General features: G+C 32.5%; 2 long non-coding RNA genes across 2 annotated transcripts; both read left to right on the forward strand.

Moving 5' to 3' along the window:
* The first annotated feature begins 5,125 nt into the window (after window positions 1-5,125).
* Window positions 5,126-10,490, forward strand: LOC143074539 (uncharacterized). The gene is made up of 5 exons (XR_012977923.1): window positions 5,126-5,241; window positions 6,312-6,403; window positions 7,709-7,751; window positions 8,795-8,976; window positions 10,354-10,490. It is a non-coding gene; the product is annotated as an uncharacterized LOC143074539 (long non-coding RNA).
* Window positions 10,491-31,394: 20,904 nt separating this feature from the next.
* On the forward strand, window positions 31,395-35,149 carry LOC143075873 (uncharacterized). Its single transcript, XR_012978442.1, has 2 exons — window positions 31,395-31,537; window positions 34,224-35,149. It is a non-coding gene; the product is annotated as an uncharacterized LOC143075873 (long non-coding RNA).
* The last annotated feature ends 36,940 nt before the right edge of the window (window positions 35,150-72,089 follow it).

Consider the following 72,089-nt stretch of genomic DNA (forward strand, 5'->3'; position numbering starts at 1 on the left):
TGGTGTGGCTTCGAATTTGACAGGTAACTTAAAAATGGCGGACAAATAGGGATTAGGTGTACAAGATATAATTCGGCAAAAGTTATTTACGTGTATCATAATTATGACAAGTACATAAAAAATCTAAAATACCAGTAAAATTATTTTTTATATAACTTTAATATGTACATGTACCAATAAAAACCTGCAATATACATGTTCATGCATCAATGAATGTCAACTTATAAATATTCATTCTTTTTCAGTGTCGTAGCAATAGACCAACAGAAACCTGCAAACCTGATTCACCCTTCTATTTAGGTGTCAACAGATCTGATAATGCAAAACATTGGTACAAGAATCAACCTTTGGGTGAAAAATCCCTTAAAAATCTAATGAAACAAGCTGTGGTCAAATCAAATGTAGAAAAAAAATAAGAAATTAATCAACCATTCTGGCAGAAAAACTGCAACTACCAGACTGTTAGATGAAGGTGTACCGATAACATCAGTACAACAACATACTGGACATAAGTCGGCGCAAAGCTTAACAAATTATGCAAAGAACAGTCTAAAAAACCCCCAAAAAATGTCATCCATCTTGAGTCGAAATATATCATCTACCAATGAAAGTACTGTGTCAACTGCACAACCAAATTGTTCAAATGTACAACAAACTGGACCTGTCTTAAGTTGTAGTAAACCATGTAGTACTGCAACTAATGAAAATGAAACTGCTGTTCTTCCAATTCAAGATAAAACATTTTTTAAGGTACAAAACAACAGACAAAATGTTGCCGATAATCATGATAATATGGACAGCTCAAATACATGTAACAATAATTTTCAACTGAATATGAAAAATTCTAGCCAAATGAACTATAATCAACTATTCCCTGCTGGTTGAATAATTCAAGGTGGAACTTTCAATATGTATTTTGAACATAACCCACAAGTGGCACAACCTGACAAAACCTATGAAACGCAAGAGAAAATTCGTTATTGAATCTGACAGTGATGATGAATAAAAAATTGCGTTATAATTAGAGAATAGAGACCAATATTACTTCTGTTGATTTGCAAAAATTTTATATAATGAAAATAAAATTTAAGAAAGTTTATTTTTATTTATATTTACACTGAAATTATTTGTATTGTGGTTTTTTTGTGAGGGGGGAAGGGGGACTATCTAAATAATAATATTTTCCAGTGGTTTAGAAATAACTACTTTTTTTTAATAGTTTTTTAGACTTAAAATGAAATATATAGATTATAGTGGCAAGCCATTTTCTTAAATACAAACAATAACACGTACAAAGGAAAGTCTGTCTGCCTCTCGTCTGATTTATAATGCAAATTTTCAAATTCTTAAATAAATTTTCTTATCGCCCTACATATCACATGTGTACACATTTTGGAGGCAAAAATACCAATGGGGAAGAAGGTCAATTCAAAGTGAAAATTTGGCATTGTGGGCTTTGAACGTGATATTTATTTAATAAGGTTGCTATGTTCACTTGCATTAATGCTTTTCTTCTTTTTAATTCATCTTGTGTTGCATGACATTACCGTTAAATGGATAAAATCTTGTTTTTTTCTGCAAATCATCTCCTGAGATCAATTACCCGAGAACGGTGTCAATTATATATATATATGCATGTATTTGTAGGCGTTGTTGTTAGCCAAATAAAAATAAAAAATATAGGTCCCCAAAATAAACTATATGAAGAGTTATAACATGTGGAGAGTTGTCTCATTGGTAATCATACCATATCTTCTTCTTTATATATGTTCCTGTCTTTAATTATGAATTATATGTTCTGGGACAATTTATATAGATTTGAAATATGTGGTGTCCATCTAAATCTAATTTGTGAAAGTAAAACATTATAGGTCAAAGTACGTTCTTCTGTACACGCAGTCTTGACTCACACCGAACAGTAAGCTATTAAGAGCTCAAACATTAGTAGTGTAGTAACATTTAAACGGAAAACAAACAGTCTTATCTATATAAAAAACCAGCAAAGGCATAATATTTCAATTGGTATTTAGTAGTAGTTTCAAACAAATGATGAAATTATACCTAACCAAACCCAGTATGCTATTTTTATATTATTGTTACTGATTTAAAATGTTAAAAACATTATTCGAACGAAATCATACATTTGTAAAAAGAAAATGCCATGTTGTGGGTAAGTGATTGTTCTTACAAAGATTGGGTGAACTACAGTCTAATAATTCTTTTCTGTTTAACTCTTCAAACGTTTGTAAATTATAATCTACCGTTTCAACTATATGGTAAATTAATTTTATTAAAAGTACACATGTCCTTGATGTTTTTGTTAATGTAACATTGTGTCATGCAAGCATACAGCTTCTTATTCTAACTTCAGACGATACTTCAAGAGGTTATATGGAGTCGACGTAGAATGTAAAACAGGAAGGACAACAAAGATTGATGACAGACTGACAAAGTAACCAGAAAAAGCGATAAAAAAGAACAGTCTACTACAAAGGCCTGTTTTTTATGTTCATATAGGGCGTGTTCAGTGAATGAAACGTTTTATCAAGATAACTGTCTGGTTAAATCTTAAAACTGGCCATTGCAAAAACCATAAAAAACAAGCTGCTCCAAAAAGGGAAGTATATCATGCTTCATCGACTATTGCAATCGATGTACTTATGTGACCAACAAACCTTTCAGGTTCATTTGGGAATTACTATTTGCATGGCTATGTCATTTCTTTTTAAAGTTATATCAACCTGTGGTAATTTGAATTTGAGATTATGACCGTCTTATATATCAATGAGGCAAAAATCGAGTTCAGCTCACATTGACCTTTTTCAAGAATAAATCTAAGTATGTTTCTCTACTAATGTCTGGAATAGTTTACATTCTTTTACAATAAATGTTAAATAATGAATTATAGAACATTTATCTATCAAATCTACATTAATCAATTCAATAAATTGCCCTTTCGCTATGATTAAACAAACATTTCCGGGGAACAATGCATGCTACGAAGGGGTTCGTAAAGATATTTTTTTATGTTCAGTAGTCAATATACTGTTCGTGAATCTAGTAAATAATAAAACAAATAATGTGCATGATTAAACTCTCATTCTTGTTAATATGATAATGTGACATATCGTATTCAGATCTTTGTTTCTTAATTCTGAGATGCACCCTTTTCCCAGTGTAATTCACATTTAATTTTGTTCACATGGGAAATTTTTGCTTCAAGTTGTTGATGGGACTAGTGTTGCTCAGTCTTAAGTGTTGTATGTTGTGTTTAATGTATCATTGTTTGTTTGTCTCTATTCTTTTCTAGCGTTATCAGCTTATTTCCTACTTACTTCGAATTTCCATTTCATATCTTTCAGCTTTCTTAAGTGTCTGGTGGATAAATAGCTTGAAAAAAAATCCATTATCATTTTATGTCACTAATCTACTGCAGTAAATTTGCTTGCGGTGAATTGAGATCTTCAAGTCTATGATCAGATTGTTCAATGATTGTTATCTACATGTACACTGCTACATTGAATTATCTAAAAACCTAAAGAACAGTACTATATTGACTGGAAACGGATCGTCAACACGAATACATGTAAAATTCATATATTACTTTAAATTTTGAGTATCAGATTTTGTTTTAATGATGATAGGATCAATGTAACCTTTTATGATAAGTCTTTGTATGCTTGATTTTCTCTTGTTGATTTTACACATTTTGATAGTAATTCGATTGTCCTTTCATTCTTTATATTCGGGGACACTTGTGGATATTTTAATAATCTACATTGTCAGTTTATGAATGGAAATTTCAATGAAAGTATTTTGTCAATGCTTCTGATTGGATGATAGTAAGCGTAAAATCTATCTCATTGTCTGTAACTAAGAACGCCGATATTTTTGATTGCGGAATATATTAACATGTAATGTCTACAATAATAAACCAAAAAATAACAAGTTGCACCTTCTTCTTTTTATCAAATATTATTACATTCCAACGTTTGGCGATGCTAGCATACTTATGATGTCACCTAGTTAATGGACCAAAGAAGTTTTTAAAAAGACAATTGTAAACTGAAATAATGACTGAAATTTAATTGTGAACTTGTTTTGCATTAGAAAAAAAAATAACTATATTGTATTTGAAGTTTTGCGGACGTCCATCGGTAGTTTTAATGCTGTAAATACTGGTTTACCAGTCTTTGTTAGCCGCCGCCAGGTGAACTAAATTTGCGACAATAAAACTACCGATGTGTGTCCGCAAAGCTTCAAATACAATACAGTTATTTCTTCGTAAAATTTACGGACGCAAGCATGAGTTGGTTGACCGTTATGGATTAACCGTTTCAAAAATGGTATCGGATAAGCTCCTCACGTCGTAACTACAATCCCTTCCCTTTCATGAATGTGACCTACCGAATAAGACTGTTAACCGGATTTATTATAATATAAGCAACACGACGGGTGCCACATGTGGAGCAGGATCTGTTTAACCTTCCGGAGCACCTAAGATCAACCCTAGTTTTTGGTGGGGTTCGTGTTATTTATTCTTTAGTTTTCTATGTTGTGTCATGTGCACTATTGTTTGTCTGTTTTCCTTTTCATTTTTAGCCATGGGGTTGTCAGTTTATTTTCGATTCATAAGTTTGACTGTCCCTCTGGTATCTTTCGTCCCTCTGTTATAACTAAATTAAACTTAAACGTGTACGTCTGCTACCAATCTAAGGGAGTCTATTTGAATTTATGGATGTTAAACAAACGTAAAGATATCTAGTTTTGCAAGAAAGAATACATATTCCTTAGGGTTATAACATGTGTTATACCTTAATGTTTCTACAAAAAAGTTAACAATGGATTGTAATCAGCGAAGCTTTCAAAATAAAAATTTCAATTTAACCTTGTATTCTTTATCATGAAACAAAATTGAGCTACATTTATATCTGTTTGTCTGAGCAAAGTTTAAATGATAGCTTGAAATTAGTATTATATTATCAAATGGTATAATTGGCGTTTGAAAATTTAGCTTATCAAACATACATGATTTATGAATAATTGTCATAATTGAAATCGAAAATTATTTCTGCTATATAATAGGACCGTAATAGATAATCAAAAGGTCAGTTCATAATACCTCATACCAGTATAGAGAAGACATACTCTGTTTTAACTAAGTGTAGTCGTGATAGCCAACCAGTAAAATGACGTGGATTAATATATCTTTACTTCTATCAGTTATAGCTATATATTCAGGTATGAATTAACTTGGTTCTGAAGTTGATGATTTCTACATAATAGAAATGTCAATCTTTAATTTCTACATTTAAATGCATAAGGATTTATCTTCAGTCAATAATTTTTTAAATCATCATATGGAGATGTCCTAATTATATCTATGTTTGTGTTAATATTACTGTCTAAGCATACTAGTATTCAAAAAACATATATTCGATAAATTGGAATATAATACGTTGAATATGTCGACGAATTGTCGTAGTTTCTTAGAATTCAAATTGCATGATGTTAGAGTAAAGCGTCTATTTTAATAAACATCTAAAATACCGGTAAAATACAATCGTCATCAGAAATACTTAACAAAACGCCATTTCCTAACACATAGTGCGTAATGTGCTTCGCTGTCGGAATATGGTTCATTCAAAATGCTTAAAGATTGTTGTCTTTCGTAAAAATGGTGTGTATGTGTTGCTCTGAATGAGATTGTCTTGCAGCGATTCGTTGTTAGCTGGCCTGTAATTCAGTTGTTATCGTTTTTATATGTGTTACATATTTGTTTTTCGTTCTTATTTTGTATAAATAAGGCCGTTAGTTTTCTCGTTTGAATTGTTTTAAATTGTGGCCTATAGTTGTTACTTTCTGTGTCATGTTGGTCTGTTGTAGAGAGTTGTCTCATTCGCAATCATACCACATCTTCTTTTTTGTATATGGACATTAGGCCTTTTATATTTCTATCGATCTAAATTAACAGCAATCAGAAAAACAAAATTGTTCTCTTAATCGCCTTGCTCTTTTTCTTTTATCATGTCGTCATTTAGAAATATATTTCGATGTTTCGAACCATGAATCCTTATGGTCAGCAAATTACAAATTATTCATACGGGTGTAATCAGACTTGAATAAAACCACGACATCAAATGTCCAAGAGTCAATACATTTGATAATGACGAAAATAAATGAATTCCAAGTAGAATTTTTTGACACGATTGATTATACTGTTGTCAATAGAGTATAATTTGTAACATCATTCTATTGGCAGTTATTTCTAATGATTTTGGCTTGGGATTACTTTGATGCTCTTTTAATAGATGCAGAGCCTGTCGTTAAGATGTATTACCCTACGTATGATAAGTGGTGCATTGTACAATGCAGAGGTAAAGATATGCCAGCAAATTCTGAGGTATATGATTTTTAATGGAATAATGATTCAACGTACTTAAATTTGGTAAAAATATTTTGCCTTTTGTCAGTTTTGTTTAAAGCTGAATCTTAGACGAAATGAACTTCTTTCGTGAATTAAAAACCTGGTATCGTTTTTGAGGTTTATATATAATTTAATACAGCACATACATTACCGTACAAAAATAACCAATTGTAATATTGTATACGATTACGCCCATTGAAAACAACTTAAAAATGCAACAGCAATGACTTACATATTTATAAATTAACTGTTCACAAAATTTAGAATTTCTGAACTACTAAGGCTTTTCTACCTCGGGCATAGATTACCTTGGCTGGATTTGGCAAAACTTTTAGGAATTTTGGTCTTCAATGCTCTTCAACTTCGTACTTTATTTGGCCTTTTTGACTTTTTTGGATTCGAGCATCACTGATGAGTGTTTTGTAGACGAAACGCGCGTCTGGCGTATACACAGAATTTAGCCTTGGGTATCTATGATGAGTTTACTTACATGTATACTCTCATACTATTTATACTTAGCAAAGTTTATATTCGTACAGTATGTACGTACACATACCATTTTCTCTTCATCATGAACACACACATACGTATAATCTATTTATATCAATATTTAGAAATCAATATTTTATAATACAGTAGACCTCACATGATAATACTAACTTCGTTTTATCCAATGCAGTGTGTTGCTTTAAACATGATGATATATCTAGTAAACCAAAGAGACATATTGTGAGACATAATGATGTAAATACGAAGAAACTTCATAATTTTTATCACAGTATGACAGAAATTAGATATAAATTTACCAAGAATTTAAAACTTTATTGGACAGAAAGAATCAGAATTGATCAATTAAATTTCAGAACATTTTTAGCTTGTAACAACAAACAAAGAGAAGCTAAATTTACAAAGACGATAGTCACACTATTAGGTTGATAAACTACCAATCCCATTGCAACACATATAACTATAAGACAACCAACAGTATACAAAACAATACATACAAACGTTAGATTGAACACAAAGAACAACACCAACAAAACGGGGTGATACAGAGTACTTTGTGAAGATAAGCAGATCCTGTTGCAGTTGGTCATCAAAAAGTAAAATCACAAAAATACGAAACTCCAAGTGAAAGATATGTTTGATATAAAGAATAATTAGTGATAAAAGTCAATCTTGAATCTCTAATGTTATCATGTGTGTGCACTCTTGAAAGAAAATCCAACCTAAAATTGTCTGAATTTTATTAATACTAGATATTAACCTATTTATTTGCAGCTACTTTTATCGAAGATGTCACCAGAAGACAACTCTGTTTATTGTAAGACCTATTACTTTACTATGATTTTACAAAAGAGAATATTTATTAAAATAAAAGGATATCGATATAAGCACTATAAACATACAGACGATATATTCATTAAAAAAAAACCACTTAAAGCATTGATTCATGCGTTTGTCCTAACCAGTGATAGAACATGTCGTATGCTTTTAAAAATAGAATAGCCTCCTGTAATTATACTAACGAGATGAGTAGTCGATGATTCCTGTACAATTACATTCTTTGTTTATTGCGCTATGTGACCTTGCTTAATCCTACTAGGAAGTAAATACCTCTCAGAACAGAAGCCAATTTTTATCAGCTATTGAAAGAAAATATGGCGGCTTCACATTGCTAGGAAGTGTTATCGTAGATGTGAGAACTGAAAAGTACAGGTTTCAGACTGGGTCTAGGAGATCTAATCAGATCATCTCTGAAATTGTTAGACTGATTATCGTGGCACTTTATTAATATTCTAACGCCTGGCCATTTTCAATTATACGATACCCGATGGACAAGGTATAGTCTTAGTTGTCACGAGACAAGATACGAGTCTCAATTTAAAGCAACGTACCCACCTATGATTGTGTTGGATAAACACCACATGTTCTATATGTGTTCATGCAAAACAACTTTCTTTGTAGTGGGATCTAAATACAGCACAAACAACATGAACAACAGTGGTATATAAATATATAATTTGTCTAAAACATCAACCCAAAAATGTTAGATCTGTAATTTTGCGTTAGCAAACGTTTTGTTCTTCCCTCGCCGGGATTCGAACTCATGTTACTGATATTTCGTGGCACCAAATCACATTGTACTCAGACCAACGCGCTAAACCAAAAACAACTATATATATGAATATATATATATATGTCAATGGTTCTTACCAATGACAACAAAGCAAATTCAATGCAGCAGTGTAATACTGGTATTTCTGTGTATAACGCTGATATCAGATATTGAATAGGTTTTGGATTCTGTATTTTATGCAAACATTTCTCAGCTTGTGGCTTTATAAACTAACTTAGCTATTTTAGATTTTTCTGACGGACATCCTGAGTACGAATTTTTTGATGGTCATGTTGAGGGGGAACATATCTTACTGTTCAGTTGGTATATGATAACTTTCAATGGGAAGGTGAATACATGTGTATAGTAAGAGAGAAGACGTCTGATCAGACAACATGGACAGCTGACCCTGAATATATAAAGTATGCAAGTACGTAAACGACAATAAAACGCTATGACATATAATTACAATGAAAATAATTAAAAAGTAACATAAAAAAACAACGAAACTCTGTAGAAAATTAAAAACGAAAATTGTTGAATCATATGGCAAAATCAAAAGTTTAAACACATTTAATAAATGGTTAACAGCTTAAATACTCAGAACTGGATTTAGAGATTTACAGTCACTCAAAATTCTACCAGACTGACAACAATAAGTAAACAAAACACACAGTTATGTGTTCGTCTATTGTCATATTAAATTCTTTTAACCATACACAATATTCGATATCAACCCATTTTGAAACCTTATTTTGCACATGAAAACACACATAACCATTTTTCGGTGACCTATATTGATGATTTATGTGTCATTCGGTCTCTTGAGTTGTCTCATTGGTAATCAAACAATAACTTCTTTTTTATATGAAGGTAAGGGGACAAAATGAGATATGATTTATGTAATTAGTAATTAGTTTTTCGCATTTTTACTCCGATCTAAGAGATTAATTTAAAAAAAAAAATACGAATTATAAAATGTCACAAAACGCTCTAACACTCGTATAATTTATCGAAACAAGGCATACAAACGATAAAAACACGAAATATTTCATACTACTAAAGTAATAAATCAACTATCATGAAACTTTTTAACAAACGTTGGTATTTTTTTTACCTGCCTTTTTTTTAATTAAAGCATGTATTAGATTTGTATACTTTAACAGTGTAAATTCCTATATTTCAACTAATTTGATTTGTTCATGGATGGTTACAAATTAGATATTTTTGACGGGAGACAGAAAACTGCGGATGACAAAAGCGATATTGCACGGTTGAAATATCGAAAAAGATATTTACTTTAAGACGCCATGTAATGAATAGCATGATGTTGTGACAGTTTTTAAAACGTGTAAATTTATAATCGATTATTTGAAAAAACAAACAACTTCACATACAGTTACGATGCACTCATAAAACACTAGAAAAATTGTAATAACTATTCACTTGTTTTGATTGTCAGAGAGACAATAATATATCTATCACGTTCCAACAAAAATGAAATGAGCGGAAAAAGAGAATATAATTCACTGACGGTTTTCATACAAATATGGTTGTAAATGATATTATAACAATTATGACCTTTGTATGAGATCAATACAGAATATATCGACCCAGAGAGGTATATTGACCTCCGACTTCGTCATCAGTCAATCACCTTCTTACAGGTCAAAATATCCTTGTATCGACCTATAACAAAGGCTATAATTTTATAATATCATATCATGATTAAGACAAATGGTAGTTAAACATTTGATATTTACTACATCATGTACATATATTATTTATTATTCCTTGTTTTTTGCAGTTGATACTGAATAATACGAAACATCAGGAAGCCGAATACCCAACTGATTATGCCAGCAAAACATACATGAAGTAGCCGCGCTTAACAAATATGTATCAATTTTTCATTGTCTTTACAAGAATAAAACCTGTATCGACTTGTTGAAGTATTGTTGTCTTTAAAAAAAACAGACTTTGATATTTTAAGATATAACATCTAGGTTAGTATGATATTCTTTGGTATACCTGTTTGTTTTTCTAGCTGAAACACACAATTTGAAGTCATGTTTCTTTGAGCAAATCTATCTATTATAAAACAAGTACTTTTTATTGAAAACACAGGTTTCCTTATTAAAATTTCTGTGACGTTTCCATTTTACCATACTTCTGCAGTATGACATAGAATGAGAAGTTGTAATGTTTTTTGCAATGAGACAACTACATCAAGGCTCACAATTTTTGTGTAAAAAAGTGTACTAGTAAAATATTTGTTGCATTTATTTTGTGGAATGACCTTCCCAAGGTCCCTGACATATTTCCCCCTCCCCCGGATAATTGACGGATTTCGTGTGTTCTTTTGTGTTTTTTCAAAGGCGTTGTCAGTTAAAATTTGAATTATGAGTTTGAATGTCCTTTTGGTATCATTTTCCTATCTTATGCAGAGTCAATCATAAATATTTTCCTCTTAACTCTGTCTTGTTGTAAAAGGAGCACGCCTTGCTACATGAGGCGGGTTAGTGTGAAGATTGAAATGTAATCTACGAAATTTCATTTTCAGAATACATTTCAGTTGTTCTTCATCTTGACTCTTTCTTGTTGTATAAGGAGCTTGCCTTGCTAAAGGCGACGTGATTGTGTGAAAATTGTAATGTAACACACAAGCTTAAATATGCAGAGTATAATTTATTCATTCTTCCTCTTTATTCTGTATTGTTGTACAAAGAGCATGCTCTGTTACTAAATAATTTTAATTTAATAAAAGTATCTCATTATTGTAAACATTTGACACATTTGACACAATTTGGTTGGTAAAAATACTCTGAAACTAAAGTTTGAACCCTCAGAAGAAAAAATTATTTCAAACACAGAAGGAATAGTGGAATGTTGTCGACTTTTACAACTGTTTATCTTCCCTTGTGTCCTAAGGAAATATCAAAATGAAGAAACAGTGTATTGAAAGGACAATATTGCATATGTTGCACCCAAGCCAAAGACAGATTCAAACAGTCTTCAGATTGCTATTGGGACCCAACGGTTGCTTCAACAGTTTCATATTTTCTTACATTTGCTTTTCATCGTGTATTTGGCCTGTATTGTCTGCACATATCTGTTAAAGTATCTAAAATCTCATCATACAAAAGGTTTATTTGTTTCAATTTATTCATTTTATCATTAATCATAACATGGTATTTAAAATTTGCACATTCAACTTTTTGTTATAATGGTATACATTTACAAATTGTGAACTGGTCATTTTGTTGAAGAGTTATCTCATTGACATTCAAACCACATCTTCTTATATCTATACATAAGCAGTCTTTTCACATTTCAGTTGACATTTTCATCTTATACAAAAACCTTAATTCAAACAGTTTCGAATATATTTGAACATCCTGAGCGTACATCAATGAATATTTTTGTCTTTTGAATTGTGTTTAAAATTTCTAATTTCAATTTCACTTCAAGTACATATACTTAAAATTGTACTCCATGAGGGATTGCCATGCGAGCTAAAACATATTGTTCTTTTGACAGAATCCATAATAATTATCTGCAAAAATGTTTTAATTTATTATTAATTAAGAATTGTCGTAATAATAAATTGGTCGAAAGTTAACGGTGTCAAAAGTAAAATAATAAAAATACCAAGCTTCATGGAAATTTGAAACAAAAACATAAACCTTTATCAAGTTTCAATATACAATATACCCTGTCTAGAATTTAACGAATGGCCACCTTGTGCAACTATTTGGATTTCTCGCCAGAAACCAAACGGATAACCTACAGACGAAATAATTCAAAAAGTTGTTGTAAAAACATGTTTGTTGGCTCCAGTTGGTCATCGCGATAGCAGTGATAAGGATATTCAGGGGCGTCTATCTATGCGCGGCGAAAATATTCTTGTCGAACATTTAAATGAAGTACAACTTTACTGTTATATACTATTAAAAATAATTCTAAAGGATTATCTTATGCCTTTACTTATACCGATAATAAAGATATCTTGTTATCTCATACTGCATGAAAAATGTGATATTTTGGTGTGCAGAAGGAGAAACAGTTGACTGGAAGGTTTCAAACCTTGTATGTTGCTTAAAAGTTTGCATACAAAAACTTATGTTTTATTTACAGGAAAACTGTTTACCACATTATATTGTTGAAGGTAGAAACTTGTTCAACTGGAAACTAAAACCGGATATTTCAAAAAATGTACAGCATGCTCTTCTTCGCTTGAACGAAAATATTATGACAATTTTATATCTAAAATCCTTTCAAATGGTTCGTTTTGAGACTGATGATTTTCGACCTGAGCTATTGGATAGTTTAATTGAACGGTCTATCATTCACCAGTGCTGGCATGATAAGATTCGACGGTTATTTCATGACTTTACCACTATTGAATATTTTTGGCTAAATTATGACCGGCATGCATCACTAGAAAGTATATACATATATGGGAATGTACTGTGTGAAATAGAAAACTACGAAGGCGTAACAATATTCAAGAATGATTATAGTTTAATGATTAAAAGTATTATTGGTTTGTTATCATATTCCTTTTACAGACGAAACTGCGATTATGAACATATTATGAATAAAGCCATGGAACATTTGTTTGAGACTTTTAAATCATCAAGACCGTGTATTCGTTTACGCTTAGTCACATTTTTTTCTTATCGAAGAACAGTTTAAACTCGTTATTAACATATGTTCAGATATTATCCAAAAGAAAAGAAAACTGATTCCACCTAAACAAATTTGGAACCAAGTAAATGGAAGTAGATGTAAACTTGATGTGTTGTTGCGAAGCAAGAAGTTAAACCAACTATGTCAACTTAAAGAAGCCATTTTAGCCGAGTCGTATTCTCAGCAAGTACCCAACATACTGACATCAGAAGACAATGACATTGTTGAGGAATTCAAAAACGGTATGTTCATTGATCCCTATTTCAAAGTTACATACATGACAGCGGAATTATGTGCGGTTCCGGATGTTATACAACTAGAACTTTTATCGGTCCCACTAAAACCGAAGAAGTTTAATGCAGATAAATTCCATTGCCAAAGATATGATCAGGTTCCATGTATAAGAATACATCCTCTGCTTAATTGTTATCCTTTAATATATCTAAGCTACGACGCACTTGGAAAGAAAACGGAACGTAATGATATATTGGCAAAAATCAACCATTTGAGCGCTGATGATATCGCTGTTGAGAACAATCAAGTTTTGTTTTACAACATTCTTGTGTATTGCAACAGTAAAGCCAGATATAATAAGAGAGCAGCAAAACATCTAGTTAGGTCATTGATAATATTCCCATCGCGATATAATGCTGCTTTTGGATATCTGAAAGTTATCGTTCAACAGTCTTTGACTTTGATAAGAACATGGAAAGAAAATGCTTTGTAATTGTTTACTTCTTTCGTCTGTCCATCAGTCAGTCACTGACCTTAATAAAACATGCAATGCATATGTTTTTACGTCAATCAACGGGAATATAGTGCACATTGATGTTGTGATTTATGTCGTAAGTGTTTAGTTCTTACAGGTACTTATACTTGGTACCCTTAAATATTTACATAATAGTTAATGAAAAACTGGTCATTATCGTGATATATGGACTGCCCACAGGACAGTGGTATTGACTGAGACAGCGATAATGACCTCGCCTTTAAAGACCCAAATGTTGCAAAACACCTATCCTTCCTCCATGACAAATATGTTGTTGTCCCCGCAGATAAAGCCCCAAACAACATCGTTTTTGTGTGTAAAACTCATCACATTAACTGCTTGATAAACGAATTAGGTATTGACAATTCACTTGGAAACTCAACATATACCCTCATGACACCTAACAAAGAGGAAATCCTGGATAATCATAGATCTGTTCTGTTTTCCTTTGGAATTTCAACCAAAGATAAGAACTGGATCTTCCATCACTGTATTGGATACCTAAACTACATAAGTGTCCTTACAAACAACGGTATATTGCTAGGTCTTCCAAGTGCTCCACAAAACCTCTTTCTAAATTATCAACATCTATTTTATCAGCAATCAAAGACGGGCTTCAAAGTTATTGTGAAACTGCCTATTCTAGAGGGGGCGTGAATCAGATGTGGATACTTGAAAATTCCAGAGATCTTTTAGAGTTCATACAACCTAACTCTCTTTCATCCTGTAACAGTATTAAAACATTTGACTTTTCTACTCTTTACACAAGTATTCCACATTCTAAACTAAGAGAAAAATTGAAAGAGTTGGTATTTCTTTGCTTCATAAAAAAGAATGGCCAACGTAGATACAAGTATCTTGTCTTAGGGAGGGATAAATCCTACTTTGTAAAGGATCACTCTGATTCAAACAAAAAAATCTCTGAAACGGACATTATCAAGATGCTTGATTTCTTGATTGACAACATATTTTTTACGTTCGGAGGACGTGTTTTTCAACAGACTGTCGGCATTCCAATGGGAACAAACTGTGCCCTTCTACTTGCCGACTTGTTTTTTTTTTATTATTATTATGAGGCTGACTTCATGCAGGAACTTCTTAGGAAGAAAGATAAGAAGTTAGCAATATCCTTTAACTCTACATTTCGCTATATAGATGATGTTCTTTCACTAAATAATTCAAAATTTGGTGACTTTGTGGAACGCATCTATCCAATCGAGCTAGAGATAAAGGATACTACAGATACAGTTTAGTCGGCCTCATATCTTGACTTACATCTAGAAATTGACAATGAGGGTCGGTTGAAAACAAAACTTTACGACAAAAGAAATGATTTAAGCTTTCCAATTGTGAACTTTCCATTTCTAAGTAGCAATATTCCAGCAGCACCTGCATACGAGGTATATATCGCCCAATTGATACGATATTCCCGTGCTTGCATTTCCTATCATGATTTTCTTGATAGAGGGTTTCTGCTCACAAGGAAGCTATTAAACCAAGAGTTCAAAATGGTGAAGTTGAAATCATCCCTTCGTAAATTTTACGGACGCCATCACGAGTTGGTTGACCCTTATGGAATAACCGTTTCACAAATGATATCGGATATGTTCCGTACGTCGTAACTACAATCCCCTTCCCTTTAATGAATGTGACCTACCGAAATAGACTATTTACCGAATTTGTTATCACATAAGCAACACGACGGGTGTCACATGTGAAACAGGATCTGATAACCCTTCCGGAGCACCTGAGATCACCCCTAGTTTTTTGGTGGGGTTCGTGTTGTTTATTCTTTAGTTTTCTATGTTGTTAAGTATACTGTCGTTTGTTTGTCTTTTTCATTTTTAGCCATTGTGTTGTCAGTTTGTTTTAGATTTATGAGTTTGACTGTCCTTTTTGGTATCTTTTAAAGAGTAAAAATAGGATGAACAGATCATATAAACTGGAGGGGAAATATGATACAAGCCCAAAAATATATGTATACAACTCGTCTAAATAATGTACACAGCCAATTATCACCATCAATGCTGGTGATCCGATGGATAAATCTGTTGTAAAGTTGTCACTGGTTCAGGTGTACTTATTTTATCTTCCTATAGAATTATTTATACAAAATATGAATATCTGTGTTACAAATGACAATATTGAAGGTGCCACAATCGCGTCTGTTTTCTACCGAAGGAAGCACCACGAATCAAAACTTTTAAGATACGGTTTATCATCAAGGAAGAGACGGGTGGCACACGTTGAATTGAGTCTGCTTTCCTTTTGGAATACCACCGTCTTGAGGATTTTATGAAATATTTTGCAGACTATTGTGCATGTTTTTTTTGTAATTTGTTTGTTTGAATATAGCATTATTAAAATAAATATATATTTAGCCATGGTAATGTTGATGTTTCCTTGCATTGGTATTGGTCAAGGTGGTCTGGGAAGAAAAAAATATAGAAGTCGCACTGATTATGAAGCGATTTTTCATTGGTCGCTTCACCACATATCGAACAGGTTAATTGGTGTTGATCGGGAAATGATCGGAAATAAGTCGAGCAAAGATCGAAATGATCGAGTACTGATCGGTAAACTATTTGTATTCCGACCAATTTCGATCTCTACACGATCCTTTCCCGATCAATTCGACCACTACTCGACAGATTCTCGATCTCTTATCGAGTGACTGGCTTCTCGATCCTTACTCGAATGTTTTTGACATGTCAAAACACTCGGGTAGAAAGTCAAATCGGTTGACCAAGGTCGAACACTCCGAACATTCTTGTCGATTGAGTCATACCAGTCTCCCGATCGCTTAATTTGTCTTAATCGTGATTGATCGAGTACAGCCGTATGGTGGTCGGGTAGAAGTCGTAAACAGGCCCGATTAAGAATTTGGTTGAGCTTGGTCGTGGAAATTTAGACAATCGGGATCATCGAGCTTATCTGATCGGCAGTGTGAACCTAGCTTTAACAGAATTTTCTCTTCTGAAAACAACTGTCAGCTTTGTTTCCGGTTCACGTTTTTTGTTAAAGTTGCTTGTCTTTTAATAAAAAGATGTGGTATGATTGCCAATGACACAACTATCTTAAAGCGTTCAAATTAAGTCGATGTAAGTAATTATAGGCCTTTCAGCAAGACAAAAACAAATTATGAAAAACAAATATGACAGACATGAACCAACGTCAACCATGGAACGACAGGCTCCTGACTTGTAATCCACATAAAGGATGTGACGGGGTCAAACATGTTGATGAGCGCTTAACTCTCCCCAACATTGGACAGGGAAGTTGCAGCTCAAAATGAGAAAAAAAAGTCATTAACTTTAGCTGTTATCTAACTTCTTTAAAGCTTTATATTTTAGAAGGTGGAAGACCTGGATGCTTCATATTATGTATATAGATGCCTCATTTTACGAACTTTCCATCAGTCACATGTCCAATGTCCTTGACCTCATTTTCATGGTTCAGTGACTACTTGAAAAAGAAGTTAAGATTTCTTGTAATGTTAAATTCGCTCTTTTTATGAGTTATAGGATAACTATATTTGGTATGTTCGTACCTTGCAAAGTCCTCATGTCCGTCAGACAGTTTTCACTTGACCTCGACCTCATTTCATGGATCAGTGAACAAGGTTAAGTTTTGGTGGTCAAGTCCATATCTCAGATACTATTAGCAGTAGGTCTAGTATATTCGGTGTATGGAAGGACTGTAAGTTGTACATGTACAACTGGCAGGTGTCATCTGGACCTTGACCTTATTTTCATGGTTCAGTGGTTATAGTTAAGTTTTTGTGTTTTGGTCAGTTTTTCTTATACTGTATGCAATAGGTCTACTTTATTTGATGTATGGCATGATTGTAAGGTGTACATGTATAGCTGTTAGATGTCATCTGACCTTGACCTTATTTTCACAGTTCAGTGGTCAAAGTATAGTTTTTGATTTTTAGTCTATTTTTCTAATACTATATGCAATAGGTCAACTATATTTGGTGTATGGAAATATTTTATGATCTATATGTCAGTCACCAAGGTTTTATTTGACCTTGACCCCATTTTCACGGTTCATTTCTTAGTGTTATGTATTTGTGTTTTTGTCTGTTTTTCTTAATTTATAAGCAATAGGTCAACTATATTTGTTGTATCGAAGAGTTGTAAGTGGTACACGTCTGTCTGGCATGGTTCATCTGACCTTGACCTCATTTTCATGGTCCATTGATCAATGATTTGTTTTCTTGGTTAATATTGAGTTTATGTGACAGTTGTAATAAACCTTTATATTTAGGACTAACAACATAATATCAATGATTAGTAAAGAAGTCGAGACATTTTAGTATGCGCACTCTTGTGTTTTTTATCTAATGTTTGAAAATATTTCTTTAATATAAAAATAAGGAGATATGATATGATTGCCAACGAGACAACTATCCAATAAACATTAAATGAAGTGGATGTAAACAATTAAGGGCACTCTTAAAATCTGCAACAATGAGAAAAACCCACATCGTATAGTCGGCTACACGGGGAATTAACATGCAACATATGAAACTATTCAACTGAGAAAACTAACGGCCAAATTTATAGCAAAGCAGTTTACGAAAAAAGCATTATATTTCCTAGACTTGTTCTAATGACAACCATATGGGAGAAAAACAGACAACCATACACTCAATGCTCAATGATTAACTTATAACTTTGGACCGAGCTTTGGAAAAGCACATATAGGTTCATATTGAATGTGGAGGGGTTAAACATGTTTCTAATCGCTAACGTCCCCATACTTGGGACAGTGGTGTAACAGTACAACAGAAGAACAAACAACTTCTTAGATGAAACTTACAAGACGCCAAGAGTAAGTCCCTAAATGGAATATCAATTTGTGAATAAATAAAACAATAATTAATAAAGATGATCTGCATTCAACACCAAAATCGCCGAACATCCCACAATTTAAACGTTCAACCCCTAATCACTGAACAGCACAGAAATCAATCATTCAAAACCAAACCGCTGAACAGCATACAAATCAAATGCTGAATGTCATATTTTTTAATAAATTTAAGGTCTATTTCACACACTATAAAGTTTCTTTTTGTGACCTTGCTATATTGATAAATTACTAATAACTTTAAAATACTATGTATTCCAGTCTTTTTAGTCCATTCCATAGTTTACAAGCGACATCAAGTGTATTGTTTGCGAGTGGACAACATCAAATTCAAAACATTGAGATGACTATTACATATATAGTACACATGCTTTTTTATGTTTTAAACATTTGACTATTAAATTGGAATGTTTCTGTCCAGCAGCACTTTAAATAATCTGACGTCGTACATTGTATGATTATAAAACATCCTTGGTCAATAGTGGAATTTTTGACACAATGTGGTTTGGCTAAATTTGGCAACATTTTTTAAATTTGAAAAAAACATCTTTTATAACAAAACTAAAGAGCAGAAAAGAGACAAAAGCCACTATGTATAATATTTTAATTTTTTTATCATTTTTGTTTGAAAATATTAACGTCAGAAATGAACGAGCTTACACTAGACATGCTAGAATAGTTGATTGTTTATTATATTTTCATTTCTGAACGACCAAAGATCAAATATTGCAAGTATATTCAAGGCGAGAACGCATTCTCAATAATCCTAAAAGTATACATAATTCATGCGATGTGGGTCACCCTAGATGGCAGTGGAAAATACTGCCCCCCCCCCCCCAATAATAAACTATTTTTATGAATCTCGTTCCCTAGCAAATATCCCATGTGTATGAAAGACAAAAAGGCTATTAGCACTTAATAAATTGATACACTAGATAGGTAGACATGAACAAAGGGAAACTGAACAATCGGATGGAAATGGTATTGAGATTATTCCTGATACAGATCATATTTTAGCCTTTTGATACGTCACCTATTGGACTGATTGATTGATTGATTGGTTGATTGATTGGCGTTGTCAGTTTGTTTTCGATCTATGAGTTTGACTGTCCCTCTTATATCTTTCGCCCCTCTTCGAACAGACGCTGATTTTTGTTGTACTGTCGGGATATGTTTGGGTGACCACAAATTTGTCACAGACATTAACCATAAATCAAGTTAACAATATTTTTATAAAGAATGCTAATTTTTACATTAATTGATCGTGTCTTAAGTTTACGAAATAAAATACAGATTGTCAATCGTGTTTTTCGAAACTCAAGTCTATTAACTAAACTATCTTTTTTTTAAATGTATATTTAAGTTTTTAGTCAAGACACATGCACAGGATTTTACATTGTATCAAAGCCATATAAAATTTAGGTAGATAAAAATAATCTAAGGTGTCAGATTCGGTTAGTCTCTCTAAAGTATCGGCAAAGACTTGCGGCTCTTAAATTTCTGAACGCTAAAAACAAATCTTTCTTTAAGATCTACATGATCTATGATGGCCTCTAAATGCACTGCGCGCGTTTACGCACATGTAAATAAGCATATGTATAATTTGCTTCCTTGTCCGTTATTGTCTTTTACATACAACGCTACGGTAAAATCAACACATGTGGCTGTAAACGTTGGTGCTTCCATTAATCTTGTCTTTGTCAGAGGGGGAGGATCTGGCCGACTGTACGGTTTTCCGGTTACTTTACTTGTTGACGTATTACAGGTATCAAATAATTTTTGCGAATCTCGGTGACTGTGACTAATACTCCTGAATGTTTTAAATTCTTATGAACTTCCGATATAAGCAATTCAGTAAAATGATAAATATTTGGTAATAAACACGGAAATCTTGAATTTTCTCTAATTGCAGCATTATGAATTCTCATGTGGCAACGAATGATTTCTTTCTCATCTATGTATAATCGTTATAGTCGAATTAAAGTATTGGCTGTGTTCGATTGCGACTTCAAAGTCCTGATGTCTTTATCAAATGAAATCCTCTGAGCACTGATTACCCATGTTTCTGTTGCATGTTGTAGTTCCTCGCATGTGATGAATTTGCTCTGTATTCTATGTAAGCGTGATTTGCGCCAATTCGATAGGAATCGGTATATCCATGAACTAACACGTAGTATCTTTGTTGATGTACAGTATCTCATAATATCCAGTATGCAATGATAACCATGTGTATTATTCACTTACAACTGTATTTGTAACGTTCTCCTCTTGATCTATAGTCGTTTAAAAAATGCATGTGTTAGGTGTCCACTGTGGCCAAGATCGTTGCTGAACAGTTGATCCATTCCGGTCCATTATACCACAGTTTAGCATCTGCTAGTTGTAAAGCGCTAATCCCTCTTGTCAATAGTTCTGCAGGGTTGTCATTCGTCGGACAATATTTCTACTCTGAATCCTGTGTTAGAGATTTAATTTTTGTAATTCTGTTGTGAAGGATTTTTTTTCAAATGTCTAGTTGTTAACCAGTGTAAAACTATTTGACTGTCCGACCGATGCGTGACTTTGTTTATTTATAAAGCTCATTTTACGTGTGCTGCAATTTTGTCTCCTATCACAGCGGCCATTAGTTTCAGTTATGTCTGTATAGGTGCAACACGGCTCTTAACAAATACTAATGTTGACTGCTATCTATTTGTAATATAAACAGCTGAACCGTAGGCTATCTGGCTTGCATAAACGAAAACATTTAACTCTTTGGTTCATCTGTACTCTCAGTTAAAAACTATCTCGGTAACTCTGTGTTTGTTGACAATTCCAAGTATCTAGCTAATTCCATCCACTGTTGTTGAACGTTTAACGGTAGTGACTCATCCCACTGAAGTTTGTCTATCTAGAGGTCCTGCATTTTTTTTTTTAAGATTTTGACCCTAACGGACACTGGCGAAAGTAATCCCATATGATCGTAGATTCGAGATGATTGACTCGTTTCGTAATGTTTGGTTCCTTAATATCCGTTACATTAACCTGATGAAAAGAAATTGTATCTTTTTCAGTGTTCCATATAATTCCTAGTATTTTCACCGTTGTTCTTTTCGGCTAATTTTTCGTTTTTTGCAATTTCAGTTAAATCATTGCAGTTTGAGCTCCAAGATGACAAATTGAATCTCCCTTTGGTATGACATTTCTCGCATCCTTGAAATATGTAATGGCTTCGTCATCAGTCTTAACACTTGACGAAATATTGTCTACATATAACTCCCTTTTCATCGTTTGTGTTATACTATTTTCATTTTCGTCCAAGTGCTTAAGTAGAGTGGCATTAAAATAAATGGTGAGCATGTTGCGCCAAACAATATCGATTTAAACCTGTAAGTTGTAAGATTGCCATGTGGGTCGTTGGGGTTAGCTAACAAAAGAAACGTGTAGCGTCACGAGCCTTCTTGTCAAGTCTTATCTGTTAAAATGCCTCTTCAATATCTGTACTGATACCATATTTTCCGATTCTGAATGGCATTAATATTTTTGTTAAGTCATTTAGTAAGGATGGCGTTGATATTAAGCAATAATTTAATCTAGCTAAATCTTTCTGTGGTTTACAACTACAGGCGTACACTATACGAACGGGGGATAGCCTCAGAATCTTTTTCACAGGGTGGTGAGGAATGTAGTGAATCATATGTATGTTGTTATCATCTTCCGTATCTGGAACCCTCTCTATAAATCCTCTCCTGTCTTGGTCATTGAATATTTCACTGTACTTTTGTAGCAAGTGCGGTTCTCGGAGTACGCGTTTAATTATATTATCGGTCCTACCTTTAGCAATGGCCATATTTGAAGGCAAATTTGGATGGTCAAGTTTCCAAAGCAACTTTGCCGTGTACTTTCCATTCTCGTAACTAATAGCTGTGTTTTGGTATGTCTGTAAACAGTTGGTGTTCTCCTTGTTTTCACATGTATTGATTCCTATTGACTCAAGTGTCAAAAACTTTTCAATCTCTGTCTCCTCCAAATGATGGGATGAAATGACATTTGAAAGAACTGGCTGATATTTCTATTGATTGGTCCTAAAAATACATATCCTATCTTTGACTGTACAACGGTGAATCTTTTTCCTCTTATGATTTTGTCCTCGATTATTTCCCAGTGGTAGTCCGCGCCTATTAGAATAGGTCGATCTGAAAACGTTTTCCACTGTGTACAGAATGTGCAAGTTTAAGTCCTCTTAAATGTGGCAAGCTCCTTGTAGTTTGTAAAATACTGTTACGAATCAGCACGGCAGTTTCCGGTACGATGAGTGTTTTTATACGCACGTTTTGTATTGTTGCAGTTTCCAGGTTACGAACTTTCTGAGATAAATCTTCGAACACAGACAGTTGAATGTTGACTTTTCTCCATCGTTTTAATTTCTAGTTTATCAGCTAATTCCTAGTGATAAAAGAACGCTGCGCTCTCTCGTCAAATAAGGTGTTACATTTTACTTTTTCGTCGTTATATATAACTGGTGTAGTTACTATTTTGAAGAGAATGTCGGGACTTACTTGTGATGTATGCATTACACTAGTTGTGTCTGTCGTTTCAACCACGTTGATAGCTGTCTGTTGTATTTTTTTACCCCTGCGTCGTACCTGTATTGACCTCTTTCCCTTTAAATATGCTTGTATAATGCATTCCGTTACATTTTTACACCGCTTTGTAGACTTACATGCGGCCATTCGGAGTGATAATAAACAGTTAAAGCATAACTGTTTCTGTTTTACTATTTGATTTCTAGGGTTTGCGTTTGTTACTTCAGAGCACTCCGTCGGATAGTGTTCATCCCTAGACATTCACACTCTGAAATATTTAAAAAAAAGATAGAAATAAATATTATATTTACTTAATATAAGTTCTTTAATTATTCAAAAGTATGTTTAGAGATAAAATATTTTAATAAAAATTTTAATTTTAAAAGGTGTGTCCCTGACATTCTTGACAAAATGTCCACTACGAAACGGAGTCATAAAATTTGGCTAATAGACAGTTTTATCAAATCAATGTTTGCAAGAGATATAAACATTAGGGTCTAACTTAAGAAGTTATGCTTTTATAACGGCAGTTAAATCATTGACAAAAGAAATAAAAATAAAGGAGCACATCAAATGGACTAGAGTGATACCGTATTTTTGTTAATGTCCACTGCGAAACGGTTCAAATCCCCTTCAGTATCTGGTTTTAAAATTAGGAAAAAAATATCAGTGTACAGCTTAGTACGTGCTGTGATGAATAAAACCATTCTTATTATTATTGCAATATAGGGATTGTGGGGAAAAAATAAAACAAACCGGTCACCTATGAAACAAGTATTGAAGAATGCCACTACCATGTTTTTTTATTACTCTTTTTTCAATTATATTCGTGCAAAACATATAACAAGGGTTAGTTTCATGTACTTTTCAGTATGTTTTTATGTTTTTATCAACAATGATTATGGTTGTTGTCAACTACGAAACGTTTTGTCCACTACGGCACTCATCAAAATGTCCACTACGGAACATGAGTTGTACCTTCATATGTGAAGTACTGTCTGACCTTTATCGATAAAAGATGGTTCTTAAATTAAGACAAAAATGAGATCTTTCTAGTTTATAAAATAAAACAAACTGAAATGTCTATTGGAGTCATTAAAATGCAATAGATGTTTAAAAGCAGTTTCGTATTGGACAAATGTCCCCTACGAAACAGTACATAAATTATGAACATGATATTATTTAAGACTGCACTTTTTATTACAAACAGGTCTATTATAAAGGTATTCAAAATAACCTCTAGTAATAAAGTTTTAGACAAGATGATTTTTCATTTTTGTTAGGTCTGAAATTCATAATTCTATTGCAAAAACGCCCTTAAAACTGACAACAATATGCATAACCTTTTAATATATACATGTACCTGTTTAAGATATGAAAAATAAAGCAACTGTCGAGTCAGTTATTGTGGTAAGTATATATTTTAATTTCTTTCAAAGTTTCAATGCTGTGTGCGCGTTTAAGGGTTTGTTTTAGGAGAAAAGGGGTGAGCAAAATGCCATACCCTAAAAATGCAAAACTGTAATTCCTAATTTCTCGTCAAACTCTCGGATGTAGGGTGACACAAGCGTCTCATCCGATAATTATTGCCCATATCATAACTTGCTTTAAAATTGCCTCTTCGCTCATTCCCATATTTTTCGGCACTTCTAGGTCTTAGTGTTTTCTGTATTTTGACATAGTTTGTGTTTTACCTTTTTTCAAAATTTCTTGAAGCTTCCAAATTTTATGATATAGTAGTATGTAGCTCCTTTCATTAGAACTATTAATAATATGCACAAAAAGAAATGACATAAAATGTTGGAACGTTTATGTGATTAATTCATCATCATAATTTCACAATATGCTATCAGATGCACGTTTTAGTGTCAATATCAATAAAACACTATCCAGTTCCGATTATCTTCTCATTTTCTAATACCTTATCTTTTTTCCGAGTTACGACTATCATCCCGATTTTTTCAACGGTAATTTTCAAATCGCTTTTACAATTCCAGTTCACCGTTACGATTCAAATATGATGTAATGTTTTAGAAAAACCTTGCAGCTGAGTAACTATTGACAAAAAATGATACACTTGATAAAAATGACTATAAAGATTTTACCTATATCTGCCGTCCCCATATTGGGATTGTCGTAATTCCAGTTACGGTTATCAGTTTAATACCAGTGATCACTGGTGTTTGACCAAGTGACTGTAATCCTCGCACATACGATTTTAATCTGTCTCCGTATGACCTCAAACTAAATACATCATTTGTCGGTGCGGGTTTTCATGTAAGCATGTATCAGTTTGCTAGATTGTCCGAACAAATCTCTGAGAAGGTTGACTGCGATTTAGTAGTTACCGTTAGTGAAAGCGAATCCCTCTACTGTTTGCGCGGCGCGTCCCTCAAGCTGGGCTTTAAGAGAGTTTAACGTTTGGATTGGCATAAGACTACTACTAAAATGTATGGTAGATTCGTAATAGTCTAAAAATGTGCTTCACTGCAAAACATCCCCGTCAAAATGTTGCAAATCTAATAGAGGTAATCTATGGTTGTTACTAAATACATTGGGTAGTTGGGCTGTGTGGATTCGGGCCAGATAAGTTGCGTGATTGATTTCCTCTAGGATTTTCCTCTGATTGAATTCTTTCTCTAGTGTTTAGCGTGTAAACAGCTGATGTGTTTGTATAACTAGCGTCAGATGTAGGTATATAGCAATCAGCATCAGCGTTCATTGTTAACTTTTCTTATAAATTAGAAGTATTGTTTAAAGATTTGATTATTTGCGTAATTTTTCGTAATTGTCAAAGTTAACTGTCTAAATTAAACTTATACTCAACCGAGTCTGTAATATCCTGTTCTGTGTGATCTACGTGTAGGAATTCGATCATCTTCTCGTTTAAAACATGAGAATCTTCTTTTTCTGGGTTACGGCTTCTCTATGACTTTGAATTCCCCCATTTCCACGTTGTCAGGATTCTCCTTAAACTCCTCGAATTTGGTCCATATCTTCGTCACTGCTGCACTGTTACCGTCACGTATTGCCTTTAACTTTGTTTCCATTGTTGAACAAATTCCCCATCAGTCACGGCATCATAAATGTTGAAGAATCTCAATAAATGCGTTGTGTTTTAATCCTGGTATCTATGATAATTTATTATTCTATACACGTTTAATCGTCGTGATGGCTGATGCATATACAATAACGTCACACAGTACAGCGCTACGGTAACGTTCAACGTTACCATAGCTTAATGTTTTTTCTTTTTTAAACTTTTTTTTTTTAACTCTTTATAGCTTAATGTTTGTACTTCGTGTATTTTCCGACAAAGTCCTCTTTCTTAATAATACTGTACTGTCGTCTTAACCATACTTAATTCTTTTGGAGAGTGGTTTCATTTGCAATCATACCACGTCTTCCTTTTTATATTAACAGTCTGAAATTGTACTCGACGTTAACTCGATCCTAGACTGTATATTCATATGTGATATACAGTCACTGACCGTATATCGTCTGTTTTATGACGTTGACAATGCGTTTCCGTTGAGTTTTATTTATGACATCAATAAAACATACAGGTTCGCGGAAATTTAACGTCGTCCGCTCCAAATTAAGAAATGATGTTTTTTACCCAAAATACTTCATTTAAAACAGTTATAAGAGTTGCACAGCCTCGCTTTCTACCTGTTTCTAAGCCTTGTACAAATAACATTGATCTTTCGAGACAATGTATGGTTATTCTATATATATATATATGCGTCTGAACCATGCATGACATAGTCTGCACCCTACTCGAACCAACCTTAACAAACCTAGACCTATATTTTTGTATCTACTTTTTGTATTTGATCAATTTTAGGAACAGCTATTTCCCCTGGCTACAATTTTAAATTAAAATATGGATTCAATTTAACAATGAAACCAAAATTTCATAATAAACCTACAATAATTTAAACCTCATATTCATCAGCACTTATATATGTATATATAACACCTTTAAAATAAAAAAATAAAACAAGCTGATCAAATATTCTCAAAACTGTATTGTGAATGTTATTCAAAATTATTCAAATTTTTTTGAATGTTTTAGATATATTTTATGCTTAATTTCTACCATTAACTTAAGCCTAGTATATATGTAGATTTCTGGTATCAAATGAGTTTAATTTTATGGACACAATCAAGATTTTGTTGATCTTTACGACGTGTGTGTCTTAACTGACATTTTTACCACATCTTAGATTGTGGTTTATAATCTACGTCGTCTGGTCTGTTAAGTTTCAAACGTGACTTATTCACGTTTACGACTGTTGTATCAAGTGTGAATTTGCATTGCTTTACAACAATGTTACAACGTGTCTCGGTATTTATAAATCCAACATTCAGGTTTACTGAAGAGTTTCTTTTGTATGTCTGGTTGGTTATGTTGTATTGTCTTAGGAAGATACCATTTAACTTCAAGGGGCCAGGGGTGGTGGAGGTTATGGTTTTTTTTCCTAAACAAATATCCTGACCCCCATATTGATGAAGAACAAATATAGTGTTGAAGCAGATAACACTATTTCATAGAAATTAATCCAATATTCACCCTTTTAGGTGCGAATCATATCGCTGGCCTTACACATGTTACATTGATACTGTGCTATGTACGCATTGTTTTTGGGTTATTTCGGAAATGTTTTTATTCCAGGGAAACCTTCATCAGAGACCACCCCTATTGTTTTTGTTTTGTTTTGTTTTGATGTGTTTAGTTTTGATTTTTAATTTATTTCTTTTTTATTACTAGTTTACTTTAATTTATTTCTTTTCTTTTTTTAACAGTTTTTAAAAAGACTTAAAAAAAAATCGGAAAGAAATTTTAGACTCTCATACTTTTCCTTGAAAATCCGAATATACAAAGTAAAATTCATCCTTTCAAGGAGAAATCAAAATTTTCGGTGACGGAACTTACCGACAACCCTATTGAAAAATATATTTTTTTTACAAAAATGGAATTATCTAAATATGTCCCTAAAACTGAATTTAACCTTTCACTACAAGAAAGGAATTGCCCGAAATATCTAAAACACGATGAAAATATCATCATTCATAAAGTAGATAAAAACAATCGAACAGTCATTCAAAATCTTTCTGACTACCTAAAAGAAGGTGGAAAACAATTGAATGATAACATACATTATGAACAAATCCAAGAGATAAATCTTAAAAACACTCAGAAAAAGCCATATGAAATAATTTACAAAATGAAAAGAAAAAAACTGTATTGATGAAATATCTTTCAAATACATTAAAAATGAACAAAATTATATAAAAACGCCTTTTGCATACTTCCTCCCTAAAATTCACAAACTAGAGGTTTTACAAAACATTGAAAACGAGAACAATCAAATAAAAACTATAAATGTGCCTGGTAGACCAATAATATCACAGTGTAATGGACCACTTGAGAGGTTAGGGAAATACATTATTTCTTACTTCCCTTAGTGAAAACACAAAAAAACATACATTTCTGATACAGGTGACTTAATCAGAAATACATTTGATAATAATGTACTACTTGTTACATATGATATAACATCACTATATACCAATCTCAGATTTGAAGAAATCACAGAAGCATAACAAAAAGTGCTTGATAAACATGACAGAATTGAATATTTTATAACAAAATCTACCAACAAATTTTTGATAGAAATAACAAACTCATCCTTTCCAATAATGAATTTACCTTTCATGGAAATTCATATCGCCAAATCATTGGAGCATTAATGGGCTTCCTCTGAAATATGCGACATTGCTATTTACAAGCACATAAACTCAATCCTTAAAAACTCTCCAATTTAAGAAAAAAATATTTTTCATAAAAGAATGAGAGATGATGGACTTCTGATGGTGAAAGCAAAAGAGTCTGAAATTGACTTTATGTTTGAAAATGCAAATAAACGACATGACCTGCTAAAGTTCACTTATGAAATGCAATAAACAGTCCAAAAAAATTTTAGACTTTGAAATCTTCAAGGGCGAACTCTTCAAAAGTACTAGTGTTTTAGACCTGAAATGTTTTACAAAGAAAAATATGGAATTCACGTAAGTTCAATGCTATAACAAACTGTAAAATTATAAGTTATATATACTCTATGTAAAAGCTAACACTATTTAGAATTGATATTACGATTTTCTTTTTTTAAGAAATAAAGTGACTCCATGATATTTGTAATGTTTTCAACGTAGCCACTAAAATTGATTTGTTACCTGGTGTAAACGGGATTATTAACAATTTTAACATGCTAAAGATAATATCGTACAGCAATGACAAGTCAAATAACGCTTTCAATGTTTTAATAATTATATTATAAAATTCAAGAAGTGTATACAAAGTAATCATATTTTATTTATCTACACAGCTGCAAAATAATAACTTAAGTATTTCATTTATTTGATACACACTTCGGTGGGTTTTCCTGTATGCATGTTTCATTAATTCATTGAGAATGTTCATACCTGTGTTATTATAGATAAAAATATGCAAAAAATGCAATATATACTTATTCATAATTAACACAAAGTTAATTAGTCACATAACATGTTATAATGAGCTACCTCCAAAAAATATAATAATTGATTTTAAAAATTTGTGTCATAACAGGTGATTATGACGGTAAAGTATATCCACAAGGGGTATCCTCATGGGTGTCCTATCCAGGTAGGTTTAATATTAAAACAAAAACACGGTAAACATATTTTTTTTCTGCTCTACTGTTGACTCGTTCAAGAAATTAGTGCCCTCACAGGATTTTTTATATCCTTTTTTTGTCTTTTCAAACAATTACAACTGGTAAAAAAAATCTGGAAACATCAACAACCGGACTTTAAATGAGCCATCAGATATGATTGAGATCGGAATTCAGTCTTTGTCTCTCATTGACAAATTTATCGGTTTACTCCCCTCCCTTCATCTTTGCTGTATGTGCATGTATACAAATAAGGTCTCTTTACCGTTAAACTTGATTAAGGTAAATGTCATAGGTAGTACTGCAGTAATCCGACAACTCCATTTTAAACAGATATTGAGGTCAATAAACGTGTTTTGATGGCAGTAGAGTGTCAATGTGTATATTTTAAATTAGTACGTAGACTTCCTGTAAATAAATTATACATTGTTGCACAAAAAACTTTCGAGATTGTTTCTTAATCTATCCTGTAAATTGCATGCTATGTAGACTACGTCGTCTGAAAAAGGGGGAATCTGAACTTTGAAAGAATCCACAAAAAATACCAATCTAAACTACTTCCCTTATATTTACTTGTTTCATAAACTTGAGTAGAAGGACCGAGCGATTGACATGAGAGTTACAAATACATAAGTCCCTTTTTTGGTTCTTTGTGGTTTATAGATAATACGTGGTTTTATTACCCAGGCGTGACGCCATTAAAATGGCTTACTGTAGATAATTGATATTGTCAATTTAAAGTTGTACATTTACATTTCATGTATTTGAGTTCGTTGGTTTTTTTTGTTGTTTTTTTTTACAAATAATGAAAATTACATATTTTTTCATTTTTTATGAAGTATTCCTTTTATTATTATATTTGGAAAGGCTAATTTTATTTTGTCATTCGAATGTGTTTAAATGTTCTAAATTAGAAAGACAGAAAAAGTCATGTTTTATGAACATTTAAAATCCTTTACTATGCCTCGGGCATTGAATATTCATTATCATGATAAAGTATTAGTTTACCCATACAAATAAATCATTTATGAAATTATATTGTCTCAGGTATCTTAGATAATTATTTAGCATTGCCTTAATTTGAATAGCAATGAAAACTGCACAGACAGGTTTTTAAAATATCTCATTTATGACAAAGGAAACGTTTATTACGACCAATCAATACTAACTTTGCATTTAACGACATAATTATCATGTAACTATGCATTTGAGTTTCGGAAAACCCATTTTAAAATTCCCCATACAATTAGATTACTCAAAGCAAAATATAATGATCGAAGCTTACACTTGGCTGCGTAATCTAACAACCAGTTGACAAACAAAAAACAGAAAGCTTCTGGTACCTTGACAGCGTTTTTACTAAAATCAAAGGTTAGTCTAATTTTTTTCTTATAATAATTGCTAAACATTATAAAATACAAGTACACCTATCATGCTAATACCACATCAAAATGAATGGAATTGAACTGACCGTCTGGACAGTGTGTTTGGTAATTTATGGATCGATGGATTTCGACGTGTTAGTTCCATTTATATTATTCGTTCTTCTTTTCGTTTATCATTCATTGGAAATTGTTATAACAAAATATGAGATTAATCTTCACAATTTGTGTGAGCATTGTGATCTTCCATCTGTAATTTGTTCCTTATGATTTTTAGTTTTTCTTAAGAACAACGGGGACCTCCATATCAATTAATTACGTTACTATGCATTTTGTTTGCAAAAAAGACGGTAAACATAATATTTTTTCTGCACTACTGTTGACTCGTTCAAAAAATTAGTGCCCTCAGTAAATTTTTGTTTGCATTAAACTATTTGACCTTCTGACTGGGATTATCTTAAACTTTAATTTTATAAAATTAAACAATTTATTATTTTATTTAATTGATTAGTTATTTCATATTTGTGTTTACATAATAGATCTGTATTCTCGCTAGGTACTTACATAGTAATAGGGATCGATTACAACATACACAATATCACATATTTTATAGGTGTGAAACTACACATTTTTTTGTATTTCAAGCAGGCGGTCATACCTTTCCATATATATGATTAATAAATCTAAACAATACATAAGTAAATTTAAGAATAGTGTTGTAAACATTTATATTTTTCTTTAAAAAAAAAAAAAAAAAACATAAGCAAAAACATAACATAACGGAATTCGTTGGCAATGACAGCAGATTCATAAACGCATTATCGGACATGATTGCTTCAATAATATACAAAACACTTATTATTTAATTTAAATAGTTATACCAAAACTCATAAGACTCGTTTATATATATTATCATATTGAAATTGAATAACTCGAACTGATAGAAAGCGATATCCCATTCACATCGTTATAAAAACTATAATTATCAACTCACACAACATTGATGAAAATTATGTAGAAGGTGGCACCAAAATTTTATCATCCATAATTCAAGTTTATATAAATCGTTTATCTCACCAATTCCATGTAAATCATTAAATTAGGAGTCGATCTTTAAAACGTAATACAACATGTTTTTCATACGTTGTATACCCAGTCAGGAGTCTACTTAGTCAAAATTATCTCCCCATTACGCCAGTTCATTTTCACAATCGTAGAAATGGAAGCCATTGTAGGGATGACGCGCTACCAATATTGCTCTTGGAAACCGATAAATTTATCCACATTGCACCATTACGATCCTTATATGTCAGTTGTATTTTAAAAGACAAATGTATCAACTAGCTAATGAGCATCTGATTCAGTTAATAATCTTGTCTGCATTGATTCAACTTAAAACTATTGTCTGATCGGTTGTCAGGTGGAATTTTCGAAAATTCATAAACATTTAAAAAAATTCTAATCAAATATTTCGTGGTAGGGCAGACTAGATTTTTTTAGTATATGAAGACTATAAACCCTAGTAATCACACACAAATTTTTTTTCTCGAAGATATGCATTTTCATCATCCAACTTGAAAGACTGTCGTCAAGTACTTTCAGTAAAAAAATAGCTATTAGAACACACCTTCTCTGTTTTTGTGACTCATTCATGTCATTAGATAGGTATTTCACTTGACCCATATATTTCATCTTTTAGTACTGTGATTTTTTTGTGTTATAAAGTCAACCTGTAGCTTTAATATATAAAAATGATAGAATCTGAAGCGAGACGATGTATGCAATATTCTTACTTTGTACGATATCAAGACAAAATACTCAACTCAAACACACCCTAACATAAAAAGGTGCACTCGATTTTCTCTTTTCGATACAATTGTTACCCATTTTTTGGAATTTTTTCTTCAGTCACATAATGGAAGGGCAGACACGAAAATGACTGAACTAATAGATTGATATGTTTTCAGTCCGTGGTAATTTTTTCATAAAAATCGGAGGTTATGCATTTTCTTCATCCAACTTGAAAGATACCCATGTCTTCGACTTGATATCTAATTGTTCTGCTTAACTATGTACTAGATAAATTGAAAACTTATGCAAATGGTGTTTTTAAAATAAAACACCTCGTAATTGAGAAGAAAATTGCAATTTTGTTTGTTTCTATTAACTTTTAAAATTTTTGTCACTATAGTAAACAATACAGTAAACATTTATCGCCTTCTCTAACAAAGAGCTTCGATTCTTTTGTTCTATTTCAATCTGGTTTCCGACTGAATTGTGCCTAAATAACAATAAAAACTACACGCAAAGGTTTTTAAACTATTTAAATGTAATACACATGAAGTATTTTAACAACAGATCATGACTGATATTGATTTAACGACATGCAATATTTTCGCTCACCAGAAATTTGTTTGAATTTAAACGTCCATGATTTAATTCATTCGGCCTCCAATGATGTATCATGTGGTAAGTTACATGAGGCCCCGACATGACAAAATGTGAAACTATTTAAACAAGAAAATATTACCTGGATTACAGAAAAAGCACTTTAATAAAAAGTAATACCACCCTCCCCCCTCCCCCCCCCCCCACAAAAAAATAAAATATAATAATAGAAATAAGACAAATGTTTATATGTAAGCATTAGTTCAATACCTATGTTTAATTTTCAGACATCAACATGGCTTCAAAAAGACAAGTATATGGCGGCGCTTCTGGTTGTAAGTCTCATGAAGTCGGAATGGATCACTTGGTTCAAGAAGTCGCCGATGATCCTAACCGATATCGGGTTGGAGCATCAAGTCACGACAGTCCCCAGGAGAGATTATGGAATTATCCTTCGAGCTATAACAACTCTGATGTGATGTATGCTAGAACAGGTACTAACGACCTCAGGGAATCGGAAAATCGTCTTCTTGACAACTTGCCAGCCAATCATCCACACAATGTTCAAAAAGAAAGCAACATCCCTCCAGGAAATCAAGGTGTTGTGTATGCTATAGACAGAAAGAAGTAACAATTTCGATAGTTAAATGAGAAACAGCCTGTCATTCATATTCAAAGAGTGTTGTGTCCAAAAACTCTTTATATACGCTTTAATATAACTCAACGTCTATGTCATCACTGCTTATCACATGGATCAAATTCTATTGAAGATGAGACCCATTTTACAGTAAATTGTCCATTATATAATGAAAAGAGGAAATTATTATTTGATAAAGTTATCACTTTTTGTACTAATTTTAAAGAACTACTAATGATAAGAAATATTTCTGGCTGTTCACAAATGAGCCTTTACCTACTCTCATGTGCCTAGAAAATTACATTATTAAAGGTTTAGAAATAAGATCCAGATGTAAACAAAATATATGAAATAATATGATATTTTATTGTTATAACATTTAATATAATAGTTATATAAAACACATGTTGCGTTAGGCTCTGATCCTGTCCATAACGTTATAGTATGGTATTAGTTTTCTGTTTTGCTTTTTCCAATCATATTGTGTTGTAAAATGATGCCCTTTATGGGTTCTTGATTAGATTAATAAAATTTTTATCTTATCTTATCTTATCTTATAATACAAATAATCAATTACTTGTCATCTTTTTTTATTGCCATTTGTAATTTTTGACACGTACTTATGTATCTATACTTTTTTTTTTAGAATTGACCTAATTTTATTTTATTTTATATTTTACTAGTTATAGAAATATGGTAATTCTTTGACTTTTCCCATCCAACTGTAAAACTCATGCCAACAAGATAAGTTGTATAACATGTATAAATATGCAACAATGTCTAATAAGAAAAACGACGACACGTTAAATCCGCTACTCGTGTAGGGAAAGATGTATCCTGGTACATGTACGTTATAACCCATAACAACAATTGTGTGTGATATGTATAAGTGGTCTATTGCAAGGTAAAATGTCTGACCCTATTCGACATACCTTCATTTTCTAGTGGCATTAAACAATTTCTGCTTTTTATCCCGGTCGTTCAACATATGCAGAAGCTACTTATTGAAATTTTGATAAAATTGTTTAGCCGCGAATACACGTGAAATATTTGCAATTGGACGTTAAAAAACTAAAGCTATTAGTCAATCAAACATTAGAAGATTTGTAAAGATATATAAAGTAGCATCCTGGTCCACTGACAAATCCTAGTTATGTCCCTTTTCACTTACACAAATTTTGATACTACTCTGTATGTACTTTGTAGAATATTTCCTGATGCATATTTCATCAGACATTCAGGAGAACTTGTATATTGGAAGATTTTTGTTTAAGATGCACGTATTAATAGGCCATTTTTGGTCCATTCCTAGAGTTATACCCCTTTACAATTAAAAAAAACTCATTATGTTCTTTGTGGTTGCGACTACTTCTACATGCTTTATCAGATGTTCATGAAACTTTATATTGGAAGCTCTTAAGAAGTTGACACTTCCATGATCATGCACAATTGATTACTTATTTAATTTTTTAGAATTTTGGCTTGTTTTTGTAAAATATTTACAATAAAATAGATATTTAATAAAATTTAGAAGCAGGGTATTTGTCCTTTTCTTCAGCTGAGACTTTTCCAGTCCTAGTCTTCGGGCAGTTTTAGTTTTTATACGCCCGTCAAAATTTGGACGGGACGTATTATGGTATACAAATATCGTCTTTCCGTTTGTCTGTCCGGCGTAAACATGTCGCACCGTAACTTGAGATCGACTTTTCCAAATTTCATGAAACTTAATATAGATGTTTCATATGATGGTCAAACGATCTGTATCTTTTTTGGTGAAAATAAGATTAAAACTTTTTGAGTTACAGGACTTTGTAACTAAAACAGGGGTGTGTTTTTTTCAAATGTCACGCCGTATCTCAAAAACAATTTATGATTATTGCTTAAAACTTTACACACTTTTTAGTTATATTAATCAAAAGATCTGAATACTTTTTGGTGATGATTCAAAATTTTATTTTAGAGTTATTGAGTTTTTTGTTTAAAAATGGGGTTATCACTTTATTTTAGAGTTATTGAGTTTTTTTTGTTAAAAAAGGGGGCTTTTCACATGTCACGCTGTATCCCAGAAACTATTTGTGATTATTGCATAAAACTTACAAACAAGACGACGGGCTTATCATGCGCTCATGGCGCAGCTGTTTATTAAAGATCATGTTAAAGATTACACAAGGATTGATGCAGATGAATGTCTTGCTGGAAATTAAAGACTAATGAACTCTAAAATTTGGAGTCGAAGTACAGGAACAATAAAGATTCAAAATTAGAATATATTATTTGTAATATACTCTTCATAATTCTACATACCAAGTATTGATGGCCTGTGATGTCTAGTTGCTTTAGGACAGACCTAATAAATCAAAAAATAACCTGATCACTTGCTCACTTAAAAATAAGGTGGAGGCAGTATAGACATGAACTAGTAAAAAAACACATACGAAGGATTGTTGACAGGTCAAAAATAGTTTCTGAGGAGGATAAATCTAGAATTCATATATAAACAGGAGTGTATACAATATATCAAGCTCTTACTAATTCAATAAAAGGAGGCTTATACGTAGCATACATACATCAACTGTAAAAGTAGGTAAAATTCAAGAGGTATACATTTTTAAGGGAGAAGATCTGAAAGAGTCATTCATTTTTAAGGTATGAAAAAATAAGAAGAGATCGCCAAATTGACAGCAAAATGTTTTGTTATAACTTATTTGTGTAATTGTTATAGAAGGAAGCTAGAGACTGTAACTCCTAAACATCAAAAGTGAAAATCATCAATATCATACATGACCTGAAGTTCGTCATCAGTAGCAAAATATTATTTTAAAATTTGAAAAGCATTGGTTGAACAGTTCTTAACTTAATGCACAGAACAACTGAAGCTGCCATCCCCCCCCCAAAAAAAAAGGGACCATGTAACTCCAAACAGCAAAAATAAAATCGTTAATATCGAAAAAAAATGTCATCCAAAACAACAACAAAAAATTTGAAAAGCCTTGGTTAAACAATCTCAAGTTATTGCACGACATACGGCAACAGTGAAAATTTTAATATCGAATTTGTACGGGAACCGATAAGGGCCATTCAAAAAAAAAAAATTTTATGTCGTAATTACGACATAGCATGTCGTAATTTCGACATAACATGTCCAGTGGCATAGCCAGGGTTAAATAGATGTGGATGCTAAACTATCGCCGAGCGGAGTGAGGCGAAAAAATTTTGGGCCCATTTTATGCAGAAAATGATATTTTTCGGATGATTTTCCCTGTATGCATGTGTACTCCCCTAGAATCAGACACTGGATAAATTTTTGTTTAATTTAAAAAAAACCACCAATATATATATTTCTAAAAAGATTTTATTGTTTTCTCGAAACTACCTTCATTTAGTTCAGAAATATTTTATGAAAGAGTGTCACACCGAATCTTATATTTCACATCTCAAAAACGGACCCATTACAGCGGCATTTATTTATTTATGGAACTTCGAAATACAGGAAGCGGAATTTGATCCAACCTATGGGTTGTTTGAATACTTTGTCTTAACGCGTTATACAGGGGTCATGGAAATATCGGGCGTCCGTCCTGTCTTGTTAACGCTGTAATGTGTGTACAATTCTTGCAAGATTTGTGTGAAACTTATATCAGAAATGTCTTTGACACTTTCTAAAATAAGTCCGATTAAATATTTTTAACAAATTATGCCCCGTGGAAACATAGAATGATAATGGAAATCCTATTCCGTTTGCTAGATGAAGCTTTTATTTCTCTTGAGCATGTTGAGATATTAAAATAAATATAAAGAAAAAAGTGCTTTTTTAGTTATTTCCCTTGTATCTTAGATATATAAAATATGTGCAATGCGGGGACATTGAAACTCTGTTATTTTATTGAAAATAAAATTAAATAATTGAACCTTAATAGAAATGGGTATTTATCACACTGCATTACAGTAAATACTAGTAGAGTTTTTATATCGTCGTCTTTCATGTCCATATGCAGGAAACGATATCGGGATATGATTGTTTAGTTGTTTACTAGTAATCTTGCTATGTCATCGCTTTGGCTCAATTTTAGACCAAACAAGTCTGCAGGTCTGTGTATCTTCCCCATCTGCGCTTGTCGCAGCGGACTGCGCGCTACGACGTAAACTTTTACGAAAAAGTAAAAGGCACTTTTCTGCAATTTACCCATCTTGTTTACATAAACTAAACGATCCTAAAGGAAAATCCACGACTACTGCTTCGGAAATGATTGGACGCTGTTCTCATATCCTCACCCTTGTTACATTCGGATACCTCCGTGTGTATCTGCTGTGAACACATGCAATCATATATTTTTTTAATTTTTGTTTTGTCAAAATGATGTGGATGCTTGAGCATCTGAGCATACATGCAAGCTACGCCACTGATGTCGTTATTACGACATCGCTATGTCGTTACAACGACATCGCTATGTCGTAATTTCGACATCGCTATATTTAAAAGAATATGTATTATGATTGCCAAGAGACTAAAATGACACAGAAATTAACAACTATAGGTCATCATAATGCCCCCAATAATTAGAAAAGCCCCCGATTAGTCAGCTATAAAAGAGGGAGGAAAGATACCAAAGGGAGAGGAGAGTCCCCGAAATGCTGTGTGGCAGACAGTGTTATTAATTAATTATTAGCTCCCTTGGTAAAACTCCAAAGTTCATATTTAATGTATTTCATTGTTAAATAATTTTACATGAAGCTTAATAAGTATAGAATAGAATAGAATATTTTATTTACCAAATTAGGGCCCCAGGAGGGCATATGATACAGACAATATTATTATAAACAATAACATATGCAATACACACACAGTAAAGATATGTAACAAGTGTTATAAAAATAATAAAATAAAATAATATAACACAGAAAATACACTCAACAAAATAGTAGCAATGTATTATTATTCAATGAATACTATGTTGAAAATGACTCAAGTGCATTCGGTAAGTGTATCTTCACTTTGAGAAGACAAACATGAGGCATTAGTAGTTTGTGCGGAGAAATGTCAACCCAATAAAAAACACAGCAATTAAGCACTCCCACATTTGACTATGAGGTATACTGCAAATAACAAAGTTTATTTAATAAAGGATATTTAATATGACTTATCTGCAGAAAGCACCAAGAGTCGGTGCTTAAAGGGGAGTCCCTACTTGTACTTAATGCAGATGAGTCAAGCTCCTTAATTATTGAAAATATATTTTAAAAACATATTTCTAAGATTATAGATTCTGTGTTCAGCCAGCAAAGATCATCAAGGGACGGTGCCAAAGAATTTGAAATTCTTCTTATGATCTGTGCAGGCTTAACAGGGTATCCAAATTCATATTAAAGAGTTATAATGAATTAGTTATTGCAGATTAAGTTGTACTTTAATTCTTAGTATCTTCTATATATTTGTAAAATGCAAATAGTACATTAGGATCCTCATTATTCATTATCCAAATTAATTTGTTATCAATATTTAAATTTTGAAAGTTTGGACATGATTTTAATATATTTTGCATCATTTCCTCTCTTTTTAATAAATGAGTGTCACATTTAAATAAAAAATGAACTTCATCCTCAACCTCACCTGAGGTGCACCTGAGACAAATTCGGTTTTGTCGAAGAGTACCCTGGTATCTACCAGATTCAATTTGCAATTTGTGAGCAGATATTCTTAATCTAGTAATACATTTCCTTTGCTCAAAATGTCGAATTATTGACAAATAATTTTCAAAACCATAGTTGCACTTGAATGTTACATAAGTTCGTAGTTTACCATCTTTATGTATGTCTAGCTGTTTTTTCCACAATGCAGTATAGTATCCCTTAACTATCTGACCACAGTGTAGTTTAAATGTTGAGTATTTTTCAAGAATATGTTTTTCTATGCCTGACATTTTTTCCCTTAAAATATTAATTGATCCATACCAAGAGGTTTTTTTTTTTTGTTTCAAATAGCTTTTTAGAACAATTATTTGCAGCTTTTAACAAGGGAAATGATGAGCCAATATTTTCTAAACGATGCCAATATCCTAAAACATGTTTGACTATATCATAGTGAAGTGGAAAACGGCCTAATTCAGACAAAACTGCAAAGTTTGTACTCTTCCTATTAACGCCTAAAATATATTTGCAGAATTTAATATGAAGTTTTTCACAAAGTATCCTTGAGTAAATTGTATCCACTGTTATGTTTTCTTTTTTTAAACGTGCAGTAAAGGGATTGAAATATCCCCAAATTTCACACCCATATAAAAGTATAGGCTTTATTGTATGGTCAAAAACATGAATTGCATTTTTAACAGTAGGATTATGCACTAAAAAATCATTACATAGTTTGAAGTATGCTTTTAAGGCTCTTTGGTATAAATCATTCTGAGCATATGAAAAAGAACATGATGCATTAAATTGGATACCCAAATTTTTATAATTAGATACACACTCCAGCTCATCTTTGTTGAAAATAAATTTTTGAGAGATATGTCTGCCTGCCTTGTTGAATATCAACACTTTAGTTTTTTTAGTATTTATATCTAAGCACCAGTCATTGCAAAAATTATGAAGTTCATTTAATTTCTCTTGTAGTCCTTCAGCTGAGTTAGATAAAATTACAATGTCATCAGCATACATAAGGCAATGAATGAGTTTGCCATCCAGCATAATTGGATCTCTGGTTCGTGTAAAATAGTCTGGAAGGCTATTTATAAATATTTTAAACAAGTTAGGACTCAAGTTATCTCCTTGTTTAACACCAAGCGTTGTTTGAAAGAATTCAGTTATTTTATCATGTATTTTTATACAAGATCTAGTTTCAAGACACATATTCTTTATAACGCTATAAAACCTTGAACTAACCCCAATCTCTAACAGCTTAATTCTAATTCCTGTATGTATTACTTTATCAAAAGCTTTATGAAAATCAACAAAGCAAGCAAACACTCTCCCGTCCTTAGTATTACAGTATTTATCAAAAATACATTTTAAAACAAACATGTGGTCAGATGTTCTTGCCTTTCTTGTGAAACCTATTTGACAATCATTAATTACATTATTTTCTTCTAAAAAACTATCCAACCTTATATTAAGTATACTGTTAAAAAGCTTACCAATTGCATTAGTAATTGTTAGTCCTCTATAATTATTTGGGTCAGTGACTTCACCTGACTTATGTAATACTGTAATATAACCTTCGGTCCAATTTCTTGGGTATAAACCATGAGACAGACAAGAATTAAATATTTTTGAAAGAGACGATAGTAAAACATTTTGACTGTGTTTAATCATATTGTTTGAAATGTTATCCAAGCCTGGTGATTTGTTACAACATAGTTTAGAAATGGCAAAAGAAATTTCTTTCTCTGTTATAAGTTTATCAAGATTATTAAAACAAACATTTTTTTCAAGATTATCTAGCTTTTTTTCCAACTTAGCCACTCTTTCTTTGAATGACTCATGTAATTGATATAATCCATTGAAATGTGAGACCCACACAGATGGTGCCACAGCAGAACTATGGTCCTTATTATCATTATTTTTTAAATCATTAATTAACTTCCAATAAGATTTAGGATTATCATCATGTAGATTCTGTAACTGCTCAACAATTGATTTTTTATATTCTTTATACTTAAATTTTCTAAGTTTAGAATATTGCTTATTAAGCTTATAATAGTGACCTCTCACTAATGGGTCATAAGGAAATTTTGAATATATTTTACCGTAACTTATTAATTTGTTTCGAAGATGGTACAAATCTCCATCAAACCATTTTTTGTCTTTATTTTCTTATTTCTTAGTTTATTTCTTTTTAAAGAATTAGTAGCAGCAGACAGGAAAATATGTGATAATTCTGCTGCAGCCTCATCGACAGAGGATTGAGACTCTTTGATTATACTTTTATTAAATGTATCAATTTGTGTTTGTATATCTGGTAATAATAGAGCTGTCTGAAAGTTTGTAGGTGATTCATCTGACCATATGAAATTTGGAGATTTATCAAACATATTAATATTACAATCATTATCATCAACAGTAAATTTACTTGACATTTCCCATTCCAGTATACAATGACAATCTGAAATAGTAGGCATAAAGTTGTGAACATAAAAATATAAAATTTGATCCAGAATACTCTCCGACACCATCACATAGTCAACCACACTACTGCCGTTTGGCGTATAACATGTGTACTTTCCAAAAACATCCCCTAGGACTCGACCATTTAGTATCCTTAACTGGTTTAGAATACAGAGATCTAATAGACTCTTTCCCCTTGAATCAATTGTTGTATCACTGCTTTGTCTTTTCAAGATTTGCTTATCAATTGGATAGTTATCAAAAAGAGGTAAATAAGATTGATCATCATTTAAAATATAATCAGGGGAATTGGCAATTCTTGCATTAAAATCACCACACAGTAAAACATTACCCATTTTCATATATTTTGCAGTTTCCTGTTCTAAACATTCAGTAATGTCCCGGTCGAGTCCCTGAGTATATGATGACATTGAGGGTGGGTTATACACTACACACATATACAAGTCTTTTTGAAAACCAAAAAAATCCTTTTCTAACTTTATCCACATAATGTCAGTACAAGTGTTTTTGAGAATTTTTACATAAGGTTTGATATTTTTTTTTAACTAATACTGCCAACCCACCAAAAAAATCTGTTGTTTGCCCTAGTTTTAGGTCTACATACATTATAACAATTAAAAAGACCTATTCTATGAATATTGGACTCATATCCAATGTGTGTTTCAGCAAAAAAAGCCAAATCATATTTATCAATTTTGTTTAAGAAAAGGGGATCATCCGTTTTGTTACCCTCCTTGTTTATAAGGCCCCCTAAATTAAGAAAGCACATTTTTAATGATGTGACTGTTCTTGGTGACATAGTCCCTTCTATTCTTGTATTTATTTTAAATATCAAAGAAATTTAAAAACAAAATGAAAAAGAATTATTTAAATACTTTCCAAGTATATAAATATTTTATAAACAATATGATAAAGAATATATGCAAAAAGATAAACCTTTTTATAAGGTGCCAATTAAAGAATTAGAATTAAATGGCCGTCAAGTTAAATCAGTTGTTTTTGTCCTTGACTTGATTTTGATTCCTTTTTTTATCTTTCTTTTTATAAACTTAGTTAGTAGTGTACCAAAATTCCCTTGTGTGCAATTCATACATTCAATTGTAATAAAGGGAATAAAATTAAGGCAATCCTTGCGTTATTTGATATTCACTATGTTATTTAGAACTAAGTTGAATTTATATATGACTTTTAACTTTTCAAATAATAATGAACAATATTAAAAGTTTACAATATAATGTTTGTTCATTTATGACATCCTGAATTTTATATGGAAAAAAAAAAAAAAAATAGAACATGCAAGTTCTACTGCATATACATGTATTTGTAATAAAAAGAGAATTATGTGATATGAATATGAACAATATACATTATATATGTGTAGAATAAAATTGACATTAGTATTATTATACAAAGTTAATCTGAATCTCCACGGCCACGGCCACGACCTCTACCTCTTCCTCGTCTGTTGCGCGATTGGCTCCTAGGTCGACGAGTGGGTGGGAGCGGAATATTGAGAATTTGGTGTACTGCTTGTTTTATGTTTGATGCCAGAAATGACACACCTTTATCGTTTAAGTGATACAAGTCATTTTGTAATAAATCCTCGTTCGCTTGACCTTCATAGTACATGTTATTATGTTCTATTAGTTGGAATTTCTTAAGCTCTGTGTAATGCCTTCCATAGAAATTCTGTTTGATGAGAGCATTAACAATCTGCCCATTAGTGTGGTGCATCATGTCATCCTTTCTTGGTGTAGCAAGTGATATTATACATTTAACTTCACACCATTTCTCTTGAATAGTGGATATAAGTGCAAACAGCTCACATGCACAATTCTGTGGGGTTTTTGTCTTTAGATCGTTGGTAAGTATGTGTAAAACAACAACAGCTGGTGGAGTTTGAGGATTATAACCAAGGATATATTCATTTGTTTTATCCAGAGTAAAGCATATTTCCTTAATAGCATCTATACTTGGCGATAATTTATTTTCATTGATCCCACGAATATTTGACGTTCCTATTAGAAGGACACTAGGTTTCCAAATTGGTTGTTGGTCAACTTGTTCTTTAGTCTGGTGTTGTGACTTGGATGTTGCAGTTCCAGCGTGTTGACCAGAAATATCCATTGATGATGAAATTTGACTTTTCAGGTTGAGTATTTCATCCATCGCTTTATCCAACTGTAACCTTAAATTGTGCTCAGATTCATGAAGTGTTTGTAGTTCTTGATTTTTTATAATAAGCCTATTTGCATTAAAGTCAAGCTCGGAGTTTGTTGATGAGACAAGTTTTTCTAATTCCTTTCTAGTCTCTACTAGCAGATTTCTACTATGAATATTCAAATCGTCATACTGACATTTAAGAAGCGTAACATTCCCCTTTTCAATTTGTAGTTGTGACTTCAGAGAATCTTTTTCTTCTTGTAATGTTTTGATTTTTTGTTGTACTGATTGTAATTCTTTAGACAGAGTATCCTTATCAGTGCTCTTTTGGTCAAGTTGAGACTGACCTTGCAAAAGAAGTATTTTGCACCCATTAACAGCTTCTACTATAGTTGTAGTGTCTTTTTCCTGACTAATTTGAAGTTTGCATATAGTGTCAAGGAAGCATTGTTGAAGACGAGACAACTTGACTTCAGTTTGTGAAGGGGTATCTGCTGCATTGTTATTATTATCAATTTTTGGGTTGGTTGGTTTTAGGTTTTGTGAAACTTCAGATTTTTCTTCATTTATATTGTTAGCATCAGTCTTGGTTTGTTTTTCTGAAACCGTCATTACTTGATCATTTATTGTTTGCTGTGTGACCACTTCATTAGGTTCACGACCTTCGATTGTTTTCAAGGGGGGTCTCGTCATTTTCACATGTATCTAACAGCTTCATTATTTCAATCAGAATTGGGAAATCTTTTTCAACAAAGGAGAGGTAGTTACTTCCTTGTACTCTAATAGTACCTGTTGTTACAAAAAAGGTGACATTATATTTCAAGATATGTTCACTTGGATCTCTGATTTCTATTAATATGGAGTTAGCAACATCATGTCTGTCAGACCATCTTTCTGGTACATCTGACCATTTTATTACATTATCTTTTTGATTACCCATATTGTCAAAGTAAAGCAGGCTGAGAGCCTTTATCCAGGGTTGTATTCTATTTACAGAAGTGTGAAATGTAATCATATGGGCACTTTCTTCGTACATATTTACATCAATAGCCTCAAATTGACATTTCTTTGCTTTACCGGTACGCTTATTCAGTTTTATTGGTAAACAATTAGATGGGTATTCTGTATCTATCTTTGACATATCCGTGTCAATTTTAATGTTTTTTAAGACTTCGTTGCCGTCACAGGACGCCATTTTGGAAATCCAAATTTACAACGTGTTCAAGAGTTTATGGTTTCGATAAGTACACGTACTGTCTTGTATCTTGACTTTAAAAGTGTGTAGGCTGCTATAAAAGTATTTAAGTCTATTAATTGTATGTGTTTGCTCGCCCTCTACCATATATATTCAGGATTATCATTCAGTTTTCAGCCGCGTGAAAAATGCACAGCCATTGTGTAAAGGGTATATATTTGTTAATTGCATAGCTTTTGCTATTTGAATTCATTGGTTAAAGATTTTTTATTTATATTGTAAAGTTTAATATTTGCATCGTCGCAAAATCTGTGGTTACCTTCTTTGGATACCTTCAGTGAGAAACTTATATATTTTATAAATCCCGTTAAAGTTTAAAAAGTTATCCGCCGTGGAAGGGCTGTACAGCCAGACAAGTTTGAAATAAAGAAATAAGACGTGGAAAAATATGAGGACTGATATTGCATGCCAAGCATTCCATCTCCCTTTATATAAGCGCAAACTACATGGCTTCTTGTAATAGGGGTGAATTGAAGTATTGATAGCTCTATTTCTACTTTCAAACGTTGGGCACGACATTCCTACAACACGACGTTACACTTTAACATGCGGCGTCGAAGAGGGTTTTTGACTTCGTTTAATTTTTGCAAGTTTTATTCGGTTTTTTATATTGTTGGTAGATTCTGGTTCTGTTCGTTTTGTGATGTCATTTTATCAAAAATTACCTCGAGTTGTGGAAATCGATTTAATAATGTTTACCCTTTAAGTCACACGTTATTTCAACTAAAATTGCAGTACTGTCGCAGGTAATGTAGGAAGGAAAGATGGGACGGAAGTACATGTATACGGTTTTCCATATTTTTGTTTTATCATAGGATGTTTAACTTTCAAGGTGCATATCATCTGTCATTATAAAATTTATATATCTTAATTCAACCAATACAAATATATCTGACACTCTGCAAGTGTTAAATTTGAATAGAATTGTATTTTCCCTGGCACATAAGTTGTCGCAATACACCCCTTCAATTACTTGAACCTTGGCTTGAGAATTATTTCCAAAGTCATCTATAGCGTTTAACTTCTGATATACATTCTAAAATATAGTAATCTACTCCTGGATCGTCCGCGAAAACGGCAAATATAATCCCGGGTTTTTATTAATTCGATGAAACGGTTTTCGTTGCTGTTTGGGATTCGTCTTTCAAATACCTCCATTTCATGCACAAGTTTATATTGACGAAAAGTTCCGGCTTCGCTAGTACAGGAATTATTTTCATCACGACCGTTTTAACATGAATAGCAGGACAAATCGCGAAGTAAAACATTCCGTGAACTGGTATTAAGTCTTTTAATATTGGTGATTGCACCTTACTGAAGTGACGACTTTAAATGATCTATTTCGGAGTACTTCCGTAACATAAATTTCAATTCGCATTTTACATTTAGAGGACTGTCTTGGTGTCTCCAATTTGTCTTTGCAAAAGTTGGACGAAGTTCATGTAAAGGGATGTTTTCCCAATTTCCCAATTCTTTTAAATAAATCGTTAAAAGCTATAAACGATTAATAAAAAATGCAAAATTTAACCTGTGTCGAACCTACATTGTATGTCCCCGGGCGGAGTCTATAGCAACATGCACTATTCTTATTTTTTTCGGCAGCAATCATCAACCTCTTTTTCCAAATTTCATAACACGATTTGTTTTAATTATCATGAACATTTAATTGAAACTTTATTTAGCACATGTAACGTCGGAAATTAGCGTCTTTAGGATTTTAGACGTTTTCAGACGTTTGGACAAATTGGCTACCGTTTTGTAATGTGTGGAATCATTTTATTCCTTTAAGACCCAAATATGTAGGTAATAAGAAAAGAATCTTGGCATTTTTTACTCTTCGTGTATCTAACTTTTGTTTTTATCAATTATAAAAAGTACGCTTTAACTGCTTTGAAAAATGAAATATCAACTTGGACAAAATGGCTACCGTTTGAAAAACGAATGTGTAGAGAAGATTTTATTGAATCAGCAATATTTGAACTCACATGAGGCAAATATTTGTACTTTTGTTAGATATTATTATTGACTTACTCTTCATTTTCTGCTATATCTAGTTATAAAATTCACTTTCAGTCGTTGAGTTAATGAAAAACGTCGTTGGACATTTTTGTTATTTCAGCTTAATATGCAGCCACCGAGTCAAATGAAATTTGGCAAAATAACGGCTTTAACGGCACAGAGAACCAACACATGTCGTTGTTCCTGCCAAGAATCAAGAAGATCAGAGAATAAGAAATAGGATCACTATACATAAGAGTTAAAACAGTTTTTCATAAATGTAACGTTGGACATCCGTTTTTTTCACATAGCTTTCTTATTTTCATCCTCAAATAAACTAGATATTACTTAGTATATGATCAAGAGCTGTAAAAACACAATTAAAAACATATACTGAATTTGTTACAATATTGTTTCTAACATTTTTATTTTTATTTTGTTTTGCGGATGAATTTTCGAAGATTCTGTTTTAAATCCTAGGCGTTGTAGGAACATCGTGCCCAACGTTTGACAGTAAAAGAGCAATCACTACTTCAATTCAACCTTATTACAAAAAGCCTTGAAGATTGCATTTATTTGTAGGGAGATGGAAAGCTTGACTCGCCTTGGTAGGTTTGAATGTACGACCTGATATACACAGTCGATATAATTACTTGGGATTTATAAAATATATAAGTTTCTTTTTGAATCTATTCAAAGAAGGTAACCAATGATTTTTGCGACGATGCAAATATTAAACTTTACAATATAAATAAATATCTTTAACCAATGAATTCAAATAGCAAAGTCTATGCAATTAACAAATATGTACTTATTAAGCTTCATGTAAATTATTTAACAATGAAACACATTAAATATGAAATTTGGAGTTTTACCAAGGGAGCTAATAATTAATTAATAACACTGTCTGCCACACAGCATTTCGGGGGCTCTCCCTCTTGTATCTTTCCTCCCTCTTTTATAGCTGACTATGTGGGGCTTTTCTAATTGTTGGGGGCATTATGATGACCTATAGTTGTTACTTTCTGTGTCATTTAGTCTCTTGGCAATCATAATACATATTCTTTTTTATATAGCGATGTCGTTATTACGACATAGCTATGTCGTTTTATCGACATAGTGATGTCGTTATTACGACATGATATGTCGAAATTACGACATAGCGATGTCGTTATAATGACATGTTATGTCGTAATAACGACATAGCGATGTCGTAATAACGACATGCGATGTCGTAATAACGACATGCTATGTCGAAATTACGACATGCTATGTCGTAATTACGACATAATTTTTTTTTTGAATGGCCCTTATCGGCTTCCGTAAATTTGACCTCAATTGTATATAGTTTATGACCCCAAGCAAGGACGTATGTTAGTTATATGTCCTTGCTGCAAGTTTTTTTTTAATAGAAATTGAATCATGTAGTAGTATGAAACCTTTTCAGCTTCCTAGTAAAACAATCTTTGTTTTATAATTAACTTTGCTTCGAAATGTAGAGTATCGACAAGGGTGGCAGATAAAAAAAAAATATCTCACGAGCTTGATAAAATTGAGAATGGAAATGGGGAACATCTCAAAGAGACAACAACCCGACCAAAGAGTAGATAATTGATGCATTTATTAAAAAAATATGCTTTTGTCTTTTTAAAATTCTGTCTTTATCTCTGTTCATGGACTATTTTATGCAATTATACATTAAAAAAGGAAAAGAACCGCTATTTTAAAAAAAAAATTGTTGTGTGTATCGGGCACATTCTATTTTTAGTTTCTTTCTCCCTGAACATTTCTACATTCTTTATGTGCCTTTCCCAAGTCAGAAGCTAGAAGTTCAGCGTTTGTCCGTCGGTAGCTGAATGGTATATCAGTTTCTCGTTAATGGCATTGAAACGTCGCACGCTACTGGTGTTACTTTGGTGAAATCACGCACAAGACACATTCATCTTATTAATTTTTAAACATAAAAATTTATATTATAAAGTGTTGTATATCATTTTAAAGCTTTTAAACTCTCCATTCAGATTATTGCAATGTTGTATATGTAACAGACCGTTTTCATTAATAAAAACTCAATAAAACCTTTATTTTGCAATATGATTTCCTTGTCCCGCGTTACACTTTTAGTTTTGTGAAATTCTGAATACCGTAAAAACATATAAAATTATTACCAAACGATATAAAAGTTTGTCTAGAACAAGCAATTCATAATTGGGCGATGACGTAATGTCATTTTTTTTTCTCTCGAAAAGACGGAAATATAAAAAAAGAGATCAAGATGATACAAATTATGTGTCCCATGCACGAAAGGTTGCCGTAATTTTTGTTAAATTGTCCCAAAAAAAGGGAATTACAGCGCAATCCCCATGTCAAAGGTTAATATTTCTTATACTGTTATTTTGTACAAAGATCATACATTCGCCTCATGCAATAATCAGGAATTTTTAAAACAAATTGTTTTATTCGAGTTGAATAGCAATTTCCGACATTTTGTCCCCTTCAAACCAAATTAAACGTAGGGTTACGTTTTCTGTTTTTTCATGATGTTTATTTAATACAGTGCCATTCGCTACATATAAAAAATTATAATGGATAAAAGTACAAAAAATTATCTCTATTTTGATATTAAATTCCCATAATTTAAATCTAATATACGAGATATCAGATAAAACATAAAATGTCCGATACAATGTCCCCACATACGATTTTGACGTTATTTAATAAAATATACTTCTAACGTTCCGTCTAATTGTCATTATTGTGGTTTTCGCAGACTATTTGGAATACGGCTATTTTATTTTGTTGCTTAATAAGAAAACTTTAAAATAAATGTTTTATGTTGAAGCTTTACCGATTCATAGAGAAGGGTCGGGGACAGAGATTTTCTCGCGGAACTGAAGTGTTTTCCGGACTATAAAAGTCGGATCCGCTATAATAGACAAAATACAGCAATAATAATTGTTCCCGCTAATTCCCTTGCATATATTTGTGCAGAACTGCCATGCTAGATATGCCGTAGTCCTTTCGCCTTGACATTCTGGAGTGCAAAAATGAGTGCATTTGCAGTGCATAGTTTATCAATAAAAAAAGAAATCGATTGCCTTTATAATTATTTCTTTTACAGGCTAGCTCAAAAAGTCTAACTAAAAAATTGTGTAAATTTCTTAATGCGGCAAGGAAGTTAAAATTTCAAATAGTCATTGCATAGCAGTTGTAATTATGTGCTTATTATGACCATATTGTGTTGTTCTCTGTTTGTTTACTGCCTTTATTGTAATTGTATATTAGGTTATTTTGCTATAGCATTATGTTTGCTTCTGCAATAAAATATATTCATTCATTCAATTAAAATGTATATAAAACAAATGCTTTCAATTCATGTTACTTTTTTATTGTTAATAAAACTAAGGCTTAACATCTTTTATCTAAGAAAAAAATTTAATCGTTTCTTAGGAAAAAAAATCAATCCTTTAAAATTCATTGTAAAAAGCCATCTGAATAACATGCATTCCAACGTTTTTATTTTGGCTTACGTCTTTCAGTGTGTAACGTTAGGTGACACCAGTATCGTGCGACGTTTCATTACATTTTGTAAGTTAATCAGGAGTCGATTTTTCTTTTAATCCCCCGAGAGCATATTAATTTAACCTTGCACGTCTATATATAGCCTATATGAAATGTCCAGAGATTTCCCCTGTAGTTTTTGAGCTATAGCTTGAATATTTGATCATATTTTGTAGGATGTTTCTACACATACATGTAATAGAGTTATGTATGTCCACATGATTTAGATATTTTTCAAATATTTTTAAAATGCCAGGTATTCGGACTTCCTCATTTTTTGGTATTTGCTGAATAAAGAGATCATGGTTTAACCGGCTTAATCTCCTACATTTTTTTTTAGCTACACCTATAATATTTTGTAGATTGTTTTACACATAATGGAAGAGTGCATGTCATATATATATATATATATATATATATATATATATATATATATATATATATAAACATGGTTTGTACTACTACAGACAGTTTAATGTTCTAATTCAATAAATATTTTTTTAGTATTGTCAAATATTTAATCACTACAGGGAAGTTGAACTTAGTGATCACTGGAAATTGAAAATTGAACTTGGTGACTACTAAAACTGGAAAGTTGAAACCTTTTGACTGACCATTTAGTCCTGCAAGTGTAGACATTCAGAATAAAAATAAAAGATACATAGTGTTAAATTTATAATTTCTGATGGTCAGGAGGGGTCATCATTTGTGTCTGACAGACGGCACAACAATTTCAAATTGTAATTCAACATCACTGTTTGTCAAATCTAAAGTATGTGAAACTACATGTATACTTATGCAGACATCTTATACGGTCAGGTATTTCATATCCAATATTTTATGGTAATATTCTTTACAAAGCACAAAAATGTCGGCATTCACCTCAAAAGCTAACCAAACTTTTAAACAGACTTATTCGGAAAGGATATAGTCACGATACTGTTGTCAGGTAATTAAGGATTGCATATTTTGGTATTAATATTGATTCACTCATAGGGTCTTTGCATTGGAAATAAACACTATTATTCTAAAACCAGTTGTTGGCATGATACGGGTTATGTTCTTCTCATATATTTTATGATGGTATGATACTTAACCCCTAACGGGAGGGATTGTACTTGATTTTCATATGATTAAGACATAATCTTTCAGTCAGTTTAATTGAGGTCTGGAGCTGGCATGTCAGTAACTGTTAGTAGTCCTTTGTTAATCTATGTATCATTGTCATTTTGCTTAGTTTCTTTTGTTACCTGTTCTGACATCGGACTCGGACTTCTTTTAAACTGAGTTTTACTGTGCGTATTGCTATGTGTTTCTTTATTCTACATTGGCTATAGGTATTGGGGGAGGGTTGAGATCTGACAAAACATGTTTAACCCCGCCGCATTGTTGCGCCTTTCCCAAGTCAGGAGCCTCTGGCCTTTGTTAGTCTGGTATGTTTTTTTTTAATTTTAATACATTTATATGTTTTGAAGTTTAATGTGACGTTCATTTTCACTGAACTAGTACACAATTTTATTTAGGGGCCAGCTGAGGACCACCTCCGGGTGCGGGATTTTCTCGCTGCGTTGAAGACCCATTGGTGGCCTTCGGCTGTTGTCTGCTCTTTGGTCGGGTTGTTGTCTACTTGACATATTCCCCATTTCCATTCTCAATTTTATATGGCAGAGCAGATGGTTTATCGTCCAAATCTAGTTTTTGCATTTAGATGTCACATTTTTGAATGGTGGATCCTTTAGTTTACTGTACGATATGAAGACCGTTCTATAACCGACAGTTCTTAAATTCTTCGGCTTTTGGTCACTTGTATACTATGTTTCATTGGCAATCATAACACATCTCTTAATTTAAACATACACACAAATCAACTCGAGGAAAACACCCACATCGATATTAAAAACTGTAACAAAAATATTACAAACAAAACAAAAGACGCCAAGCAACAATTAAGAAAGTTCATCTTGGTTCAGGGAATTAAATCTTAAAAAAATCACTACACGTTTATATCAACAATTTTATCAATACCATGTATATTATTTTAATCAAAGGTGTCATGAACAAATGTAAGTGTACTTATTTTTCAACACTTTCCAGACTTACGAACACATTGTAGGGTTATGATTATATATTTGATAACTTTTATTCGTCAGAAATAAATAATAAATACATGATAGGAGAGTTTTATTAATTTCATTTCAGAAGATTTCCTGTTTTTTTCATTCTTTACTGTGATGCTCCTCCTTCATTTCCATCATGATCATGTTCCCCTTTATTTTTCTCATTGATCTTTTCCACCTTGATCATTTCCACCTTAATCATCTCCACCTTGATCATTTCCACCTTGATCATCTCCGCCTTGATCATCTCCACCTTGATTATCTCCACCTTGATCATCTCCACCTTGATCATTTCCACCTTGATCATCTCCACCTTGATCATCTCCACCTTGATCATTTCCACCTTGATCATCTCCACCTTGATCATTTCCACCTTGATCATCTCCACCTTGATTATCTGCACCTTGATTATCTCCATCTTGATCATCTCCACCTTGATCATCTCCACCTTGATCATTTCCACCTTGATCATCTCCGCCTTGATCATCTCCAGCTTGATTATCTCCACTTTGATCATTTCCACCTTGATTATCTCCACCTTGATCATCTCCACCTTGATCATTTTCACCCTCATCCACATCTTGAGCATTTACAGTTTGAACATTTCCATCTTCAGTTCCACCTTGATGATTTCCACCTTGATTATTTCCACCTTGATTATCTTCACCTTGATCATTTTTGCCTTTATCCTTTCCACCTTGATCTTTTCCTTAATATAGACATGAGATTATAAATTATGTACGCATACAGAAATCATGTATTAGTTATTAGTCTTAAAGTTAAAGTATTAGACTTTAGGTTTGCACTCCGTCCGTCTATCCATCCGTCAGTCCGGCAAATCAGTTTTCCACACCTTTTTTTTCCTGCTTGAAGATATTGATTTGGTATTTTGTGTATTAATTGATCATGACAAGTTACAGATGAAGTTCGAATTTTGTTCCTGTCTGATGATTACGTGCAGAGTTATGTTCCTTGAACTTAGAAAATTCACTAAAATAATCAGTTTTTCGCACTTTTTTTCGTCATGCTTAAAGATATTGATTTGAAAATTGGTATATAGTTTTATAATGACAAGTTACAGATCAATTTCAAATTTTGTTCCGGTCTGATGATATTGTGCAGAGTTACATGTATGGTCCTTGGACTTAGAAAATTCACTTAAAAAATTGTTTTCAGCTTGTTTTGTCGTCATGCTTGAAGATATTGACTTGATATTTGTTGTATAGTTTGTACACCATGACAAGTTATAGATCTAGTTAAAATTTTGTTCCAATACAATGAATTTTTAATCGGTAAGGGACTATGTATTGCCATGCAATACTCACAGAATGCTTGTTTACATAGCCATATGCAAGGGTCTGAATAGGGGTCCTACAACTATGTATTCTTTCATTTTTTAAATCATTTTTCTCTATTCTTTTTAAAGTTTGCTCCATATTTTCTATTCTTTAAATTTTTGCACCCCGCTATTTTCTATCTTTTTTTTAGTCTCTCTCTCTTTTTTTTGGGGGGGGGGGGGGGGCGGTCTTTTTGTGTGTTCATTATTTGTTTGGCCCATTTTTCTGTAGTAAATATCGTTTCATTTCTTGTCTCCAATGGTACATTCAGATTTTGTAATCAAAAAGTCCAGTAGCCCGTATCGCTTCCTCGATTCGTGTATTGTAACTGTTTTCTTTACTTTTTTTTCTGCACTGGAATAATTAAGATACCAATTACAATTACATGTATGATAAACTATTTCTATGCCATTGAGATTTATAGAAAATGATAAAAAAAATACTACGCGTAAATCAAAATTGTGAACGTAATTTAATCAAATTTACAATAAGGATCTTCCCTTAACTTACTCCTCCCAGAGTCTTTGCGCTATATTTTTTTTGAATATCAAGTTAACTAGCTGTCCATTTTTTAAAGACAAACTTAATTATGTCCGAAAGCTGCGGATAAAACTTTTTTTGTAATCAGAGATTTTGGAAAATATATAGAAAAAATTGCAGGCGCGGTTCCAGCCATTTTTACAAGGGGGTTCCAACCCCGGAACACCATGAAACTTTCATGAATTAAAAAGAAAAGAGGAAAAAGTGGGGTTCCAACCTATGGAACTAACCCCCTAGATCCGCAAATAAAATTGTGTTGTATGAAGGTGTTACTACACCATTTAGGCGGCATAATCACTCTCTCAAATTTTAGAGGCGAAAGTTCTAGAAACATGTCAGTAGTGCACTTAATTCATCAAATGGGTACCAAACGCTTATTTTATTAAACTGAATAAACCACTTAAAATGAAAGAAATTATAGATAAATTTTATCTTTTATTTTGTTTTATAAATAGTGTTTTACATACTGTCACCTTACTGGCTAGAAACCTTAGACACCAGTGATTCATACCAGTTCTGTGGCGGATTCAGAATAGAGTTTAGAGAGCGTACGCCTACCGTTTTGATCGCCAATAAAAATTACCATGCATGTTTCTCACAATTAATTTGAATAATAAGCAACACATTGTCCAAATATGTTTTTGCCTCACTCCGTGCGGCTCTTTCATCACTTTTTTACTTTTTCTGAAATTACGCCTCTTTCAAAAATTCTGGATTATGTTCTCTTTATACTACTTTGAATTTTAAAGGGATTTTTCTAAGTGATATTTTCTTTTTAACAAGGAAATACGAATAATTCGAAGAAACTATGCATGTTTTGAAAAAATCTTAGTCGTAATTTTTGTGTGTGAAACCGACTCCTGGAACCTAAAAAGAAAAGCCTAATTCATCGAAGTTCAACTTTGCTTAAGGGAGTTGGTACTTTAATTTCTTAATTTATCAAAATTTATTTTCAATAGAATAACATTGTTATAAATTGTGTCAGTACGGTAGCACTGATCGCTACCAATAATTGAAATATGGACCATAATTTCAAATTATCAGATGCGATTTCTTAAAATCCTGGATTTAAAAAAATCTTTCGCGAAACCTGTCCTGTAACAATTTTTGCAATAATTAAAACATCGCAAAAGTTACTGAATATAATAATAAAGTAATTACTTACGCAGACGTCCAAAGACTTGTTTGGTAAAACAAGACAATACGACTAATATCAACAAGACTTCAAATACTTTCATGGCGTCACCGTAGTTGAATATCGGTAAGGAATGCGTGAAAGCTGCAAACTAGACTAAGTGTATAATTAATTATGAACAGAGAATAGTGTTTCTTTATACTTGTACTTCATTTCTGCTGCAACATCTGTACTTGTTTTTCGATGGTTGACTAAGTTTTGAGTCACCTTACATTTACAAAGATGTCACTATTTTTTGCAACGCACTAAGGAAAATAAACTGGATTTCTATTTTCTATATTGGAGTCACACTAACCTTACATTTACAATGAATGCAACAATTGGGTTCATACCAACCTTAGTACAATCGGCAATCCTCGAGCAGGGCCGTAACTACCTATGAGGCAGGGGAGGCAACTGCCTCCCCTGAATTTTCTACACCAAACATTTTTTTTTTTAAGTAATAAAATAAAATATTGACAATATGTACACGAAGAACTTGAATTTATATTATAAACAACACAAGTTTACAGTTTTAACAGTGTTATCATGATACGTGATATATCTGTCATTTTCCGGATTTTTTACCGAAAGTGAACCGTTTCAGTATTTTATTTTTCGTGTGGCCGTCCGTCTGTTAATCAGTATTCGTACGAGAACACATATGAAACTTTGCTTTCGACAATTTTGAATAAAACTGATTACTATTCACATTTATTTAGGAGCTCCATTAAGCAGAGGAAGTTGCCTTTTTATTGTGAATCTAACTTTCCATTTCCAAGTAGCAACATCCCAGCAGCACCTGCATACGGGGTATATATCTCCCAATTGATACGATATTCCCGTGCTTGCATTTCCTATCATGATTTTCTTGATAGAGGGTTGCTGCTCACAAGGAAGCTATTAAACCAAGAGTTCCAAATGGTGAAGTGGAAATCATCCCTTCGCAAATTTTACGGACGCCATCACGAGTTTTAGTTGACCGTTATCAAGTTGAATAACCGTTTCACAAATGATATCGGATATGTTCCTTACGTCGTAACTACAATCCCCTTCCCTTTCATGAATGTGACCTACCGAATTAGACTATTTACCGGATTTGTTATCACATAAGCAACACGACGGGTGCCACATGTGGAGCAGGATCTGCCTACCCTTCCGGAGCACCTGAGATCACCCCTATTTTTTGGAAGGGTTCGTGTCGTTTATTCTTTAGTTTTTTATGTTGTGTTGTGTGTGCTGTTGTTTGTTTGTCCTTTTCATTTTTAGCCATGGCTTTGTCAGTTTGTTTTAGATTTATGAGTTTGACTGTCTTTGGTATCTTTCGTCCCTCTTTTTTATGATATTGGAAATTCGTTACCGGCTGAATCAGCTGTTGTGTCATATTTTTAACGTCTCCCGGCCGATCGTACGAGAACATTATGGTCAATGCCTTAGTAGTTAAACACTCGAATTCGTTGAAGCAGATATTTTCTAAACTAAGTATATACTAGTTTAGAAAGTCCCTGGTTGTAGTTATATACATGTCTGTTAAGCTTTCAACAATATTAAAATCCAAGGTCCTCGACAAAAAAAATATCTTGCTTTCTATAATCCTGCTTTATATGGGTTTTTTTAACTTACCAGTTTGATTTCTAACAAAAATATCTTTAAAAACAGATAATAATTGTTTGTATAAAAAATTGCTTCAAGGATCCAGCAATACTAATGTTTCTTAAAGGAAGGAAATCGAAGGAAAACGGGTGTTTTTTTAGCCACTTTGAGAACAAAATCCGCGGTCACAATGTATTTAATGTTAATAATTATAGGTCAAAGTACTGTCTTCAAGACGGAGCCTTCGACTTACCCCGAACAGCAATCTCAGTTTGTTTTTGCATAAACATTGCTTACAGGTTCAAGCAATACTGATGTTTCTTAAAGTAAGTAAATCGAAAGAAAACGGGTCATTTTTAGCCATTTTACTGCAAGAAAAAAATCGGCGGGGGCTATGCCCCCATCCCCTCTCTCTTCGGGGCCTCAATCGGCGACCCTCAAACACCTGCCTCCCCTGAATTCGAACCCTAATTACGGCCCTGTCGAGTGAATCCGCTACTCTTCTAGATGAAGGAACGGAATCGGCCGAGTTAAGCCGAATGACTAACCTTACATTTACAATAAATGCAACATCTTGGTGTTCTACAAAACAATTGACATCGTTTTCAAAGAATTGAAAAATGTCTCACGTTGAATTGTTGTTATGTAGTAAATGCATTTTATTCTTTGTGTCAATATACATTTATTATTCAGGTCGTCTAAAAAATGGATTTCAGATGATATGCAACAGCATATTCGCCTGCAAATTGGCGACTGAAAATTGGCCACAAATTTCGACACTACAATTCTAGTCTTTAAAATTAAGTTGTTAAACAATTGTCTTCAAAACTCATTGCAATATTATCTTTTATAAATGATCGAAAGGTTATTAATATACAAAAACATAATAAACTGAATTGCGTCATGGGATACTGCGCAATTCACGAAGTTTAGATGGATCGATCATACATTTGAGCAAGTGTCTGAAGGGTGTCTAGAAAACAAAATTTGACACACAGAAAAAGTTTGCATGTGTCAAACTCAACATACATGTAATAAATGTCAAGGCCTATATATAAAGTAAACACATGCATTACTGTTCGATCTTAGTTTCTGAACTTACTGAGTTCAAATTAAAGGTTCGGTAATATGCATATGGATCCAAATGAGGTGGGACGTAGGTAGACTGAACGGACGGCCGTCCGTGATCTTTAGTTGGGAACTTGAAGGCAGACTGATCGGACGTCCGTCTGATGGGTCCACACGAGGTCAAAGTATTGTCTTGCAAGTCAACAATATAGCAGCGATGCTTTGGGACATTTTTTGACAACATTGAACCACACTGACTGCTTATAACGAATAAATATTCAATATTTTGTTTATGTAAAGATTTGAGGGCAAGAAAAACAAACTAATTATTTTAGCTTATATTGTCAAAATCGTAGCTAATGCCCCTTAATAATTCCAAGACTCGGTACAATCACCTGCGGATTCGATTCGAACTTCAAAACCTATATTACATATATCTTGACGATAATTAAAAAAAAAAAAAGATATATATTCAGTATAGCATTTGCCAAGGTTTGATTGAAACAATATGTCACTATGAATTTAACAATAATTTTATCGATATATGTACATGTAGTATCCAACCTGTCGCGAGCAATGCGATAGACATCACGTGATTGTGGGATTGTTGTCATGGTAGGAGTGGAGGGAAAATATTTCATGTAGGTAAGTTTCTGAATTATAATTTTTTATCTTTAAATTCCAACTTAATATCAAATGTATGAATATTTCCTTAGGGTTGGTGGCATGCTATACAACTGAACAAATGATTATGGAAAACAAATAATATAAAATTAAATGATATAGGGAATATGTAGCAAATCTATGTTTTTTATTTAAAAGAAGTACTAGCATTGGGATCCATAGATTTACCCCAAAACACCAAACAAAGTTCAAGAACAGAAAAATAAAAATAGTCAAAGTCAAATCTTGGTGGCATGTTATACAACTGAACAAATGATTATGGAAAACAAATATTATAAAATTAAATGAAATATGAAAGTTTTTTTTAATTTAAAACAAGTTCTAGCATTGGGGTCCATAAATTTACCCCAAAACACACAAAAAAGTTCAAGAATATACAACTTAAAATAGTCAAAGTCACATCAGTTGTAATATTTTAATGTACAAGGCCTTCAACATGTCCACAATCCTGGTCAGTGTTTATTTAAACTGTAGTTTGGAAGATCATGATTTATTTATTACTTGTTTTTGGCTTTGAACTAGCTTTCAGTAACTGCGAGTATTCTCATTTCGGTGTTTTGTGTCCATTGTTTGTATGTTATACATGTATGTAGTTGTTTTTGTGCCTCAAACCGATCTTTGAGTTAAGCCAATTGAAACTGATTTTTTTAGTTAGGTCTTCTGTTGTGCTGTTACACCACTGTCTAAGGTTAGTGGGTGTTGAGCACTCACAAACAAGTTTAACCCCATCACTGGTGGTTGTTGGTTCATGGCCTTCATTATATTTGTTTTTCGTATATTGTTTGTTTTTAAATTAGGCCGTTAGTTTTCTCGTTTGATTTTTTTTTTACATTTTCGATGTCGGGGCCTTTTATAGCCGACTATGCAGTATGGGTTTTTCTCGTTGTTGAAGCCCGTACTGGTAGTCTATAACTGCTTACTAAAACTTCATGGTGAATAGCGGTCTCATTGGCCATTATATATATCACGTCTCCTCATTATTATAAGAACAGTAACTCTGTATTAAAGCGTTCAAGTTTTATCCCAGTGTTAACACTGTTTTCATTGTGATAGACTTCGCATTTACTGTCTTTTCTTAGTCAATTATTAAATAAAAATAAATAATGTTAAAACTAATATAATCTTTAAAGTGGTTAAATGACAAATTTCGCATATTTTATTTAAATATTTTAGAGTCACGACAGTAACGGACCTTGACATTATTCTTTTGTACAAATTGGGCTGCGATACTTGAATCTAATTTAAGATTGAAAGTATTTCTTAAAATGGCCATAGCCATAGTGTGATATAAATAAAGAAAGCAGAGATGATCTCTCTTTATTCATCGCATAAAGTGGTTAATTTTAATAAGGTTTTGGCATTTCGTCGGTTGAATATCTATGTTTGTGTCAACTATCTTATTTTTTTTAACAATGGTAATATTATTCAAAACAGTATACATGTACATTTTAATTATGGTTGGTACTGCACATTTAGTGGGATATCAAATTACGGTGACGACACTTTCTTGGTCGGATAAGTACATTTAGTAGTCATGTGCTTTTACTTTTACACTTAATACCATGACTTTGTTTACATATTTTAAAGTAAGAGGGCCAAATTCCCCTGAATTTATTTAACACTAGGGCCATTTTTATAACGTCTTTCAACCTTAGCTTAATTTCAAAGTATCACAGCTCGTAGTCCGAGATTACTACGAGAAGAGATAAATGAAAAATAAACAGATTGATGCCCGATTTATATAATCCCAAAGCCCTCAATCGGCACCAGGAACGACGAAGCAGCGCATCTATTTTGGGTGGGCAAATATCAACTTTTTGATATAGGACGAGCTCTGACGTCCCACGGCCCCAGCTTGTCTGGCAAAACAGCCGTTGGACGTCAGAGTAATCTCGGACTACACAGCTCGATGTGAACTTCAATGTTCTAACAATATTGTGGATTAGTTGTCGACATATCACTTAACTTTAAATGCCAGAAGTTAGCACAAAAACACAATTTTGACAGAATTTGGCAGATTTTATTATTCATTCCAAAAATGTACATTAAGAAATTCTTAAACCAAAACCAAAATTATGTTTGAAGTAAAGCAAATATTGTGTTTAGGATATACATTAATTCATTTTTGATTAGCGACGTCCTTTGATGCATGTAAATTTCGACAAAAACATTTAAAATTCCATGCAAACCACTATTAAGTGTTTATTATCGTTTATTTCTCCCTTTTTAAAAGTTAATTTTGTATAGATTAAACACTTTGCATTGCAAAAAGTCATGTCTTTTTTGTGTGAACATTGCTACAACATCTTGGAATTACAGCGGGCTGAGGTTTAGATGGTGAGAATTCTTATTGTCGTTTTTAATTTCTATACAAGATTTGAAATGCTGAAATAACTTTCATTATTTATCATTCTTTGTACCTCTTGTTATCCCTTTTAACTAGAAACTAGAGGCTCTCAAGAGCCTGTGTCGCTCACCTGATTCTATTTGGGATTTTGAAATAATATTAAAAAATGTAAAAAATTGTAACAGATACTTATAATGATGTTATAGGCCAAATTTTGTTTAATATTGTAATGTTTGGTTTCATTGCATTCAGTAGTTCTCTTAAAGAAGACATTTGTATGTATTTCCTATAGGGTACCATGTTAAACTAAGCCCCCGTCTGGCGGCCATCTTGGATAATGGACTGGGAACAAAGTAACAACACTTGGTCAGCACCTCATAAGGAACGCTCATGTCATTTTTGATTTCATTCCATTATGTGCTTTTCTAAAAGAAGACATCTGCATGTATTTCCCATAAGTACTGTGTTTAACCGAGTCCCCAACCTGGCGGCCATCTTTGATGATGGATCGGCTACAAAGTAACAACACTTGGTTAGCATTTCATAAGGAACATTCATGCTATGTTTGGTTTTCATCCATTCAGTGGTTATCTAAAAGAAGACATTTGTATGTATTTCCCAAAGGGTCCCATGCTAAACTAAGTCCCCCGCTGGCTGCCATCTTGGATGATTGATCGGCTACAAAGTAACAACACTTGGTCAGCTCCTCATAAGGAACATTCATGCCATGTTTGGTTTCATTTCATTCAGTGGTTCTCTAAAAGAAGACATCTGTATGTATTTCCCATAGGGTCCTATGTTAAACTAAGTCCCCCGCTGGCGGCCATCTTGGATGATGGATCGACTACAAAGTAACAACACTTGGTCAGCACCTCATAAGAAATATTCATTCCATGTTTGGTTTCGTTCCATTCAGTGGTTTTCTAGAAGAAGTTCAAAATATAAAAAGTTGGGGCCAGGTGAGCTAAAAAGTGAGGATTGTGTAAAATAAAACTATCGTCAACTGGTTGTCTTTGTTAATATCTTTTGTTTTTTGCCTTTGAAGTATCTTTAATATTTAGCACAGATCTTTTGTATTTTGTTAGTAGGCACAAAAAGGGGTTGTGGGGTATACGCCAACAATATACACATGTAGCTACCCAACGACATGAACAAAATCCTAAGACATTTTAAGGTCAACATAAGGTCTTCAAATACGGACAAATGAGTATACGCTTTTCTAATCTTTAAATCGCCCAGAGTCTAAAAAGTTGTGAATAAATTTTAAAACCCTATAATAAATGAGCATCCCATATCAAATTATGTTAATGAACCAACTTTATACATGTAGTTTATACCTTTATGATTTCACACCTTGTCCCAGGAGATTTAGAAATCAGAATGTTCTTCAAAGATACAGTTGCTGGGACCAAAACTCTTCTCATTTTAGAGCTAGTAATGGTTTTTAATTTTAGAGCTAGTAATGGTTTGGTGAACCCAACGTTAACAAAACATGGCTTTACTTTTGGGTTTGAGTGTTTCTGAAGGAAGTTTAAACAGAAGAGCGCTTCGGGCGTACCAAACTCATTATCACAATATAGATGTTGCAATTAAACGGGGTGGTGTTAAACAGACTTAGTGCAGTCAGTATCCGATGACACAAAATGGCGGCTCGCTACGTCACCAAAGTCACGTGATGTCTTACTTAGTTAGATATGATTTGTCTTTATTGAGTCTGAACTATGCATAAAAACATATAAAGTTACTCGAATTTGTTTTATTTTTTATTTCAGTTTCTTTACCAGACCAGATTGTGATCTTGGAAGAATTATATTTTAAAGAGTTTATGAACAGCCATCAAATATGATTACAAAAAGACATCAGAAGCCTAAGTCTTCAAATATGGCGTTGGTTTTTATATACGATTAAATAAATAAAAATAATAATAATTCATTTTGTTTTATTATATCGATCCTAGTTTTAAATTTACTTTAAGGAAACAATACTGCAGTGAAAACGAAATCATAATGAATATATCTTGAATTTCATGATATTCATAACAAGTCTAGTAAAAGCGAAAACAGCTGCAACCTTAGAGAATTTACTGAAGTAGCGAGCGAATTTTTCCCTAGCTTTCTAAATTATGTGCAGTTTTTTTTATGTTCAAGTACTAGTTAGTGGTCTTCTTGTCGGTAAATCAACCGTTTAGCCTTTCATTGTGTGTTTTATTTCAACATACTGATCTAGAACTGGGCGGGTTATGGTGTGCATGTGAAACTGGATTAAAACTTTAGCATTGTGCTGAATCAAGTCAGACTATCTGCACCATGTGTTGTTCGTTGTTGTTTATCTTTGTGTGGTGTATATCTATTTTGTCAGGGAGAGTCGGGGTTTTGATCGTTGGTGCGGTCTTTTGTACTGTTAAATATTGTTGGTAGTTGCTGTTATCTTTTGTATGTTATATTTTCTACCAGAGAACGATGAGTTGCTAAAAGTAAACATATTAATTTAAGGGGACGAATTTTTTTTCGGGAGGGGGCAGGAGAATTATTGCGGATGTTATATCTATTTTCACTTGTTTATAGTACGTGTTATTCATTTTCAATTTCATACTAAATCTAAATTATTTCTTGCATTGTCCTTAACTTCGTAGGGCAGAATATTCATTTATATTCTGTCTTGGGCAAGGTTATTTTTTCTGGTTATTTACATGCCAGAATGTTCATTTCCAAAACCCTCCTGCCCCCCCCCCCTCCGTTTCCTCAAAATATTAGATAGTCACACCCATATGCCATAAATCATTATTTGTGTTTTAGAAAAGGTTAAAATTCATGGAATTGACAGTTGAAAAATGTAGTATCCTTAAACTGAAGTGCAACAATAATTTTTTTTGATAATCATCAAATTTGATATTTCTCATATTGTTGACGCATAATCGTACATTTTCAATAAATGTAACATCTTGGTGTGGGTTTTTTTCCCAGTCGCATTATGAAAAACCTACTGAGAATTTCGATTTCTGATACGGGAGACGCATTGACCATATATTTACAATAAATGTAACATCTTGGTTAATTTTTTTCCGCACTAAGAAAAGCCTACTGTGAATTTCGATTTCTGATACTGGAGACGCAATGACCATACATGACCAAGAATACAACATGCTGAAGTCTTTTTACTGACCGCGAAAACATACGGTAATATCTGATATCTGAAATAAAACGTTGTTTACTTCATCATGAAACAACTAAGAATTCAATTTGACTTGTATTTAACTCAAATAGGTTCCGCATCAAATACATTTATCATGAATTTATAAAAAAACTGTACATATTGTATATTATTTCTTATTTTATTAAAAAATCGTGAATTTGTCGTCTGTTTATTTATCATTCTACATAAGAAATTTATCACGGATACAGTGAAAATAGCACTTCATGATTCGCACATAACATACACTGATTACAAAAGAAGTCGTAATAATAGTTATGTAGGCTTAAATTCAAATCGAAATTGTGATCTTTCATATTTTAAATTCGAACTTTTGAAGTGTTTTTTATTGTTATTTCACATATAGTTTTAAAACTAATAAGTTTTAAAACTGTTGTCCATGTCACGTAACGATTCGGTTTCATAAATGGTTGAAGACTTATGATGTCCTTTTAATATCTTTTGGTTAGTTTTGTAGCTGGGTTACTGTATCATGGACCTATAACCCCACATCTCTTTTTTTTCATCACAAACTGGTTCAAAATTTAAAATAAAGAAAAAACCAATGTATAGTTTTTGTAGGAAAAAATGTAAAAACAAAATTACTTTTTGACTAGCTGCAACGTTTTTGCAACTTTTAAGTAGAAGTCTTAAGCATTTTGACTAGTGATGCCGCTCACGATATCCTTGGCAGAGTCAAACATGAACATACGGAGAAAAGATTCTATTTGAAACAGAACCAACGCTTTGTATTGATTTGTATAATTTTATCGAAAGCTAGTTTATAAGAGCAGTGACTTTTAAAATTTTGTATTGTAGAAAACTTACGAAAAGTAACATGACATGTTTAATTTACGCTTTGACAAGTACACCCACTAAATTTGGGTAAACAGGCTTTTTTTCTTCTTAGGCAGTTAATAAATAGTGTAACTTCGTTCAATAACAGGCGCTATCAAACACATTTTCAGTATTAAAGTGAAATATATATATATATCAATTTCGATCTAAACCATGACAAACTTGACCAAAACCATGACGAATTTCTAGACTCTTAACCGAACCATGTCAATCGCTTAACCAAACCATAGCAATTCCGATATCTTGCTTATTCAGCATTAATTTCATGAAACAACAATTCCAATGTATTTCGTTTGACCTCCAATACAGATTCAAACATCTTATTTGCTTTTCATCTGCACGTGTGAATAGAACTGAGGCAATAGTTTAGGAAAGTAACATAAATTGACCATGTCAAACTTATCCAAACTATGACAAAATCACTGTACTAAACGCTCCTCGATATGACGACCTTACTACCCGTGTAACTGATCGAACTTAACTATTGAACCTCAATGAAATTATTTCTTTGGAATGGCTACTAACATAATCTATAGTATTTTTAATTGAATAAAAAGAAGTATTATCAGAAAATTATAGAACCTTGAATCATGTCTAATATCGAATTGTAGGAATTCAGTATATATATCTTAATCGATGATTCAATATTATATCCAATATTTTCTAGATCATCTATAACTAGAGGCTCTCAAGAGCCTGTGTCGCTCACCTTGGTCTATGTGCATATTAAACAATGGACACAGATAAATTCATGACAAAATTTGGTTTTGGTGATCATGCTGTGTTTGTAGATCTTACTTTACTGGACATTCTTCTTGCTACAATTATCTCTATCTATAATGAACTTGGTCCAGTAATTACAGTGGAAAATATATTTTAAAAATTTACAAAAATTTATGAAAATTGTTAAAAATGACTATAAAGGGCAATAACTCCTTAAGGGATAAACTGACAGTTTAGTCATGTTGTCTTATTTGTAGATCTTACTTTGCTGAACATTATTGCTGTTTACAGTTTATCTCTATCTATTATAATATTCAAGATAATAACCAAAAACTGCAAAATTTCCTTAAAATTACTAATTCTGGGGCAGCAACCCAACAACAGGTTGTCTGTTTTGTCTGAAAATTTCAGGGCAGATAGATTTTGACCTAATAGATTATTATATCCCATGTCAGATTTGCTCTAAATGCTTTGGTTTTAGAGTTATAAGCCAAAAACTGCATTTTACCCCTATGTTCTATTTTTAGCCATGGCGGCCATCTTGTTGGTTTGGCGGGTCACCGGACACAATTTAAACTAGATACCCCAATGATGATTGTGGCCAAGTTTGGTTAAATTTGGCCCAGTAGTTTCAGATGAGAAGATTTTTGTAAAAGTTAACGACGACGGAAATTGTTACGAAATACAATGTAAACAAATTCTTTCGGCGATGTTGTTTTAAGAACCTTGTGTTTGCCAGAAAAAAAATAAAAAAAAATCAAAAAAATCAGAGACAAGTGCTTGTGTTTAGAGGGTGTAACCTCTTCTGAAAGTGACCACGAAACGAAATGTTGGTCGAAACGGCAATTGAGACACACAGTAATGGAAAATTTGACTATACAAAGACGAATGAGACTCCCGAGACCGAATTAAATATTCTGCTGCCTGTTCCAAATAAAAAAATAACCAATATTTAATATTTACAATTATTAAACATGAATTAATTGCGTTTTTCAGAATGGAAGCTAAAAGCGAATATATTCATCTCTTGGACACCCCTGGTTTTGCATAGATAACATGCCGTGCATGTATTTGATTGTAGATGAATGGGCAATTAAGGCTCCCGATTATTTATTCACTCGCTCTTAATTATTAAAAAAAAAAATGGGTTACTAAAAATAATTTAGTTGTAATCAATAACTTATTTACGTTAGTAGATATAAAAGAAATCCTTGATGATATTTGTGAGGCTAAAACTATAAAACAATATGCCATTACGTGACTTTCATTAAATTATGTCATAGATTAATAGTAGAGGACAGTTTTATAAAAAGACCATTACCTCTGTCTAATTAGTTCGGGGGATCTCGAATCAGTACAAAGGAATATAAATAATCTGGCCGAAAATCAAAAACACATTACGCATGTCTTGGCGGAGAGTCTCTCGGTTATGAAACTGTCTCAAGGTCAAATTGCGGAAAATAGAAAAAGCATAAATCAAATAATCAACAATTTAGGTAATGTCAAGAATTTTAGCATAGAGCTTTCTCAAGATATACAGGATTTAGACAATTTAGTCAGATTGTATGCAAAATTTGATAGGTTCTTAACGTACCTACATGAATTTATTGGTATATCAAGAGATTACCTACAACATCTAATGCTTCAACTTAACATGTTGTCGCTTGGTCATTTGTCACCAGCAGTTATTAGGCCAACAGACTCAAGAAATTTATTGCTAGAATTAAGTGCTCAATTTAGAGTACCTTTTGACCCAAAAGAAGATCTTTGCAAAACATTAACGTGTTCAACTCTGATAAACGAAGAAAAAATGATTGTAGTGATATCAGTTCACTGGGTCAGATTCACGGGTGTCATTCGGTGTAACGAGAGAAATGATCGTGAAAGAATATCCAACGGTGTTCAGGTATTGCGAGACGATCGTGAAAGCTCTGGTACCGGATCATGAAAGACATTTAACGTAAATTCTAGTTCAGAATCTGTGAAAAAAAATCGCTAAATTTTCAAAACGCGGACCGAATCCGAACAAAAACATATGTCTGTCAAAATGGTTCAACTTCCCCAACATCACTGTTCAATAAGATAAAGAAAATATGCAGTACTTTATGAAAAATCACAAAAGGAGCAATGCATGTCTATTGAATTAATTAAAAAAAAAAACACGTTATTTGTACCTATAATGGTCATATTTCAATATATCATTATATATTTGAAATTTAAACTTTGTTGTATCTGATAGTACAGTAAAATAAAAGTATGCTCTTCCATGAAAACCTTGAATTTTGTTGAATGTGTTTATGAAAACCTTGAATTTTGTTGAATGTTCATTAAACTTGATCGTCAAAGATCAGGCAACGCATTATTTTGATCGTGAAAGATAATGCGTGACCATGGTGACAAGACTCAATACTATTTATCAGAAATCTATATTTCTTTTACCACTTGATATACCTGCAACTGGTTGGATCCTATTACTATTTTGATAAGAGTATACATTAAAAGTATTCTTTTCTAATTCAACACTTTACCTCGAAAAAGTAAAAAAAACAAACTAAAAACGTGTCTAGATCAGTGTGAAAAATTCAGCTCTGAGTATCGGTCTAGTACAATTCAGGCAGACCGCCTCTATTTAGCCAATAATATGGATATGCAACGTTAAAACCAAAATGTTAACTATCAGCCAAAATCTTATAGCAAAAACAGCATCATTCATGAACAATTTGAGATTGAACGATAACCAACATTTTGTGCAACAGTACTTTCTTAAGTTCTATGTATCTTTATATACAACGTAGCAGATGCGGATTGATTTCCAATGAGATAACTATATACTACAGACTAAATAATACCAGATCGCAAATGCTGAAATGTTTCGTTCGTTTTACTAGTGATAGTATATTTGTTGAACGTCTGTAATATGAAGGATTTTACTAGAAGTGTCAAATACGCTTAAGATTGTCAATGGTTCATAAAATTACAGATCTCTACAAAAATCCCGTACACCAAGTATAGTTGTTCCGATCCTTACAGTACATTAGAAACTGACAAATGTCAAAGTTATTTCGGCCAATTAATTCGGAACATAAGGTCGAAAGTATATGAACCCTGACCGCCAGCCAGACAAAGACATCTTACTATAATTCAATGCATGCATGTCTTTTTTTTGAATTTCATTTCCATATCATCTTCACAATATTCGTGTGTTGTTTCAGCAATGTTATCTGCATCTTCAACCTGTATCATTGGGTTGCTTTTTTCGGTGTTTTGTTGACCGTTGTCTTTTCTAATTGCCGTAGTTGTTACTTCTTTTTCTTTTCATTTTCTAACAATATTAATACTTTTAAATGCTTAAATGTATGGAGGATCTTGGCTAATCTAGTTGTTCTCAATACCAATAACAAATATTAATTATCATATAATTGAAGAATATTTACGTCTTCCTAGCATTAGATATTTCACGATTTTCAAAAAGCGGTACGTGATCATTCATGATCCGAAAAATCAATTTTTTGTTTATACAAAATAACTACGAAAACCATTTGATTCATTCAAATAGAATGCCCTTATTAGGATAAAAGTAGTTTATTTTATTCGAATTTGTAAAAAAAATCATGTTTGTTTACATTTTTTTGGTCATTGAAATGTCAAGAAGCAATCTGCCTTTTGTTGTTTTCTAAAAACTATGTACTTTTAAAAGTGGATTTTTTTTCACATACTGATCATAATGTTGAACCATTTTGACAGACAGTTTTATTTTGTTGTTAATTTTGTCTGTGAAATTAATTAAATTAGAATATTTACTGATATATGTCTTCTCGATTAAATGTCTTTCACGATCCGGTACCAGAGCTTTCACGATCGTCTCGCAATACTTGACCACCGTTGGATATTCTTTCACGATCATTTCTCTCGTTAAACCGAATAATACCCGTGAGTTTGAAATATACTTTGTTTATAACCTAGCAGTAAGTTCGTTCAATATAAGTAATGACAATGGAATCATTCTGTTGGCCAAATATGAATTGGAAACGAATAACCTCGCAGTTAACACACAGCAAATAATTATATGATTTTGACTTCGGAAGATGCTCGAGTATGTGGATCGGAATCTAAAGTCCAATTTATACCTTAGAGTCAAGCTCTGTATGCGTAATCAAATCATTTACGAATGATTTAATTGAATTTAAAAGGTTTTTAAAAGTTCTCATAAATATGGATGTAATCTTTCAGAATGCGCAGTACCTACGAGAAGGACAATGGGCCGTTCCCACGCTAAAATCAAATCAATTCAATTTAATATAATTAGCGAAGACTCACGGTATGAGTTAACGGGAGATAACACACAGATTGTGTATCCACCAATTGTCATCGTTTCCCTAAAAATGTCGTGTTCTGCCTTTGGGGACCACATCCAATTGACACCCTACTATCACCAAGAAAGTACATATAAGATAAAAGATTATCTGGACGATTTCTTTAAGGGTTATCATTTAATAAGCTCAAGATTATGGAAACCCCTATACAAAACGTTTCCTAATGTTGAAAACTAAAGTTACCTGCCCAGCTAAAAGAAGTAAAACAATTTTCCATTGGGATCCTCATAAATGAACTAGGTGAGGTAGATTCGCAGATGAAGCCAATGTCAATTAGATCATTATCTTCAATTATAAGTGGTAATGATTTTATAATAATTTTTATGATAATTATAATTATTTGTTATCGCAAAAACATATTTCAATGTTTGAAAATTATTCAAAATTTTAAGTGCTCAAAAGGGGTGGCCAAGATTGA

Source organism: Mytilus galloprovincialis, chromosome 5 (assembly GCF_965363235.1).
Source record: "Mytilus galloprovincialis chromosome 5, xbMytGall1.hap1.1, whole genome shotgun sequence".
Taxonomy (NCBI): domain Eukaryota; kingdom Metazoa; phylum Mollusca; class Bivalvia; order Mytilida; family Mytilidae; genus Mytilus; species Mytilus galloprovincialis.